Source organism: Myxocyprinus asiaticus, chromosome 46 (assembly GCF_019703515.2).
Source record: "Myxocyprinus asiaticus isolate MX2 ecotype Aquarium Trade chromosome 46, UBuf_Myxa_2, whole genome shotgun sequence".
Classification (NCBI taxonomy): Eukaryota; Metazoa; Chordata; class Actinopteri; order Cypriniformes; family Catostomidae; genus Myxocyprinus; species Myxocyprinus asiaticus.
The window spans coordinates 13,202,718-13,274,806 of record NC_059389.1 but is presented as its reverse complement, the minus strand read 5'-3'; the positions used below and the strand labels follow the sequence as shown (position 1 = coordinate 13,274,806).

Below are 72,089 nucleotides of genomic sequence, written 5' to 3'. Positions count from 1 at the left end.
CCGATAATGTTTCTTATGGGAGCTTGCCCCACTCCTGATGGTATCAGATACTCCAAATTAAACCCAGCAATTTAGCCGTGCCTTACCTCGGCTGTGTTACAGTACTGATTCTATGTCAGAGAGCAGCGGGTTTCACCCTACTCACGTTATTTACATGACAAGGCCAGCTAATGTTTACACACATACTAGCAGTCTGTCCTGTTCACTATATAACTGGCCGCAAGAAACAGAATTGTAGAACAATTATTGTTTGCGAACAAGTTTACACACACTGCTACTGCCCCTTCCGCCCTGGCCCTCATTTGTCATTGCTCACACAAACTACACTGTAAAATATTTTATAATCATTATTTTAGTCTTGTTTTCCAGTAACAAGATTAATTTACTTGAGAAGCCAAATTGAGTAAGATAAAAGATATTTCTTAAATTATGGTTATTTTTCATACCCCATTGGCCAATTTTGTATTTATTTTTTTAAGCATAAACCTCATTAAATTTTGTTAGATTTATGTTTAAAAACTATCTGACAATGGGATGTTTAGATATTTTTACTGTAAAAACCCACACAAATTTATCCCATTGGATGAGCCATGATGGACCACTCGAACAAGCAGAGCAATGTTTTAAAAGTACCACAGAGCCACAGTGTTTAAGAAGATGTTGGATAAAGTATTAAAACTGAAAAAATACATCTTTGTCTTATCAATGTGAATGTAAATTAGGGATGCTTAAAACATAATTTATACATAATAATTTCTGACAACAGTTATGCAAGGCACCATTTTCTAATTATAAGTGGTAGAGTTTACCCTCTACAGTGATAATGTCTCTCTGAGCCAACAGATGAGAGCACCATCATAATCACAATAACTATCCTGCTAGAATTATTGACAGGCAGTTTGTGAATGAATGTTGTCATTGGCATTCACCGGTGCCCTCTGGAACATCCCCAAACATGTGAACTGCTTGCCAGCACACATGATCGACTGGACTGCCATCCTGTCTTCCCCTTTATCCACCTGTCTATGGTTACATCATGTTTTAGCATATGAAGGGTTGCAACAATACAACAAGTAGGGTTGCCCTGTCTGTGACCAGTGTCTCTTATCTATTCTGTTGTTTCATTTGGCTAACTCAAACCCCACTTCCTTGCCTAAGAGAGGACAGCTCTATGGACAGCTGGGTGCCCCCCTCACTCTAATGAGGCATAATTGGATTTGGAGGCGATTTAGGGTTTACATGGGGCTATATCATTGTAAACAGTAAACTTCACTACTGTTGACACACTCAAACTTACAATTTGAATGGAGTATCTAAGTATTATTGAGCAGTTTAAAAGGAAAGTACACCCAAAATGAAAATCCAGTCATAATTTACTTACCATCTTGTTCCAAAACCCATATGACATTCTTTTTGCAATGTAACACAAAAGGAAATGTTAGGCAGAATGTTAGCCTCAGTCACCATGCACTTTCAGTGCATCTTTTTTAGCAAACAGTGCAAGTGAAAGGTGACTGAGGCTGGTTCATTCCACCTAACATGTCCTTTTGTTTTCCATGTCATACAGATTTGGAACAACAAGAGGACGACTGAGTAATTGACTACATTTTCATTTTGGGAAGAACTAGCCCTTTAACAACATAGCATGAATGGAAAGTTCTTACATAAGAGGCTGTTACCAGTTCTGGAGATGCCTCATCTAATCCATCACACTATTATTATCAGAGGTGTTTGTTTGTAAACAAATACTGGATGTAGAGTTACATCATCGAACTAATGGAACAGCTTTTTGTGCTACAATGAAGAAAGAGCTGTTGACATGCTAACAAAAATGAATACAATTGAGTGATTAATCGCTTGTTGATTAAGTTCAGAGAAGTGTCAGTATGATTATGTTTCTAAGCCCTCGTTGATGTGCCTCTTTCCAGGGGTGTGCGTTGCTACAGTATGTGATGTACCACTGGGATATTACAGACCTTGAACTGAAAGGTATGGGTGTTTGAAAGGGGAACTCGCTTAATTGAATGACATGCTGTGCGGAAAGTTATGTCATCATCTAGTGTGATGGTTGAATTGGTTTTAAAAAGGATCCATTATTATGTCTGGTCACTCTTGTGTAATATAGGTACAGCAGATTTTTGAGGTTTGAAGTATTTCCTTTCATTGAAGTAATGACAGTAAACGTGGTTTCAAAAGAATATGGTGATGTTTAGTACTATTACTGTTAGGAGTATTGCTAGTAATTAAATAAATATTCTGAATTAAATGAATATCTTTTATTTCTTCCATGGAATATAAAAGGTGAATTTAAAAAAAGTCTTCACAGTTTATTTGCCATATAATGCAAAGCAATGAATGGACAGTTACTCTGGTCTGTCAAGCTCAAAAAATCGATACATCTCATGCACTCTATTCCAAGCCATACGATCACTTTGTGTGATGAACAGAACAAAATTTAAGTGGTTATTCACTATCAAATCAAATCATAAATAAACTCTGTAAATCAAACAAGCCGGCTATGTCAGTAGCATTAAAATTTTGCGACATGATGTCATGATGTTTGGTCATGAGACACAATGAGAACCAGTGAGGTTTGATGTTTTCGACATATTTGATTTTCATAGAGTATTATTATTATTATTATTATTATTATTTGAGTGTGAATAACGAATTACATTTTGTTTAAGCTTCAGAACTTGTTGAATATAGTGCATGGATGGTATAGATAACTTTAACTGTGGTTTTATGGTTTTTCTTTGTTCTTTTTTAAGCTTGACATGCTGGAGTCACTATTTATAGAGACTGTTTAGTGGAGATTAAAGCGGAGATTCTATTAAAATGAATGGGAGAAACTGGAGTGTCCACAGGTCAACGGATGTAGAAAGGAAGTCCCGCCTTACAGGTAAAAGAGCCAATTACCTTTTAGATACAGACATCGCCTGTTAATCAGCTTGAGAACACGCATGTGCATTAGCTAGACAAGCCATGAAAATTTCTTTTTTTAGCTTAGTCTGAAGTGTAGAAGCACATTTTATGATTCCAGTGTTGTCATATTTTACAGATGATTTTAAGTATGTTCTTTGATCATAATCTTGACCAAACATTTTGGAGATTTCGATCTTTCCCCATTCAAGTATATACAGTAGGAGCTGCCCAGATATACAATATGTATGTCGCTTGTTTACATAGAAAATAGCTGCCCGGAAGCGTTCCAAAGACGGCCGCTGAGTGGACTGACTTGATAAAAAGACATTGCTATTTACTTGTATTATAGAGAAAATAAACCCTGTGAAGACTTTTAAAAATTATAAGCTATTCATTTTCCAGATGTGGGAATAGATTGGAATTCATTGGCTAATGAAAATCAGGACTAGGCCTATACACTGACTGTTTCAGTAGATTCCTTTTTGTGTCTGTTACAAAGGGAGATTACCTTGCTTTCTGGTTAATGCTGACAGGTGGGTTACTGTGTTTGTGTGTGTGGGCCTACATTGTCACAGTCTGTCTCCCTCGTGTTTCCTAGGACTCTTATTTTGAAGTGTTTTCCCCGGACTACGTTACCCAGTATGCACTGCCTTCATCACTGCCATCTGTTCCTTATTGTTCTCACCTGTTTTCCATTCCCTCATTAGCTTTTGTTTGTATTAATACCGTTTAGTTTTGCATTCCTTTTTCAGTTCTTGTTTGTTGTTGTTTTGAGTTCCCGTTTGTTGTTTCACTGTCATCATTTTTATTAAAGCCTGCAAATAGATCCTACGTCTCCTGTCTCATCTCAGCAACTACTTGTGACATACGTACTGTATATGGTTGTGTTAAAGATGCACAGATAGTGACATAACACTTCTCATCTTACCTGTGACAGTGCTTAGGAAACGGATAGCCTAGTTCTTGTCCGCAAATAAAGAATTTTAAGAAATACATGCAATGCACTACTGCATCATGTTCTTAAAGGAATAGTTCACCCAAAATGAAAATTCTCACATTATTTACTTACCCTCATGCCATCACATATGTGTATGACTTTTTTTTTCTGCAGAACACAAATGAAGATTTTTAGAAGAATATTTCAGCTCTGTTGGTCCTTTCAATGCAGGTGAATGGTGGCTAGAAATTTGAAGGTCCAAAAAGCAAATAAAAGCAGCATAAAAATGATCCATAAGACTCCAGTGGTTGAATCCATACTCTCAGAAGCAATATGATAGGTGTGGGTAAGAAACAGATCAATATTTAAGTCCTTTTTACTATAAATCTCCACTTTCACATCTGAAAGTCACATGTGGCACCTGTTTAGTTTTACTTTCACATCTGGAAATTATTATTTCTGTGGTATATTGTGCACAGTATTCAACTTTTTGCATGAAAAATCAGGAGGATCTACTTCTTTTGCTAAACTCGATCTTCTATTTCCAGTTTTAAGAATGAGATGGAAGTAATCACAGCCATGATTTTTGTCTTGTGACTCGTTATTTGATTATTTGATTTTACTGTATATGTTAAGGGTTAGGGGTTAGGGTTTTATTCTAGAAAAAAAAATAAAATAGTAAAAGTTATTCATGCAGCACTCTAAAACCTAGTGTTTCTGCATCCCCCAAAAGGAAAAGGTTTGCAATAATGTTTCACCCCTGAACAGAGATTATGCAATGTGTTTCTAAAGGGTAGCATCAGGCCATATAATTGAACCTGGTGGCTGGCATAAGATAAGTGTGGTGGCTTCACACCTGCTTCCATCACTCAATGCCTTATCGACTGATTCCCTGTCGGGGCCAAAAATGTCAGCACTAGCAGCCAGGTTCACTGGCTGGAACTCCGTAGCTCCCAGACAGTGACACAGCAGCTCACACTGTAGCTGCCTTACTTAATAGGACTGGATTTTTTTTTTTCTTTTTGCTCCTTGGATTCATGCGAATGCTCTTCAGCGTTGCCTGATGTGGAAATGGGTCCAAGGGCAGAATCAGACAAAAGGGAGGAAGGGAGTAGAGGAAAGGAGGTAAGGTGTAGACTGTGGAAGAGCTCTATACTGTATGTGAAGATCAGAGTAGCTTCAAACTACACTCTGTACTCATAATTAAGTTATATAGTGGTGTTAGATGGTGATTATCTCTATAGGCTTCCAAATGTCCAACTTTGATACTTTCTGTGTCAAAATACTTTGACATCTGTGTGAACTTGAAGGGAACTGACTTCATGCATCCACTAAAAATTGCCTTGGGACCAGTTGGTTGAAAGTTGTTTCAAAAACGGTTAAGAAAAGTATGTATGTTAGCTCTTAGAAAAGGTCTAGCATCATTTGTTTGCAGATGCCACTTGATTTGATATTTTGGTATCTAATGCAATTCAATTCATAGACATTTAAAAGTGGCCAAATACTCTGTGCCCTAAATATCTTATAAATACCATACCTTGTAATTTCTCTTAGATGTTAGCCTTTCATTTGTTTGTTGAAAGTCTAAGGTGCTGATTTAATGTGTTTGTAATTCAGTTTAAGATGACATACACATGTAGGCCATGGGGGATATTCTTTTAACAAAAACAAGCTTGTTGTTTCTAGGGTTTGAGGTTTCTTCCTTCACCCAAGCAACCAGATAGCACTGAAGCACTAGTCTCTTGAGCTTAGTCCTCTGGTTCTCATGATCCATTAAGACAAACATTTTTAGGGGGCCTGGGTAGCTCAGCGAGTAAAGACGCTGATTACCACCCCTGGAGTCGCAAGCTTGAATCCAGGGCGTGCTGAGTGACTCCAGCCAGGTCTCCTAAGCAACCAAATTGGCCCGGTTGCTAGGGAGAGCAGAGTCACATGGGGTAACCTCCTCGTGGTCGCTATAATGTGGTTCGCTCTCTGTGGGGAGCGTGGTAAGTTGTGCGTGGATACCACAGAGAGTAGCGTGAAGCTATATCTCCGCGGTAACGTGCCCAACAAGCCACGTGATAAGATGCGCGGATTGATGGTCTCAGACATGGAGGCAACTGAGATTCGTCCTCCACCACCCGGATTGAGGCGAGTCACTATGCCACCATGAGGACTTAGAGTGCATTGGGAATTGGGCATTCCAAATTGGGGAGAAAAAAAAAAAAGAAAAAAATGTTTACCTGCAGCCTGTTAATTACAGCCAAATGCGAAAGTGTTGCACGGATACCTGGAACCTTAATCCATGAATTCTGCATTTATAAAATTTAATTCATTGTCTAAATTTGATTCCTTCATCTTTGGTAATAGATGACTTCTTATAACCTTATAGGCTGAGCTTTGGATAGCCTTGGGGTCTATACATAAGCCATAATGTACAGTCGACTGGTCTTTACAAAGCAGAGATCCTGTTATGTTGGTGTTTAACTTTATACATTAAATTATACTATACATTACCCTGCTTATTATTTGAGTTGAGTATCATTTGAGTTATAGCTAAAAGCTGAAGAGTTTAACTTTTTATCTGATTAAATATTTTCACATATCCCAGCATCATATGCAGAGATGACTATAAGTAAGCTATTTGTAGGTTCATTTTGGCAAAAAAGTGTAAAAAAAAAAACAACGGTGACGGTGCCACTATAAAAATATTGATTTGTTTGTTTGAGCATCACAGCAACATTGACTCAACCAATGTCGTGAGTTTGGGGTGGGACTATCAGTTTGTTAGATCAATGGCAGTCATATGGTGGGATTGTTCAGGAAAGCTGTTTGAAAACAATGCTTATTTTTGTAATTCTGTTTGGTAGCACAGAAATGATACACTCAGCTTTAAAATAATTTACCATGTAAATAGTAAGAGACATTAAACTAGCTTAGCTATGTTGGAAATCGACTGCCTGGGACAACGGTCAAATATATTGTTTAGTGGTCATTAATCAGAAATATTTGACCACAATGTAGATACTGACCAATCAGAATCAAGTATTCGACAGATCTTTGTAACTAATAAGCATATTTCTATCCTTTAAAGTATTATTAAAATAAAGGTTGAGAATCAGGTGAATTATCAGGTTTAAGATTCCCATTGGACAGATGACTGAAAAAGATGGAGAAGTTTCATTATGTTTAAATAGAGAAGAGAGAACAGTATACTCAAATGAAAGGGGTTAATTTAGCACAATCCTTGCCCTAGACAGTCTATTGGGCATCTGTTCTAAAAGTTTCAGCAGAAGTCTAGGTCAAAGCCAAAACAAAATCCCTGACACTAAAAGCAAAGCTTCTCAGAGTAATTAGACATCAGCTGTACTTGTAATTCAAACATGAATACGGTAGATGTTTAATGTTATCATTGTCATCCTGTCCCGTCCTCTGTGTGTGTGTGTGTGGGCAGGTTTGGGTGGTTTACGAGGACATTTTTTTAGGTTACAAATTGGTAATTACAAGGGCATTATGCTATACATGTGGTTTATGAGGAAATTTCTAGTGTCCCCATAATTCAAATCACTTCACATACTAAACTATGTTTTTTTGAAAATGTAAAAATGCAGAAAGTTTTTTGTGAGGGTTAGGTTTAGGGGTAGGGTTAGGGGATAGAATCTATAGTTCGTACAGTATAAAAATTATTATGTCTATGGAGAGTCCTCCTAATGATAGCTGCACCAAACATTTATACATATAAATGATAAAATAAAGTGCATTTGAACAGCGGTGAAACATTTTCTTAATGATGTGTTACATTCATACGAGCAGACAGAGAAGTGAGTTTGAAGTAAGTTTGGAGCAGAAGAAATAGAAATAAACCTTGTGTAAATTGTCAGCTTTTCGCTAAGCTAAAATGCTATTTCTAGCCATCTTACATGCGCATGTTACCAGGCACGATCATATTTGTTTATCAAGAAAATTCATGTTGGATCATAATTTCTTTTTTCTAGTAAGACCTTTGATATTAGGACAAAAATCATATACTTGATAATAATTTTTGTATTGTTTTCCTGTAAAAATATCAAAAAAAATCCTTAAAACAAGATAAATTTGATTTACCTTGTTTTAGAAACAACACCGCATAAGATATTTAGGTTTTTAACATGTGTATTTTGTCTTACTGTACTGGCAGAGTTTTTATAGTCAAAACAAGTGAAAAAATCTACCAGTGCTGAAGAAGTAATCCAAAGTATTTAGAATAAGTTACTGACCTTGAGTAATCTAACGGAATATGTTACAAATTAAATTTTACAGCATGTATTCTGTAATCTGAAGTGTAATACATTTCAAAAGTAACCCTCCCAACCCTGGTTAGGGATTAGCCCATGTGAGGCCTGGCCCAGACTGCTGACCTTGATTGATAATGTTACTCATGCTGTTCATGCTGGCATTAGTCTATTGTCAATCTGTGTCTTTCGTCTGTCTGCCCACTCACTGAACTACTCCACTGCAGAATACTGTATCTCTAGAATCATTTATGTATGATTCATGAGAGAGGGGGCGTACTGAGAATTTAGAGCAGGAAGTGCTTTTAAAAAATATTAGTTTTACATTTCATTTATTATTTCTCAATAAAAAGAACTATGTGGGTAGGTGACATGAAAAACTTTTCAGAAGATGTCTTGCAGTGTGACATGCTATACTCCACCTAAGATAAGATTTTAAAGAGCATTTTGCCAATTATTGAATAATTATACATGCAGCCTTTCAGACCTCATATTAATTGAGAAACTACATGAAATATTTGTACATTTTTCACACCACAGGAATGTTTAAAATGAACTTGTGAAGCCATAAATAGTGAAAAACTTCACATACATTCAATTTTAAACTAATATCTTGATGTTGATTAACAAAAACCTCAAGGAAATTTTATACGTCAACTACCCATGTATTGATATTTCACTGGCTATTTCAAAAGTCCTGCTCTGCCTTAAACAATATCTGTGTTCTAAATCCTGAAAGTGCCTATGAAGCCCAAAAATGCAGCTCACAAGTGTACTGCAGCAAACAGCATTCTGCATTTAGGAACTTGATAACTACATTGTGTTAAAGTTTTTGTAACTTCTGAATACATAATATTTAAGATATTTAAGGTCATTACAAGTCCATCTGTTCCATTCATAAGGGGGTACCAGTTTTAGTAGCATTAGCATTAGAGTAGACCAGTTGGAAGCCGCAAGTGATAAGTTAGAGCCTCTTTGAGGAAGTTTAGCTAGACATTCATTCTGTTAAAATTGTAAGTTCAATCTCTTAGAAAAGTAATTGCACACCTCTCCTCAACAAGCCGCTCTATTTGAGGTATAATTTATGTCAGTAGCATGTAACATAGCAGGATGAGTTAGGTGCCAAAGTTTAATACTGAGCATTTGGGGTTTGTTCGAAACCCTAACCCAAAGGATGAGCAATAGTAATAGTAATGCTTGGCTTAGCAAGTACCTCTAATAATTGCTCCACTGTTTTAAAATCAATTCCGTTCACTTTTACTGAAGAAATTGCTTCAGAGTTCTTTTACAAGTCTTTCTAGAACAAGAGCTTGCAACTGAATCACATAATTCTCTGCTTATTGTAAAGCTCAAGAAGAGCAATATGGGTGTTTTTATGTACATTACTGAAATGCAAAAACAGATGGTCATTATGAAATTCTCATTACCGCAATGTAAAAAAATTAAAATAAATAAAAAATATGTTATTTTTTAATTGTGAAGTATTTATACATCATAGTAGTACTTCCTTGGTTCTATCTTATATTTTCACTAAATTTTATTGACAAAAATCACTGTACAACAGCATCTTTTTAACTGTAATAGAGTAAAAAATGATTGCGTTACGGTAATGAGAATCATCATTGAAAACAATGGGAATAGTAAAAGTAAAATATCTGGATTGCCAAAAGACTTGGGCGGTAAAATGCACTTATACTGTATGTCCTGAAAATAATATTTTACAATGCAAAAAATCTTAATGGCCTAAATGTAGTAGGTTTTATTTTCTTTATACAAGATATAATTTTTGATTTTTGTATTGCTTTGAGGTTAAATATGACATAGACATTTTCTTGACAAGTTTTGTGAGAATCACCCTATAGTAGGTCATAGCACATCCTCCTCACACTGAAAACCCCAGTGGCCATGTGCTTATGGCAACACTTCTGTTACATAACTGTAAAGTGACATGTTAAGTTAAGTGCTTAAGGTCCTCCAAATGTCAGTTATAGTGTAAACACATCATGTTGGTAAACACATTTCAGTTCTTAACTGATAGCAGGTGTACAGATTTTTGTCCTCTCTTAAGTGGTGTTGAGAGATGTAGGTTTACACTTTAGACCTCCATTTACCCAGCCCCCATGGGTGCAACGGTCAGAAATATCACCATGAGGCAAAAGGTTGAGAGATAACTTTTAAGGACAGAGCTAGTTTTCTTACTCTCTCTGTAGTGGATGCCTAAGTGCTGCAGAGGAGACCAAAGCCTACGTGTGCATTCCGGGGGATAAGATTTCTTCTCTGCACTTGACTGCTGTTTGTCAGCGCCCCGGGAGAATGTGCGTGACTGAGGGGAGGAAATATCTCCGGCTCTGTCTCCAGGATACGGCCTCAGGGAGGGAGGAGGAACCAGAAGACCCAAGAGAAGTTGCTTGTGCTGCCCCTGAGTGGAGCTCCACTGTCAGGGATCAGTCCCCTGATGTCCTGTGATGCTTCTCATAAAGGAAGAGGAAGATGGTGCTGAGAGCCCCCACTGTTCAGAATCCGGCTCAGGATAGCTCCCTTGTGGAGTCTTCTCCACACGACACTAAGCTCTCTCTATGCACACACGTTTGCACCCATTTATACCCACCTGCATTACACATTTCCTCGAGCAGAGATGTGGAGATGGCACATGAGATGGACTCTCAGATCTAAGAGAGATGTGAGTGAGACCACATCTTTCTGGTCTTATTTTGCATAACTGAATACAAGCAGATGTTTTAATTAGCCTAAAAAGAGGAATCCCATCGTAAGGCTCAGCCTGGACCTCTTCAGTCACTAGATCCAGAGATTTCATGGCCCTCCTTGGCACAGCTGTATACAAGTTGAAGTTTGAAGAAGCCTAAAAGGAGGGATCCATCGTGTGGATCAGTCTAGATCATGGACCTGTATATCTTTGAAGAAGAAACAGAGTTGTACCAATCTGAGGTGGTTCCTGGTTTACTTCAGGGTTGCTTACCTGCAAGTGGACATGCTGTGGTGGGACTGAGGCCTGTGGTAACCAGAGAATGTGGAGACCCTGCTGTGGCTTTGAGATCCTCCAGAACTGCTGAGGCACCACACAAAGTCACAGGAACAGGAAGGTTCAACCTGAGGTAAAGATTTTTGGCATTTTGCCAACAAAATGTGCTGTCTCCTTAAAATGTCCACCCCCAAGGTTAGTGCTAATGAATGATGAAAATGTGTACTTAGAACTCTAGATCACCAGACTGAAATTCAGCTTGTTTTATGCTAATAAATTTTGTAGACACCCAATTAAAATGTGTAGTGCATCAGTAAATTTAACAGTGAATTTTTTTTGCATTAAGCTTTGTCCACTATCCCATATTATGTTTTCAATGTATGGAAAAAGATTTGTGCATTTCTGTATGCAAAAAGCACATCATTAACTCACATTAACTGAATTATGTATAGCCTCTTGTTAGGCTCATGCTAAACTGGTAACATTTCTCAATTCAATATTTTAAACTTAATACACCGAACACTGTAAAATCAAATTAGTTGACCTTAGATTCTTCAAGGCACTCGGTTTGCATGCTTTTTCTAAGTAAACATACTTATTTGGCTCAAGTAAACTAAACTTAATTTTTAAGTAACATTACTAGTACAAGTAAACTTAACTCATCTGTAACTAAAGTATCCTTGTTTTATTTAATTATTTAAATTGAGTTAACACATCTTGTACAGTATAAGGGAAATTATGACTGGAATCTCGGTTAGCCATATCGCACATTGGATTCTCCTCAGTACTTCTTAATGCCCATAAATCTACACTTTTAAATTTAACAGGCTCCAAGTTTACCAGAGGTAACACTAATCACCCTATGGTGACTTCACACAAATCACAACTATCAACAAGCTACAACAAAACAACACCAGTAGTGATAAGAATTAAAGCTATATTCTGTCACAGTCTGTCTCCCTCATTTTTCTTCAAGAACTCTTATTTTGAAATTTTCCCCCTGGACTCCATTTCCCAGGATTCACTGCCCTAATCACGTCTATCAGTTCATCATCTGCACCTGACTTCTATTCCCTCATTAGTTTCTCAGTGTATAAATACCCTCTAGTTTTGTTAAGTCTTTGTCAGTCCTTGAAGTGTTTTGTTATGAGGTTTTATGGTGTGCTTAGTTTCAATGTTATAGATTTAGTATTTGTTCCAGTGTTTACTATTATTGAGCCTTTCTTCTGTTTCCACTCCTGCGATTGTCCTACTCCAATGTTTATGATTAAAAGGAATCTACTCCTGCGTCTTCTCTCTTCCTCTCCAAGACACCCACGTTACATATACATTTTTAAATAACAATTATTATTTTTCTACATGCGTTCCCCTATTTTGACCAAAGATACATAATTTATTAAAGCATAAGGACTTATGGGTATTCCACACAGCCACAATTTTGTACTTGATAATTTGAGTTAGTAATACACAAAGACAAAGTTTAAAGAATGTATATAGTTGAGTTATGATTCCAAACTTTGACATTTCAAATACTGTTTAATTAGGACCACTAAAATGTTTTTATTAAAGGGATAGTTCACCCAAAAAATGAAACTTCTCTCATCATTTACTCACCCTCATGCCATCCCAGATGTGAATGAAACCCATATAATGATTAATCCATATTCATTTCATTTTGATTTCTTTGAATATATTTAACTTCACCTTAGACCAATTTAAAAAATACCATGTCAGATTTAAGCCCATCACAATTTAAGCCTGTGTGAATTAATTCAATCCACTAAATAACATAGTCATGTGGCCTCACTACACATTTGAGTAGTTGATGTGTCCTGTGAAGTGACATGCTGTAGTCCATCTAAAACTATTTCAAACAGCATTTTGGCATTCTTTTTTTATAATTACAGGTGCATCTCAATAAATTAGAATGTTGTGGAAAAGTTCATTTATTTCAGTAATTCAACTCAAATTGTGAAACTCGTGTATTAAATAAATTCAATGCACACAGACTGAAGTAGTTTAAGTCTTTGGTTCTTTTAATTGTGATGATTTTGGCTCACATTTAACAAAAACCCACCAATTCACTATCTCAAAAAATTAGAATACATCATAAGACCAATAAAAAAAACATTTTTAGTGAATTGTTGGCCTTCTGGAAAGTATGTTCATTTACTGTATATGTACTCAATACTTGGTAGGGGCTCCTTTTGCTTTAATTACTGCCTCAATTCGGCATGGCATGGAGGTGATCAGTTTGTGGCACTGCTGAGGTGGTATGGAAGCCCAGGTTTCTTTGACAGTGGCCTTCAGCTCATCTGCATTTTTTGGTCTCTCGTTTCTCATTTTCCTCTTGACAATACCCCATAGATTCTCTATGGGGTTCAGGTCTGGTGAGTTTGCTGGCCAGTCAAGCACACCAACACCATGGTCATTTAACCAACTTTTGGTGCTTTTGGCAGTGTGGGCAGGTGCCAAATCCTGCTGGAAAATGAAATCAGCATCTTTAAAAAGCTGGTCAGCAGAAGGAAGCCTGAAGTGCTCCAAAATTTCTTGGTAAACGGGTGCAGTGACTTTGGTTTTTAAAAAACACAATGGACCAACACCAGCAGATGACATTGCACCCCAAATCATCACAGACTGTGGAAACTTAACACTGGACTTCAAGCAACTTGGGCTATGAGCTTCTCCACCCTTCCTCCAGACTCTAGGACCTTGGTTTCCAAATGAAATACAAAACTTGCTCTCATCTGAAAAGAGGACTTTGGACCACTGGGCAACAGTCCAGTTCTTCTTCTCCTTAGCCCAGGTAAGACACATCTGACATTGTCTGTGGTTCAGGAGTGGCTTGACAAGAGGAATACGACAACTGTAGCCAAATTCCTTGACACGTCTGTGAGTGGTGGCTCTTGATGCCTTGACCGCAGCCTCAGTCCATTCCTTGTGAAGTTCACCCAAATTCTTGAATCGATTTTGCTTGACAATCATAAGGCTGCGGTTCTCTCGGTTGGTTGTGCATCTTTTTCTTCCACACTTTTTCCTTCCACTCAACTTTCTGTTAACATGCTTGGATACAGCACTCTGTGAACAGCCAGCTTCTTTGGCAATGAATGTTTGTGGCTTACCCTCCTTGTGAAGGGTGTCAATGATTGTCTTCTGGACAATTGTCAGATCAGCAGTCTTCCCCATGATTGTGTAGCCTAGTGAACCAAACTGAGAGACCATTTTGAAGGCTCAGGAAACCTTTGCAGGTGTTTTGAGTTGATTAGCTGGTTGGCATGTCACCATATTCTAATTTTTTGAGATAGTGAATTGGTGGGTTTTTGTTAAATGTGAGCCAAAATCATCACAATTAAAAGAACCAAAGACTTAAACTACTTCAGTCTGTGTGCATTGAATTTATTTAATACACGAGTTTCACAATTTGAGTTGAATTACTGAAATAAATGAACTTTTCCACGACATTCTAATTTATTGAGATGCACCTGTATGCAAGCAGCTTTACAACCTCATATTAAGTGAGAAACTAAATAGAACATTTACTCTCTTAAAAATTCATTTGTCACACCAGTTAAGCCATAAAGGTGATTAAAAATGTCCTAAAAGAATTAGTGACCAGTTACAGCATCTAAAATATACACTTTTTTTATATATTTATATAAATTTAACCTAAAATCTTGATGTTGATAAATGTCTATGGACATGTTTCACATCAACTAACCAGGTGCATTTTAAGGGGCTTTAAGTTCTGTATGTTTACATATTCTTTTCCATTCCATTTCACATTTTCAGAACTATTATCACTGATCTGTCTTAGGCCTAAATTAGTAAAGACACAGGCTGCCTGAGTCTGACATTAGGGAAAGGTGGTTTGATAATAGACCTTCATGATGAGTCACATTGTATTACATACAGTGGACAGCTTCCGAAATGCCATGCCATGCTTGTTACATGTGAGCGCCACGGTCTACAGGGAATAGGTGTGAAAAAAAGTGTTAACTTGCTTCTACAGTTGACACTTAGGATGGCTTGGAATGAATGTTTTGTATTTGCTCATTAGAAAAAGTAATAAGTCAAACTGTCTATAGCAGTCTATATCCATGGATTTCTGTTTTTCTGACTCTGATTTGGTCATAATCAGAAATTATTATGGAATGTCAAGCATCTCAGTTAACATGAACCGGTGTTCACAACCCATTTTATTTTTGTCATGTAAAGTATTTTTGAGTGCAACAGGACACTCAGTGAGAAACATTGTTATTTATTAAACGAGTTATTACAATGTGGTGAAAACTTTTTTCTTCTCTTTGAAAAATGAAACATTCAATATGAGATTAGGACATGTATTAAGTAGATAAAGTTGTTTCTGTTTTTATGTTGACGTTACAGTAATTTTTGTTTATGTTTCACTGGCTGATACGACATTAGTCTTAGGCTACACAGTAGGATTTCCACATTAATCCGAATACATTTGAAAATGTTGTTTTAGTTTTTGAAATGCTCTCCATCCACACTGCCGTTTTCAAGCATTTTCCAAACGTTTCTCATCCACACTGAAACATACAAAAATTTTTAAATCCCCTTACTGCGCATGTGAAAAATTGCCATTCCATGTACGCCGGTTCCATGTCTGAAATGCAATTTTCCTTGTGTTCCGTCGCCAAACAGTAATTCCGAGTAAACTTTTTGTTGCCTTTGAATTAATGCAGTGTGAAGGTTGTATATAGTAACGCTTATCTTTAACAAGGCTATCAAAGTGAATAGCAGGCACAACAACTCCACTACAACGTGGGCCACAATCTTTTTTTATTTATTTTTATTTTAGCCCCTTTTCTCCCAATTTGGAATGCCCAATTCCCACTACTTAATAGGTCCTCTTGGTGGCGTGGATACTCACCTCAATCCGGGTGGCGGAGGACAAGTCTCAGTTGCCTCCGCTTCTGAGACAGTCAATCCGCGCATTTTATCACGTGGCTCGCTGCGCATGACACCACAGAGATTAACAGCATGGGAGGCTCATGCTACTCTCTGTGATCCACGCACAACTTACCACATGCCCCACTGAGAGCGAGAACCTCTAATCATGACTCGCTGAGCTACCAGGCCGCCCATCTTGATTGTTTTGGGTTGAATGGATCACATGACCACATCACATGACAACAAATACATCATTGTTTCAAGATATTTCCACTTGACCTGTCCACACTACAATGCGAAGACAGCATTTTCAGATGTATCCACTTGGAAGAATGGATTCAAAAATCTCAGTTTGTGCTGGACAAAAATGGCATCTCAGGCTACGTCCACATTAATTTGAATACATTTAAAAACTGCATTTTCGGTTTTGAAATGCTCTCACTGCTGTTTTCAAGCATTTTCCAAAAGTTGCTTGTACATACTGAAATCTCTTTAATCCCCCTATTGTGCATGCAAAAAACGCAAAGACGGTGTTTTCAAATGTATCCACTTGTGAGAGCATTTTCAAAAAGCTTCTCCTTTTCGCTGTCAAAAACGCCATCTCAGTGTGGATGGAAAGCTAAAACATATAGTGAAAAAGATGCGTTTTTAAATGAAAACGTATTAGTGTGGACGTGACCTCAATGTGGACGGAAGGCTAAAACGTGTGAAAAAGATGTGTGGACATGGCCTTAGACTTTATACTGGCATTACATTTACACGCACTTAAAACGTTCGATTTTAGTGGGACCAATCTTTTTAGATTGTCATGTAAACACTTTAGTCCAACTGAAATCTTACCAGTCAGATTTTTGCAGCTTGTGTTGTGCTAATAAATGATAATAAATGTAGTAGTCACCCAATTTAAAGTGGAGTGTATCAGATTTTACTCTTTACAGATGAAGACTGTAGCTTGATTGTAACTGTGCATGTAAACGTACTGACTTGTCGCCAATAGGGCTGTTACGATTATGTAATTTGGCTGGTGATTAATTGTCAAACAAATAATTGCGATTATGATGATTAATTGTCTGTTTGAGGGCTATGACAATTTATTGTCTCTTTTAGGGCTTTCACTATTAATTGTCATATAAATTGTCATATTTCTTAATGTGCGTGTGTGCTTCATACACCATAAGAAGTCACTTTTACATATTTAACTTCAAAATTATAAATCAAATATTAAAATAGGGATATATGATTTCCTTTTAAGGCTTTAAAACTATATGAATGACATAAATATATTTTTAATATCAAAATATTTCTAAATGCATAAAATATGTCTCTTTTTGGGCAACTTAAGTTTTGATCAATTTTACATTTACACTGTTTTTGTTATTTTTTATGAAAAAAAATTTCATATTTATAATGCAAAATATATTTTATTATACTATATATTTTATATATATTATATTTTATAATATTTACATTAAGCGATAGTAAAATATGTCATTGTAACTCTCTTTGATTAAACCAAGGAACCCTTATTTCTCATGAAGCAAAATGTTTGAGGTTTCATTTAATAATTTTATCACCACAGAAATAGAGTAAACATGCATCTCCTCCTCTGTGCCATTAACAATGCGTGAATGAACCCGCTTTGACCAGAAACATTTGCCATTACACAATCGTTCAATTAAAGTGAACCCGGAGTGCTTGTGAAGTTTAACTTTGTTCGTTTATATTTTTGCCAGAGTTTGGTGCAAGCCTCTGCTAACGGTGTGCACATCAGAGCATGTGAGAAGTGCTTCACGCGCTCTTCCGGACAGAAGCTGCTCTCGTTGACATCAGCGGTGCGGCTCAGTCAGGGATGGATTACCAACCGGGCCAATGGGGCCAGTGCCCAGGGGCCCTTGACTGCCCGGGGGGCCCTGGGCTGTAAGGTGGCGCGATCCAGTTTGGTGATCCCCCCGCTCAAAAACCTATCAAGCATGAAAACGATTAAGTCATAAACCGTTCCTGGGCTCAGTGATGATCGGAGTTTCACTGAATGACGCAGAAACACGCCATTCATGGCATATATATATATATATATATATATATATATATATATAAGCTTAAAATTCCCTTATTTGGGCATTTAAATGTGATTGTAATTTGAAGTGCACAATAATCGTGGTTATATCAAATAACTGCGATCAGACGATTACACTATGTAACACAATTTTTGTTCCTATGTAGTAAGTGTTATTTCCTAATTGCTTATGCCCCTCAAAAGTATAGAAAATGGCTATAATTCCCCACAAACTTTGCTTTTGTGACCAGGACAGTGATATTTTGAAATTTACCTATTTCCAATGAGAAAATGGGTGAATTTGTGTCTTTTTGTTCACATAAAGTCAGAAAAAACAACATATGAATCCAAATTAACATGTATTTATACTAAAGTAATACAAAAGTGACTACAAAAGATTTAGAAGCGAGTAGTTTTTCGAGATTTGCGATTATACTGTAAATCACTTTCACGAATCAGCCCCCAAATGTAATCTCCCATCATGTTCTCGTTATACTGTCCTTGGTAGCGGCGTTTAAAGTCCAGTATATCCTGGTGGAAGTGCTCAACTTGCTCCTCCGAGTACGCTCCCATGTTCTCCTTGAATTTATCAAGATGAGCATCAAGGATATGGACTCTGAGGGGCATCCTACAGCCCATTGTTCCGTAGTTCTTCACCAGAGTCTCAACCAGCTCCACATAGTTTTCGGCCTTGTGATTGCCCAGGAAGCCACTGCGACAAAGATGTTCCAAGCCACTTTCTCCTTACTAGTGAGCTTTTTGCGGAGTTCATTGCACTCCAGGATCTTCTTTATCTGTGGTCCGATGAAGACACCGGCTTTGACCTTTGCCTCAGACAGCTTAGGGAAGAAGTCTTGAAGGTATTTGAAGGCTGCTGACTCCTTATCTAGAACTCTGACAAATTGTTTCATTAGGCCCAATTTGATGTGCAGTGGTGGGATCAGCACCTTCCGGGGGTCCAACAGTGGCTCCCTCTTGACGTTGTTCCTCCCCACAGAGAACTCAGTCTGCTGTGGCCAGTCTCGCCTGTGGTAGTGCGCCTTGGTGTCCCTGCTGTCCCAAAGGCAAAGATAGCAGGGAGACTTGGTAAAACCGCCTTGGAGACCCATCAGGAATGCCACCATTTTGAAGTCTCCTATGACCTCCCAGCCGTACTCGTCATATTTCAAGGCGTCCGGCAAGGTCCTGATATGTATCCACTTAGGCAGCTGGAACTAAACTGAACTGGTGGGCTTAAGGCCCCTGTATTTATACCACTATTTATATTACTGGAAAGTTCTAGAAAGTTCTAGAAGTTACTCCAAGTTTACTCAGCAACGAATCTATCTGGAATGTTCTGGAAAATAGGTATATTTCAAAATACCACTGTCCTGGTCACAAAAGCAAAGTTTGTGTTCATTTTCTATACTTTTGAACACAGTGTTAATAATTGCGACAGGCTTAGTCGCCAAACATGCAAACTATTTGCAGGCATCTTGTCAACCATGATTAATTTACTCTGCAAACGAAAGTGTCAGATAATGGGTGGGATGTGAGTAGTATTCGGCTAGTCATGTGATCTTAACATGGCAGCCCCCACAGTGAAGGGACCAGTCTTATGTAGAATAAAATAGCTTTTTGAACTGTTCATCCCAGTGAGTGCACATCATTTTCTCCATATTTGTCAAATTAATTAACATTTCTTTAGGGGTACATAAAAACAACAACAAAAACAAAACAAATTGTGACATTTTTTTTCTTTGTGCATTTTAATATGATCACTGTCTCCCATTCAAATCAAAACCGACTCAATCTCTGAGTTGATAAGTTTAAGTGAGTGGGTTTTTTAGTAGCCTGGCTCGCTCTCTGCACTGACATTTTGAAATATACGAGGCTTTGCGAATGACGATGTACTGATAGGCGTTATTTATTAGAGACCCGTCGTTCGTTGACAGCTGGAAACTTAAGAGAGGGCAGTAAACAGATAGTGGAGGAGGAATGGAAAACTCACACATGCGAGTCGGCTGTGTTGTTAGACGCTTACTTGTGTATTTGCACATTCGGACATTGTGCCATATACAGTAACTGACCTGAATAACCACTTTAGGAGTGCCATGACTTAGCAAACAAATGAAGTGTTAGGATGGCAAGCATATGTATTCTGTTATAGGTAAGCGCACGTAAACACATCTATATACAGTTCAGAGTGCTATCTGCAGCCAGGCTGGAAAACCGGAACAGGTGGCATATCTCGGAACATACCCGTCAAGGCGAGCTGACTGACAGCTTGCCTCTTTCCGTTAATCTCTTGCTGACGAAAGCTTTTCAAAACCTCTCCTCCTCCTCCTCATCGGGGAATCACTTCATTTTGCGAAGTTCTCACCATCGTGGGATTTGCTGCCATTCGCTGATATTTTCCACTGCTGACAAGTCAAGGATTCTTAGGAATGCACGTGCAAGTTTCCTGCTGGATTTAATAGCGAACGATATTTCTTTCTTATGCCTTATGATTTGGATGTGCTGAATATCAGCGTGTCAAAAAGCGACATGTTTCCTGACATTAATAACAAGGTAATGTATAAAGAATAACAAGTTGTGACTTCCTATGCATGCACTTAATGCACCAAGAGTTAATTTAATAAAAAAAAAACCTTAAAACATTTTGTTATATTTACAGCATGTTAATCTTGTTATTGCATGCACTTAGAGTGACACTTATTGAAGGGTTTAATTATTTTATATTTTATGAACAGCATATTTATCTAATTGAATAGTGCTCTTTGTTCATCATCTAATATTGTGTACTTAATCCTTTACACAAATTGACCATGGTAACCAAAGAATTTCCATAATTTTTACAGTAAAAGAATGTAAAAATGCTACAGTAAAAAATAACATTAATTGGTTAGCAGGTTAACTCATACAGTATAAATACAATAACAGGACATAATGTGTAATTTTACAGTAAAATAGTTTTTTTTAAAAAGTGTTTTTTAGATGTAAAAAGATTTGACTGTGTAATTGATTGTAAAAATGTAGATTATGTTTAACAAGATAATACATGTCATTTTTACAGTCAACTATTGTTAAAAGTACGATGAAAAACAATAATAATAAGTGTTGCAGAAGTCCCTGTGTGACCCATCACATTTCATTATATTTTATGGGAATAGTTATGTTTCTTCTCATTTTTAATGTCATTGGGGTGTTCTATGTTATAATTTATGTAGTATAGTTAATGTTTGTTGCATTATTTTAGTGTTACATGTGTTATCCTGATGATGTTTTTTGTTTGTGTGAGTGACACTGTCTCTACATGAAGGGCCACTCTTGATGAATTTTAAGTCATCATGTGGCCTTTTCTAATTATTATGGAGATTAACAATACATATTAAAATGGAAAGCAGACTTTTTTTAGTTCCAGAAGGCTAGTTTATCAAGTTTATATCATTTGATAATATAAATGGTAGTGATCATGCAACCTTAAAGCCCAGGGCCCCCCCGGGCAGTCAAGGGCCCCTGGGCACTGGCCCCATTGGCCTGGTCGGTAATCATTTCTCATCAAAATTACATCCTGTAAAGGCTGAAACATGGTCACTGTATATTTTACAGAAAATTTCTAGTAACCACAGCTTTTTACAGTAAATTTAAAATCTTTTTTTTACAGTGTAGTTACTATACATTTCTTGTTACTCTGGTAAAATGATGATAACTTGGTATGAGTTACTGTCATTAAAAAAAAACTTAACAATGACAGAAATATTCTACAAGCTTCTTACACTGTTTGTTATATACATCCCATATTAATTCATTGTTATTTCAAAGTAATCCCTTTAAAAATGTCCCATGATAACAATAGTACTGTTAAACCATAAGAAATTTACGTTCTTCATAATATTTCCATGATTTTCTTTCTTTTTATTATTTATTTAGTTAGTTAGTTATTATGACAGTTGTCAGATAGACAGTTGAAACTAAAGTTACTATGGTAATATATTTGTGTAAGGAACCATGGAAAACTTTCTCATGTTTGTTTATTCGGTCAGGTTTCATTGCACCGCACATTCTAAGAACCGTTAATTCAAGGCATCGGTAACGCGAGAATCTCAGTGCGTTCCGTTCTGTGTATTCTTATAGATTTTATTGGTGATGATGTATTTGGCAGTGATAAAATTATGTAAGTGTCAGTCCTTATTTGTGTCGTAAGTTCATTCCATCAGTTCATCAGCGAGGTTTGTCACCCTGCTGTATTTGAATTGCACTTTGAAAGCAGTATTCTGTGTCTGCTCTGACAAAGTTTAATTTTAAATGGACCCTTCTGCAAACTTTTATTGTGCATAAATATATCTGAACATGTGATGGTTAGGTTGCTTAAAAAACCTCGAGCCAGTGTCTAAGTATGAACCCTCACTCTTAAGGCGAGTGATTAAGTACAGAGCCCCAAGTTACTATTAAAGGCATTGAGAGTTCCTGGTGTTAAGAAAAGGATATGATGTGTTTTTGCTCCTATCTAGATGTGGTCTTGGTTTTGCCCATGACCATACTGGTGTCATATTCATTTAAGTGACTCAAATCTACTTTAAAATGAATAGGTGTCTGATACAGACATAGTCAAAAGCTATTGGTGTAAACATAAATGGCATTTCGTATAGTAGGATAGAACATGGGACGTTAGAGGCATGAATGTGGTTTCGATATATGATTCTAAACAAATTGGATTTAGTGTTTTGGATCTAAATTTACACATAAAAGTCTGAAAGCAACCTGTTTTATGTTGGCTAAGAAAAGAAGCTCAGAAATCATCCGAAACTACCCTTGCATTGCATTCTGACCCACATTGTAACACAAAGCCTGGGTCCTGAACATAGAATCTCAAAGGTGTTAATATTTGAATGAGTCTTTTAAAGCCATGAGCTCACATTGCACTGCTGACCACTCACGGCCTAAGTGAAACACATTTTTAAAAGCCTATTTTCTAAGTGCATCCATTTGTTGCTGCCACGTTTGAGTCCACATCCACTCTGATCCCATGCTAGTCCCTCCATAAGCCTGTATACTAAACTCCAATGTACTCCCAGCATGTGAATGAATGCAGATAAGACCCAACACATCAGCCTAGCTAAACCCACAATGGGAGACTATGCAGCTCAGCCAAATAACCTCATATGTTTTAGACTACAAATAATCACCCTGCGGATTAAGGGTGTGAGAACCGCATTAGTTTCCAAGGTTTGTATATAGATGAGGACATCCCATTGTCTGAATCTTTCTACCCCTGAACAACTTGACCAATCTGTTAGACTTCTGCTACTGGCACGTGGCCACCTTCCAATATACAGTATATAAATACAGTATATTTAAGTTTAGTGATTGCTCATCTGGGCTAGGGCATTTCATCTGTCCGTTTGCTGTCTTTCATCACTATTGACCACCTGATTAAAATGGATGCCAGCCTGTTTCCTCCCCTCCACATGTGTCTGCAATCGTGACTGATTGTAGTCATCGCAGGTTCCCTGATAGCCTTGATCACTCAGCTTATTTCCAGGAAATAGAGCATTGGTGGTCGAGAGGAACATAAGTAAGGAGATGATTGCTGTGGAGTATGAAGTACCAGTGAAGCATGTGTGTGTATCACACATATCAAATACCTCAAGTGCTTCATGTCTGTCAACTGTGACCCCATAGGAAAGAAAAGCCACAAAAGAAATCTCTTTATATCTCAGATTGATATATATCTCAGATATTTATATGGAAATGGAGAGCAAATTAAGACTTTTACTTAAGCCTCCTGCTTTTGATATTTATAACCAGACTGATCATGTTGTGAATTCGGCAACAGTAGTTTTGCTGCTGAAACTGGTCTGAGCTTCCTGAAATTCGAATCACTACTCACTCAAGATCCCCTCCTCACCTAAACATAACCATTAGTTGAGTGAAAATGTCATTTTAGAGCAAAAATGCAACCACTGAATGGTTGAGAAGTGTGTTCATGCGTAAATTGATGCAAAAATGTCTGATGGGGGATGGCGCTTGTCAGTTATTCGGCTAAATGGGGTGTATTTCAGGATACATTAACTTTCGGAAGAAGCATTTCGATTTCTTATGTGATCATGTTGTTCTCACACGTGTCTTCTCTAGAGTTTCAAAAGAAATCTCAGTAACTTCTTAAACTGTGCTCAGATTTGCTCAGACATCAAAGTCGGCAATCAAAAGTATAAAAACAAATATGTAAAAAAAAATATGAATTTCTCATCAAATTCATCCAAGATGAGCTATGTTATCCACAGTAATTTTATAGCTTACAGTACATCAACAAAACTGTCTTTCTTTTTTAACTAATGTTTGGAGAAACCTCTGAGCAATAACATTTTCCTCTGGGAGGTCACTCTATGGATGGTTTAGACATCATTGTGAGGCTTGAAAATTTCCTTATCATGTTTTTTCAAAGCAATCTTTTGAAAAAGAAAAGTTATTTTCTGCTTTCTGCAAATAAAAGTTCATTAAGGACAGTGACCTTGCTGTATCGAAGATGAGTCATCCACTGTATTGAATAACACAAAGCGTGTTTCTACAGAGAGATGGTTCCCTGTGTTACTGTATATAGGCAGCATCCCACACTCATGGCATTGACTTTAGGAGATGACTGAGGATCGCCACGCTCATGACGTCTTTCCCTCCCCTCTCTTCACAGTCAGCCAGACCCGAGGCTTTCCCTCACCCTCACAGGTCTCAGGCAGAGAACACAAAAATAGGACTCAACTGCACCTACACACAGGTGAGCCCTTATTCATAGAGCCTCAGACTGGAATAGAATGGATCATTTAGAGAGCAACATTAAAACATTAAGGTTCCGAAGTAAATATCCCATTCATTTTTCCATATGGGAATTGATTATTAACGATAATTAAACCTTTAAAGACAGACCTCCCGCAAGCTCCGAGGTTGTTAATTGATGGTATATGCTTTTGTTGAAGTCATCAATCTTGTTTAATAGTGGAATTTCTGGTGAAGAAACTACACTACCCATGATCCAGCAGAGAAAGATCCACCAATTAGAGATTGCAGACAACAAAGTCCACCAAACAGCTCCGCAGTACTTTTATGAAGGATTTTATGAAAACCCTATAGAAAAAATTAATGGGAAAAATACTTCCAGCACCAAGACGGCTAAAAAAAGTGGATGGGTACTGTTGCGTTTTATTCTGAAGAAAATCAGAAGAATGCCAATTTAAAAGGATATTCAACCTTTAAAACGTGTCTCGAGACACCCGCGTTCTGTTTTTATCATTGCACTGCGCCTGTTTTAGCCCAAGAATGTAAGTCATCATCAGTGCTTGGTACACATCCAAAATGCTCAGTTTAGCATTCAAATGTGAATTTTTATTTTAAATTCGACAAATATTAAATTCTTTATTTGACAGCCTTAATTGATGTAAACACGTCCACCCCCCAATTTTTAGATCATTGGTCTGGAATACTCAGTTACATCTTTTTGTAAAAAATTACATGCGTCCACTTTAATTGAAAACATCATGATAGACCATAGCATGAAGCACAACTTTTAGCTCTATCACTACAAAAAAGACATAAAATGTTGTGCGGGGACTTGACTCAGTCATGACTCTCATGAATCAGTGAATTGTTTTTTAAATTGTTTTATTGAAACAAACCATCTGAACAGACTGATCTGCTAAAATGAATCAGACTTCCCAATGCTTTTACTCAAAAGCTTTGGGCTCAAATATACAAATATTTCATCCAGCTGATGCTTCAGTATGAATGGGCTCTTCCTTTGTGCATCAGCTATTTATAAATGACAACGAGTGATCCCTCCTAGCACCTATGGAAAGCACTTATGCAAAATGTTTAATGCTAAGGCTCCCTAACTGCCTAAAAGGCTAACTAAAAGCAATCTCTACACACAGCACCTAACAGCTGCTTATAATAAAGTATCTAACCATCATCTAAGCCACTGCTTGGTATTGGCCTCGTAGAGCCTCTTAATGTCGAAATCCCATGATCTGATTGTGATTTTAACACACAGCTGTGGTACCTTAAACATTCAGGTGTTTACAGGCAGCGTACTGTATTTACTGTACTGTATTAGAGACTTGTATGTCTCTGCAGGTGCCCCTATGCTATATTTAGCTTCTGTTTCTATGCGTCATGATCAAGTTGGCAAATGCTGCAGTAGCCCTGGAACACTTGAGATTAAATATCTCATCTATCTATAGATGCGCTTGCTCTTTTTTCAGCCCAGAAATTGGTCAAGCACTGGCCTTGAACCGTGAGATGGGGGAAAACCTGCAAGTTACAAATGATGATCCACTCCCTTGTGAAGTGCCCTACATTTGTTTCAGTGCGAAGGAGCAGTTTGTTCTCAAAAAGTTGGCATCAGAATAAAAATTGTGAGGAGAAACCGCAAGAATTTTCAACATAAAGGGTGACGTTTTGGGTAAATGGAATATACTGTATATATAAACACAATCTAAAAGACCTTTAGAGGGGTGGGTCCCTTGAATATTCAGATTAGTTGTTGGTTAATATGTTTTCTAAATGAGCAGGTATACATGCACGATTTTACACCATGTGTAATGCCATGTAAACGCCTTAAACGGCTTTACTTTATCGGGGTATGGGTAAGACCGTTTAAGAAGTTTATGTAGATTTTTGCCCAGTACCCCGATTTCAGATTGCATGTAAACACCTTTATCAGATTTCTTACTGGCTTATTTCTTGAGCACAAGTGATGTGCACATGACTGTTTACATTTTGAAAGAAAAGCATAGAATAAAGTAATCCAATGATCTCAAATCTTGTCTAAACACGGGTTTCTTACTTTGTCGGATTTCTTGAATAATCAGATTTTTGATAGTTATCAGCATATTACTATCCATGTAAATGCATTCGATGAATATTTGGATTCATCCTTGAAAATAATGGAGAACATAATCTTACAATTATAAGAAAACAAGGCATCGCTGCAGAGAAATTGCGCTCAAAGGTGTACAAGGGACACTGAGTACCTTGTTGGGCCCTTTATATATAATTACATATCCTCTGGTGGGATGGATATTGAAAGACTGCTACATCTCTGCTTTTGTCCCCACCTCGGTCTCACCAGGCATTGAAATTCCATCCTCCACCCAGGGGGTCCAGTTCATTGGGGACATTGGCGACTCGGCTTGCGTGAAGCTCATGTATCTTCCCCCTGTATTTCCGTTTGACCTTGTTACTGATTTGTAGAGTTCTTCATGCTGAACTGCACCCAGAATATTGTGTCTCATTTTTTCTAGAAGTGTGGAACAGGAGTTGGCTCCTTGCCCCAGCTAGAGGCTCCAGTCAAGCAAGTTTTGGTGACCAATGGCAAACTTCTGCATTCAAATGGAACCTTACCCAGTATTGTCAAACAGTTGGTGCAGAGCACTCAAGGGAACCAGGTGGGTTAACATTCAACAGACCCCTAAGTGAGAAAGTAACATTCTACTGAATATTTCATGGTTCTTAATGGTCACAAGTCCCCACATAAAGAGAAATTCTTGCAGTTTGACTTACATTTCTTGTAACAGGAGGAGAGGCCTAGGCCACAGTTTCCCAATCGTTTCAGTTCCTCGGTGGAAAACCTCTCTGAATCCCTAACCAGAAGCATCATCAATAAGTTTGAGAAGATCAGAACATATGAGGGACAGAGGCTGCCGATGTCTCCAACAAGTATGAAGTGCTCTAATGTTTATGGAATTTGTTGTGTTTTAGATATTCATATCTTAATACATGGTTTCAGTCTAAAAAAAAAAATGTGCTTCTTCTGCACTTGAGGATTGGATCTTTATTTTTATTATATGAGCCATTAAACAATTAACATCTTCAACGTTTTAACATTTTCAGCTCTGCAGATCTGTCAGCAGGTACAAAAGGGGGCGCTATGCTGCAAAAAAAGAAAAAATGAGAGTAATCTTTGGCAATTAGTCCACAGGATGTGTAAATTAGCTTTTAAATTTGTGTGAGAGAATTTGCAGGTGGCAGCCCAAAAATGCCCCAGAGTTGAAGAGGTTAAAACAGATCTTACAGAAGTCAACATTAAATGAATATAGAAATTCTATGATTTAAAAATATTTGAAAATAGCAATGGATTTATCTGATTCATATTTGTCTGGTTGATTGGATTATATTTGTGCATTACAAACCTTTTTGTATTCCTTCCTCAAAACAGCTGCACTGAAACACTTCCAGAACCAGCTGACTGAATATGAAAGGGAAGAGATCATGGACTACTCTGAGATCTGGTATCTGGGTTTGGACACTAAGAAGATTGAGGGCTCCCAGGGGTCCCCACAGAATTCCGGTTATGATGATGAACATGGCAGCTACATCAAGGTTAGATTCAAAATATTATTTTATATCATTTTGTGATTTTTTGTTAGTTTGTTTTTTGCTGAGTTAGCTTTTGATATACTGTGGATGATTTTGAATGTGTGTGTGTGTGTGTATGTGTGTGTGTGTGTGTTTTATTTCTTTCTTTTTTTGGTATTTTGAGGAAATTAATATTTTTATATTATACAGTGGCACAAAAAGTATTTGCACAAATGTATTTTGTGTGCCACACTTACACACTTGATACAAAATATCAAACCAAATGATATCTGCAAACAAATAACGCTAGACATTTTCTCAGAACTAACTTCTAACGCATCCATTTTTGTGAATTGACATATTTCTCAAAGTTTGTCAGCCAGACAGTGTCCAAATGCTTGTCATAATTTTAAACAGTATATCTATTGTTTTATAATTTAAAACAAATAATGTCTTTTTGTCAAAAGTTTGCTTTAAATGTGTGCACCTTTTTAAAATAAATTCCACTAGCTTTAATATTTTGTCATCTAATGCAATTACATTCATATATTTTTAAGTGTCCTAAAAAATTTGTATATAACAATTAGAGCCCGACCGATATGGGATTTTTGAGACTGATACTGATTTTAGAGGGGGAAAATTCACCGGTTACCGATATGGTGACCGATATATTTAATTTTTGAGCTGGAATGAAAACAGACCTTTTCTATGTGGATTGTTCACAGATTTTGCACCGCTATGACTATGCAAAGGTACTCAGAAGGCTGCTTTCTTAAATATTTTTTATGAAAGAATATTTTACATTATTATTATACATTGTCAACTAATTCTAGAAATGAACACTGAGAAAATAAAGAATAAATAAAAATACAATAAATAGCTAAATAAACATCAGTACTGTATGTTTAGTATCAGTCAAACGCTGACCATTAAAATAAAGAATAAATAAAAATAAAATAAATAGCTAAATAAACATCAGAACTGTTTAGTATCAGTCAAATGCTGACCATTAAAATAAAGAATAAATAAAAATACAATAAATAGCTTAACTGACTGGCAGTATTAAAATAGTCAGCATTTGACTAATACTAAACAGTACTGATGTTTAGTATTAGTCAAATGCTGACTATTTTAATACTGCCAGTCAGTTAAGGGCAGGTTGTAAAACAAGAAGCATTTACACCTGCCGAGGCAAGAGATAAACAGCAACAGCGGTGTTACACCATATTGTGGAAACAGTGGAAAACCAGACTTTTAAATATTACATTTTATAAATACAATGATTGGAATTGTTCAGTTGAAGGGGGTACCAAACTGTGGTTTGGTGAATACATGTTTACACTTCAGCTTCCACTCAGCTGACAAGCAATAAAAGTAGCTACGTGGTTAGCTAGTTAGCTATAAGCTCATTGTCACGGAGAGTAAAAGAATGACGTTGTTTATTTTACTTTCCAGCATTGTGTCTCACCAACTAGGTAACAACATAGCATGAAATCAACACTCAATAGACACAATCCACCACTGCACTGTTGTCTGCTGAGCTGGAAAAAGATGCTCTGATGTTTACCTTTCAATCTGCTACGTTACTGACTGCACTGACAAACTAAAGCTGGCTAACATCAAACAGACATGAGTGACATGGTTGTCAGGGACAGGGTTAACGTTATATTAGTTATATTGAAAAGGGAAAATGATGGGGTCATTTTTTAACTTTCCAGCAGCTTACCGAGAAGACACCACTTAACTCCGCACCGCTTAACTCCGCCTTGTCTGCAGAGCCACCGGCAGCTCAGCTCTGTAAACAATGGAGTCGGAGCACGCTCTGCTGGCAAACTATGTTATGACACCAATTCAAGCATTGTTTTCTGCATTATATGCTCTGAAAAAAGTTGTCATATCTGCGCATATCGGTAAACATATACACCGATACGGATATATCAGTGAAAGGCTAATATCGGCCGATAATATCGGCCACTAATAACAATATTTGTAATGATGTTACATATATTACTATTAATATATTCATGAATTAGTGAGCATGTTTACATGCACACCAATATGCTGATAACTTCCAAAAATCAGCTTATTTAAAAAATCTGACAAAGCAAGAAAACCGTATTTACATGAGATTTGAAATAATCTTGTTATTCTCTGCTTTTGATGTCAAACCGCGAAGAGACATTCGCTCAACACGTGCGCACATTTGATAAGCCGGTGAGAACACCAGTAAAGGTGTTTACATGCAATGCGAAATCGGTGTAATGGGCAAAAATCTACCCGTGTCAACCGGTTTATTCTTAAGCCGTTTATGACCTTACACCGATAAAGGAACACCGTTTATTGCGTTTACATGACCACATAATCACATAAAAGCCTAATCATTGTAAGATGAATCATTTATGCATCTCAATATGACCAATGCAGTGTTTCTCTAAGTAATAGAAAGTCTGCCACTGCAAAAGGAGACTGAAATAATTATGCTGACCTGTTCGTAAGCTGACTCTCTCCTCTGAATACTCTGCTCAGGTCCTGCATGACCATATAGGCTATCGGTTCGAAGTCCTGGAGGTGATTGGGAAAGGATCGTTTGGCCAAGTCTTGAAATGTTTGGATCACAAGACAAATGAGATGGTGGCCATCAAGATCATTCGAAACAAGAAGAGGTAACATTAATCTCCAATCCATGTCTTAATCCTCATCTCTGTATGCTTTAAAGCAATAGTTCACCCAAACTGAAAATTCTGGCATCATGTGCTTACCATTCAAAACCTGTTATTTTCCATAAAAATACCACCATGCTATGGTATGACTTCAAAACCCTGGGAATATGGCTCACAAGTCATACAAACTGCTTTTATGATACTTTTATGGTGATTTTCATCATCTTTGGAGTTTTGCACTAAAATTTATTGTCCATTTTGTTTATTGTTTATGTTTAGCACAATATCTCCTTTTAAATCTTCTTTTGTGTTCCATGGAAGAAGAAAAAAAACACGGGTAAAACATAAAGGTTTTGAAAAATTTGAGGGTGAGTAAATGAAGTCAGAATTTTTGTTTTTGGGTTTAAGGAAGATTCATTATCCAGTCTTTCAGACTGCACAATAAGCCTTTGTCACATTCATCACTTAGAAGGTCATCAAAAGGTCTTTGATCGGCACTCAATTGGGTCATACCTTACACTGAAGGGTGTTAATAGGTGTCTGTTGTGTATCGCTTTACGTGTCTAGGCAGAACTGATCTCATGCCCTTTGACTACCGTCAGACCTACTTTGAATGATGCATAAACTTTCAACCTTCTTATATGCAAACTCAGTGTTTCATACTCTATAGCTGCACTAATGCTTATAGTCTTTTGTATAACTTTTGAATTTGCCTTCAGGATGTTTTTGATTTGTTTTTAAGCTGAATACATTGACAAATCAATTTAAACGGCACAGTTAAAACAAGTGTGAAGCCCTAAAATACTTTCTTTATAACTCGAACACATGTGCGTGTACACAGCCATTATTTTCAAAAACATTTTTCACACATAAAAAAAAAAAGGAAAAAAAAGAATTTGAATCAAGAATGAATGAATTTTGAATTATTAATAGCAAAGTTGGGGCTGAACACAAGATTTTTAAAAAAGGTTTTTTATGACATTGACACATGGTGTGTTCCATTTGGAAGTGCTTATGCCCTATTCCCTTTTACCCTCCACAGTGAACGTTTCGGAGAGTTGAAGGGTGTAGGGCTACAAAAATAATGGTGATTCAGAATGCACTTCACTGTCGTCATTTCATGTATAATTAAAAAAAATTATAAATCCATTTACAGTTATAGTTTGTTTTAGCACAATTGTGGTCACAACAGAAAAAAGATTAATAATAAGTATATATAAAGATATAAAATGTAAATAATTTTTCTTTTGGTGTCCAGGTTCCACCACCAGGCCCTTGTGGAGCTAAAAATCCTGGATGCTGTGCGGAGAAGAGACAGAGATAACTGCCACAACGTCATTCACATGAAGGAGTACTTCTATTTCCGCAACCACCTGTGCATCTCATTTGAACTACTGGGGTGAGTGGAATGTACTGGAATCGCTTTGGCTTTCTTCAGGCATCAGATTTTTTGGCATATCCAATTGAAATCCATTTAAAAGTCAAGTGAACAGAAAAACTAAAAAATATGAAATCTGATTTTTTTTAAACTGATTCAAACAACATCTAAATGTGGTTTGAAATCTGATTAAATTTAAATGTTTGGAAAAGCATTTTAGGTCTGAATGGACAGAGCAGATTTCAAGTGAAAGGGTGAACGAGTGGTTTCAGACCGCATGTGTATGAGATGTCATGATGGACAAGAGCAGAGAGCAAAAATGTTCACACTGTTCTCTCTTTCCACAATGACTACATTTACATGGACACCAGAAAGTGGCGTATTGTGGAAAAGCAGTGTTATAGTTTACATGCTTTGCACAGGCAGCGTACTCTTTACTCCTGTATACATGTGGTTTGGTCAGTAAGCAGCTTTCTTCACAGCAAAGTAATTTTCTCACGTGTGTAAATAACAAGCATGTCTTCCGAGGAAAACTTCTCTATTTTATTCTCCAATGCTTTGCTTTATTTCTAGATATTCCAGAGTTGTTGCTGTGTATGTTTCCTTAACTTTCCTTTGCGACCCGCAGCGGAATTGCGCTGCAATAGTTGGGTTTCCATTTTACGTAAAACTCTGGGATTCCCTCGATTTACGATGGCATATACACGAGTGTTAGGGACCGTCAATATTTTTCATGGGTATAGTTTATAGTTTATGTGTTTTTCCCAGTGTACTCCCAGAAATGTTGAATTCTTTCTGCTGTGTTGACATGTTGTTGGGCTCCATCCTATCACGTTTTATATCTGGTCTGTTCACGCACATGCGCACTTCTCAAAAACCCATAAGAACGGTGCTTAAGTCTTTGAATGGCCACATAAGCAGTGTTCTCTGGGAGAAACCTAGGTGTGTAAAACCACTTTCTCTTAGGGTGTACTCACACTAGGCCCGGTTGCCTTGTACTTGCACAATTGTCCCCACTTCCCCGCTGGCCTGCACTCACATTACACTTAACGTTCCGGGCCTGAGCACGCTTACGTCATTACGATGCAACTTTTTGTTTTAAGAAAACAGGAAGAAAAGCACTCTCGTAGAACACAATGGAGTCTATCTTTGTAACGTTACATACTTCTTGGCTTATTTTGAGTCGTTTGGGGTGCGGTGATACACGGCCCTCTCACATGCCTAATTGTTGACAGCTTCGTACCTCTGGAATTTATCCTATTCGTCCGATGAGCTGCCAGATTTACGGAGTGCATTCCATACCTTCAGATACTGAACCTGCAGTTTTTTCAGCTTGTCACGTCATTGCACAGTGGTTCTTTGGTATCCACGAGCACGAAGATAGTCGTAAATTTTACATTCATGTGTGTTTTTGTGTGTTGTATTCAGTTGTTCCTGTATACTCTCATCTGCTCAAATTTCAGTAAACACTGCACCTGTGCCATAGACCAAAGTGATCCCTTTGCCAAGTCACATCATTGACATCATGTTTCGAGTTCCGTGCTCGGTCATGGTTGGCGATCACACTAGATGTGTACCGTGCCTGAGCCAACTGAACCGTGCCCGAGCCCACCTCTTCAAGCAGCCCAAAGCACGGTTCACAGTACGGAGCGATCACACTAGTCAAACGAACTGGACTTTGGAGGTCAAACGTGCCCTTAGTCTCTTAAATGGCGTAAGGAAATTGGCGTTCTCGTTTACAAGTTTCAGAATGCCACTTTCTGCAAAAACCCTGGAAAACAGTTTTGTTAAGTGCATGTTAACATAGTCAGGGACAGCTGTTCTTTTACAGTATATTTCTTTGCGTCATGCTGACTATTTAGAAAAAAATGGATCTGATTTCATTACTTGTAAAATAACAGTTTTAGGGGTGGAATTGGCCGTAGTGTGAATAAAGCCTTATAAACACAGGCTGTTTTGATTTTGTTTTGTAACCTGAATGGTAACTTACGTTAAACATAGGATTCAGTGGGTGCACTTAAATAGAATATCACACTATAACTATAGTTTATTATAGATATCTATTTAAGGTCTGTATGCTTTTCTGTTGATCAGACACATTGAAGATAGGTACATTGAAAATCTGGAAATAAAAATATAAATTAAACACGGAAATAAACAGGACATTTTAGGATTTTGTTTTAGAATCTAAAACAAAGAAACATTATGACGTAAAAGGATTAAGAAATATTTAAAATTCTGCACGTTTTCGAGTCAGTAATCAAGTAAGAAAATTTGTGACATTGACCTTGTTAATCACTTTTGTAGGTCAAAAGGTCAGATATCCTTGCTTCCATTGAAACACAAGATAATCTTTGGAACATGATCGAATCATATCAGAAAACATTGATCATCTGGTGTTTTTTTCAGTACACCTATTCACTCAAAGTATGCTTTATTATCTAATTTGTATTGGGAAAAAAAAACTTTTGAACTCCACATTACTTAAGAAAACAAATTAACTTAATATAACCATTGATAAAGCCAAAACATTTTTACAAATTAGTTCTGATTTATCAGTTGTTTGCTAGCTGTCACATTAGTTGTGATTTATCACCCTGGGCAGTGGCCAGCACTGGACGTTGAAGTGTGAAGTGAGAGTTTGCCTCTGAAGACCTCTGGGCTCTAAGTAAAGTGATCAGTTAAGTCTCTTGCAGGAAAAGCAGCTTCATCTCTGGCAGTCTGACCTTTAGAGGACATCAGATGTGTCCTCCCCGTCTTCTGTTACCATTACAGAATCCTTTACTTAATGCCTTGATTAGGCCCCTATCTCTTTCTTTGCCCCACTCATGGTGTGAAGTCTCCGATTACATTAGACTGTTCACAGCTGCTGTTTTGGGCCTCCCTGCTGCCAAAGATAATGACTGTCATTGGTCACTCTCAAAGGGCTCTTTATCATAATGCTTAGCGCTTAACACAGACTAAGAGTGAGATTTTGTTTTTATTGGCATGCTTTAAGACAACATTTGGTTTAGGAGGTTGCTGAGTGACAATGTGTGTGATTGTGCAAGGTTTGGTGTGAGGTAGTACTAAAAACTAATGTACTGCTGCCCTCTAGAGGCATATGGAGAAATGGCATACTGCTGCTTGTGAATTGATAGTAGTTCAGAAGGTGTTAGCAGAGGCATTATAAGGCCAGAGGAAAAACCACTCATAGACCAAGTGAACTGATTTGCCATTAACCTCCTGAGACCCGACCGTGATTACTGTGTGCATTTTGTGTGCACTTGGCTTCATAGGTAAGTTATAGGATGCTCCCTTGCTCCCGATTTAGTAAATAAATTAACCTCCAGTGTGCTGTCTGTCTACACTGGTCTCAGAACAGGTCGAAATGCACCATATTTCTATCCTAACTCCATAAAAAGCCTCTAAAAACAAAACAAAATTCTCAATGAGAAAATGCACAGTAAATATAGGATTTCTAATGAAAACCTTGTGCTATTATACACATAAGTTTACATTGTATTTAGCAGCGTGGTGTTTGGTGATAAATCGCTTAAATTTAAAAAATGGCATATTGGATGAAACTAGAGACTCCAATCTTTTGACGCAAACAGGTTTCAATGTAAAAATGTAGGTTTCTTACCAGATGTAGTTTTGTTGCCGTTTCTCCCAAAGACAAACTCTGCTGTGATCGGCGCCATGTTGTTTTGTCACATGACTCCATCTAATGAAAGTTTAACACTTTACTGACAGCACAGAGTCTCCTGAACTGAGATCATTCAGTTTAAATGAATTTAAATTATGCAATGCATATAGGAAAGCCAAAATACAACGTCCACATGTGTACGCAGGGTTGCACGAGGTTAAAGGGATTTTGCTCTCAAGATCAGACAAAAATCTGATCATTCAGATGCTATTCTACAAAAACTGACACAGACAGCCAATTGATAATTGTCCTTATTGTCTCCTTCCAGGGCAAACTTATACGAGCTTATTAAAAAGAACAACTTCCAGGGCTTCAGCCTGGGGCTGATCCGACGTTTTGCCCATTCACTGCTCAAGTGCCTGCAGATGCTGCACAAAGAGAAGATCATCCACTGTGACCTCAAACCGGTAAACTCAACTCTATGGTTTGTCAAACTAAGATGCAAGTCAGTTGTTGTCTGGGATTTGAGATTCTCAACCGGTCTCTACTAGTCTTTGTGCTTTAGGTGTAATATAAAAAACATCAGATTTCTCAACGCTAAGAAACATTTATTATATGAATATTATATACTACCTTGAGGGAAACAGGACCATTGAACAGTAAAATGGTAATAAATTAGAATATATGTTCATCATAGAAGTTTATTCAAGTCATTTTTGTATGAATTGCATTTTTAATGTATTTTTAATAACTTAATAGATCCAAAAAAAAAAAAAAAGAGTCATGTCATTTACACATACTTGATTTTTTTCCTCTTTCTCTTAATAGGAAAACATACTCCTATCCAAGAGAGGACAGGGGAACGTCAAGGTTGTGGACTTTGGATCAAGCTGCTATGAGCAGCAGAGAGGTAGTCCGGTCGCTTAATCCAGAGTTGCACTGTAAAGCCCTTGATTGAAATGTCATGAGATGTATCTATTTGTATGTGTATTATTTATACCAAATGGGGCACTTAATAGAATGTAATAATGCATACTTACTATCAAGATCTGCAACTTCAGTAGTTGGCTGTTAAATGGCTGTTAAACAAACACCTTTGAAGAGTAACAATGTTATCAGAAATGTTCATAGTAATTCTGCCCAATAATCTATTAGATACATTATGCTAATTCAACTTTTTAATAGAGCTTTTGTCTTTTAATCTCTCTACAGTATACACCTACATTCAGAGTCGATTCTACCGTTCACCAGAGGTTATTCTGGGTCACCCGTACAGCATGGCAATAGACATGTGGAGCCTGGGCTGCATTTTGGCTGAGCTGTACACTGGTTATCCCCTCCTCCCAGGAGAGAGTGAGGTCGAGCAGATCGCCTGTATCATGGAGGTGAGAGGTTATTATTTATTATTTGAATAATTTTTGATTCTTTAAAACTTCTTCTATAGTTGTTTGAAATACATTGGTTTCTGACAAAAATCTTTTCTGATTTTGTAGATAATGGGACTCCCTCCAAATGACTTTGTTCAAACAGCATCAAGAAGGAGGTTATTTTTTGGTAAGATGACTCATTGCATGAATGCTGACCGTCACAAACAATATTTAACTATAAACTCAAAAGACAAATTGTTCTTGTGCCACTTCATGTGGAATTGTTTGTGCTAACTGATCCTTCAAAAGTTTCCATTTTGATTTACATCTTACCATTCAAATTTTCCAATCAGATTCTAAAGGAAACCCGAGGAATATCACAAACAGCAAAGGGAAAAAACGCAGACCCAACTCAAAAGATCTTGCCAGTGTACTAAAGACCAATGATCCTCTCTTCCTTGACTTCATACGATGTTGCCTTGTGTATGTATATTACATCAATGGTATGATATGATGTAAAACATATAATATCATCATAACACACAATCTCAAACTGTACTGTTGGGTCTTGTAGGTGGGATCCTACAAAGCGCATGACACCAGATGAAGGCATGCAGCATGAGTGGATACATGAAGGCCGTCTCAACAAGCTTAATCCTAAACATCGGCCTCTGCGGAAAGTCAGCGAGAACAATTATGACTTCACTTACCGCAAAGCAACTGCAAACAGGGCAGGCAAGTGTCAATATATTTTTAGTGTTTTTTTTTTTTTTTTTTTTTTTTTTGGTAATGTTGGTGAATCTAGCTAACTATTATTTAAAGGGATAGTTCACCCAAAAATTTAAACTTTCATCATTTATTCACCCTCATGCCATCCCAGATGTGTATGACTTACTTTCATCTGCTGAACACAAACAAAGATCTTTAGAAGAATATTTCAGCTCTGTAGGTCCATACAATGCAAGTGAATGGTGATCAGGTCTTTGAAGCTCCAAAAAGGAAATAAAAATCACATAAAAAGTAATCCATACGACGTTGTTAAATCCATGCCTTCAGAAGCAATATGATAGGTGTGGGTGATATTTAAGTCCTTTTTTTACTATATTCATATAATGTACAGTACTGTGCAAAAGTGTTAGGCACGTAAGATGTTTCACAAAAACATTTGTCTTAAGATGGTTATTTATATCTTCAGCTTTAGTGTGTCAATTGGAAATATAAATTTTAGACTCCCAAACATTCCTTTTGCAAATATAATAGAAGAGAAAAGAAGAACCGAGAACCCTGCAACAGATGGCAATACCTCAACAGAGCTCCCCACTGAACATCGAGTTAGTCTGGGATTACATGAAGAGATGGAAGAAATGGAGACAGCCTGAATAGATAGAAGAACTGTGGCGAGTTCTCCAAGAAGCTTGGAACATCCTATCTGCCAACAACCAAGAAAAACTGTGTCCAGGTGTACCTAGGAGAATTGGTGCTGTTTTGAAGGCAAAGGTGGTCACACCAAATATTGATTTAGCTTGTTTTATGTTTACTACACCTTGCATGACGTTAATTGATATATGAAAACTATTTATGGCATTATTTTTGAAGATATCCACACTATGCAACAGTTTTTAGAAGTGCCTAAAACTTTTACACAGTACTGTATTTTTCTTAGCTTTGAGAAAAAAAATGTATTTACAGTGGCCCAAAAAGTATTTGGACACTTAGAAGAATGCACAAATGCATTTTAAGCAAAACATTTCCCAAAAAGTCAGTTTTGTGGAACATGTACATAGTAAATTTGATTAACTAGACCTGTATTTACTCTGCTAAGGGCACCTGTGTGAACTTGAGTGGAACTGAATTTATACATCCACTAAAAATAATCTTGAGGCCAGTTGGTTAAAAGTACTTGCAAATTTTGCTAAGAAAAGTGAATTTAGTTCTGAGAATAAGTCTAGCATCATATGTTTGCAAATGTTTTGTATGTAATTTACAGTAAGTTTCCAAAAACATGATGGGATCACTATACAGTATGGGTTTGCACCATTTCCATTTAGCAGAATATTATTATATCTTTTTTACTTTTCTCATTCCATAGACAATGAGTCCGGATTTGAGGACAATCTTAAGAGTGTCAGTGACAATTCGAGCAAAGAAAGCAAGACGGCAACAGAAGAACGTCTGCGTCCAATAGGAGCATCATTTGAGGAGGAGAATGGAGAGGAAGGCAAAGGTGTGAGCCAGGAAAGCAAAGACAGCAAGTCTGACTCCAGTGGAGATCGATCTGTTCAGATCATCATCAAACCTCAAACAGAATCAAGCACTGATTCAGAAGGACAAGAGCTGCAGTTTCTCCCCCCTATTGTATAAAACCCCAAAGAAAAGAATGAGTGATGTCTTTATTGCATTTGATTCATACTAGCCGCTTGGTCTGGATTTACCTATTGTGCGGCTTAGAGTCTGACTTTGTTGTATTGCAAAAAGGTTAAAAATGAAAAAAGTAAAAAAAATTTAGCTGTTTCCAACTTGCAAGTGGTCTGTTACTCTCCCAATCATCTTTTTTGTGGGTTTGTCATGTCTAGAGATTCAGTGATTAGAAAACAGTCTGTTCTGACTATTCAAAAGAACTCTTAAGGCTTTGTTCAGACAGGCAGCAAAAATCAGATTTTTTTTTTTTTTTTTTTTGTATCCCAGTCAAATGTTTCCAATGTTTACAAACCCCATTCAAAGCACATCCAAATGGGGCTCAGATTCTGATTAAAATCTGTTTTTTACGTGTCTCAGTCTGAGCAGACAGATCAGATTTCAAGTAGTTTTTTCATCATTTGGGATGCAGATTATCAAAGATTAGATTTGAAAGCCATATCGGATTTGTGTTCAGTTTGAACAAAGCCTAAGTACAGTGAAATATTTTACATTTATTAAACATTTTGGTGCTTGTGATGTATTTTGAAAGGATTATTACTATTATGAGATTGTTTATAACACTGGTATTTTTGCAGAGCGTCATGCTATGTGCATGTTTATTAGATCTAGTGTGCTTTTTTTATTTTTTATTTAAGCTTTTAGCATTGTCTTTAATAGATCTCAAGCAAACCTTGAGAACCAAAGCTGCTTCATTGTGCAATATGACTGCATGGATTAAACAGTGTTTGTATGTTTTGTTGCCGTTTGCCAGATTTTTATAATAGTTCTATGAGATGGTAGCTCCCTGTGCAATAGCGACTGAGCCAAAGAAATTAATATGATTAATTTTTGTCCTTAATATTGATAGACCTCTAGAGAAATAAATGTGGTCCTCAGACATAATCTGACTGAAAGCACACTAGATCATCAAAATGTGCACAATACTGGCATGATGGATGATGATCATGTTGACAATATTGTTGATGATTACAATTATGTGATTAAGAGTCAAGAGTTTCTTTTACAGTTGCTGCTTGAAGGTAATGAAAATGATGCCGAGTTATGTAAACTAGTGGTGCACTGTACTGTATGTTTATATAGACTTGATGGGTTTTAATAGTTATTTTCCTGTATATAGAATTCTTAAGGTAAATACCATGCACCCTATGTGGATGCCACCAAGTCGTGTAAACATTACACAAGGTTTTACTTGTTTTTATGTTGTTTATCTGTTATCATTGATAAAGAGATTTTTACTACCATACCCTATCTACAGTATCTACATTACTGTTTTATGACCATTATGTTTATGGGATTTTAGAAGTCTTGAGTCAAGGGTGTTAGGTAGTGCTTTTCCGTATTAGAATGAAATAACATAATTTTTCTCCTGAATAATTTCTATAAATACTGTCATAACTATGACAATAAATATGTAATATTACTTTGAATGTGAAACTTAAAAGTTAAACATGGTCTGGCCTTTACTTTCAACAAAAATGTAATGACACTGAACATGGAGCGGTTAAAAGTGCAATCTGACTCTGCTGCATATGTAATTATGTTATTAACATATCTCTTCAAAGGCATTTTCACGAAAAATCCTCACGTCTTTTTTGCAACAATAATAAAAATCTTGCTCGCTTGTAAAAGTTCCACGATGTACGCAAGGTGCTACGATTTGTGCCTGACAGTCACTTTATGTGGAAACCATAATTTTCTTGAGGTAAGAGAGAGCAAAAAGCGTGCGAGAATTGAACAGGGTTGACAACACCAGTGTGGGTTTTGAACCTCAGAACTGGCGTTTCAGCAAGCCCGCTGACTAAGAATGCCGTGGCAACCATGGAACTTAAACAGAAGCAAGTTTCAATATGAGGTCACAAACCAAATTCCATACTATGACCACAGAGCTAGTAACTATAATTCGAAGGCGCAGGAGTCAGACTCTCAGTCATTTGTAGTTGCATTTCTACAAGTACGCTGATACTGTACAATGGCAAACAGATTCAGAAAAGCTTTTTCGGTAATTTCCCGAATTAAACAACCAATCGGGACAAAAATACCTGTGCCACCAGATGTCCCCAGTGAGTGCTGCAGAGGAAAACTGGGTGAAAGTCTTTACAAGCCGGGCCCAGACTTCAGCTTGGGAGACCCATTTATTCTTGGAATGGGAATCAGTTATAACTGCCTACACGATCCAAACCTGAAGGGTTTCTTCTGCCGACCAGACAGAATGAAAAGCCTCTTGCAACATGGCCTCATAACGGAGGAGAAGAAGGTGCCGTGCTCTGTTAAAGAGTTCAATCAGTACATTGAATATTTAAGAGGAGTTCAGCAGAGCTGGGAGAGAGTCAATAAAGACCACCAGCAAAAACACACGTCTCCCTGTCCCGCTCTTGCAGACAGAGAAGAAGAGGTTGTGTTGGCAGAAGTTTTTGAAAGATCCAACCATAACATGATGTCTCATAGAGTTGAGGAAAAACCAACAACGGTCCCAGAAATCTCCAAACCATCTGACCATGAGATGACATCTTACAAAGATCTGGTAGATGAATTCTCCATGGACATAGAGCACTCCACACCATCTGCCCTTGAGATCCTCTCCAACAGAGATCAAGAGGAAGAGTTTCCTGCAGACTCAGAGAGCTCTACACCACCTGCCCTTGAGGTTCCCTCCCACAAAGATCTTGAGGTGATCTCAGAAGTCGATGAGAAGATTGAGGAACTATCCTCCAGTGGCTTGCCACCATTGGATGTTGAGATCAGATCTGATGTTGAGGAAGATGAAGTCTCTTTTAGCTCACCACCACCGGGCCTTGAGATCATGTCAGATGTTGAGGAAGATAAAGTCTCCTTTAGCTCACCATTACCTGGCCTTGAGCTAATTTCAGATATGGAGAAGGATTTTGAATATCTAGCCTCCATTGGCTCGCCAATGCCCAGCCTGGAGATCCTGCCAGATATAGGTGACAAGATGGAGTGGTTTTTAACAACTCATAACACTGAACCATCTGAGGAGACTGAGTCACTCACTGTCTCCACACCACCAAGCATTGAGATGTTTACAAGGAGGGATGAGGAGACTGACTATTTAAATGTTGTCTATAAAAGCTCCAAGCCATGGGACAGACTGAAGACCACCCTGGAGTGGGACAAAATATCTATTATCAGTGAAGACCTTGTCCAAGTCTCCCTAGATAAGGTCATATCCCATATGGACTATTCTGAGAGCCTCTCTCCCTGCAGTGTTGAGAGTGACAAGAAAATTGACTCAGGAATTGAAAAGGTTGGATCCAGCCTATTGCTTAAAGGTTTGAGTCGGAATAACTCCAACTCTAATAAAAAAACACCAAAAATACATGATATTGGCCTATTGGCTGAAGAAGAACATCAATGGAACTGCAGCAAACCAACAAAGAAAAAGAATGGATTTCGAGCATTCTTCAAGAAGACGTGGCAAAGATTGAAACTCACTTTTTCCAAACAGAACAGAGTAACTCCAAGTCCATAAGATTCCTGGCTTCTACAAATATTACTAATTAAAATAAACAGATTTTACTGAGAACATATGTTGTCGACTTTCCTTTATTAAACGCTTTATTTGTGACACAAGATATTGAGATTATGCTGTACTCATAATAATGAAGAAATTTGCTAAACATTTTAAGTGAAAAGACATTAATCTGGAGTTTAGTAAACTCAACCTAATTTTTTAAGATACCATGGGAAACCATATGATGCAGAATGTGATTGAATTTTAAGCAAACATACTGTATTTGGGGCTGGCTACCATTTTGGATGAGGAGAGCTCGTGGACACCGCAAAGTTTTTGACAAAATTTCAAAGGTACTTTAAACATAGTGTGAAATCAGTAGAGTTTTTTTTTTTTTTTTTTGCTATCAATGTTCTGTGTATTCGAGTTTCTGTTAGCTTGAAGTTACATTAACTACATTAAAGTTACGTTTAGTTGCAAATCTACAGTATATTGAATGTGTGTCTGCATGAGGCAAATTAGATGTGTATGTGTAAGCCGCATATTTTTCCACAAGAGACTCTTCATCTTTAACCGCTGCAGGGCCCTACTCACGTGGCAGCTGCAACTCAATCGAATCGCAGAAACTCAGCAAGCAGCAGGTAATTCCAGCAAGTTCCCTTTTCTATACCAATTTTAAATGTTTAATGCAAACATCTCATTGTAAAATCTTGAAGGGAAACCAGCTAACATTCGCTGAGTGTTGGTTTATATTCAGCTTCATCAATAGCATCTACTGTTTTAATGCTAAATGCTATTTTTTCCTGTTAAAGGTGCACTCAGCTTTTGTCTTTGTGTTATCTTGCATCATCTTGGACACTGACACGTAGTGGCTTGGATGCAGCACAATTTAAAATCAATAGTTTTCAGTTTTAGATGCCATTGTAGAAATGTATTCACAGTGAGCATGATTACTTTAATCATTGAGTGAAAGTGTCAAATAAGCTGGTCATGTGATTCTAACATGGCAGCCCCCATTTGCGGACCCTCTCTATGTAGAATAAAACAGCTTTTATGAGGTTACTGATATGTCTGGAGTCTTCATTTTAATGTGGGTGCTCTTGAATTTTGCAGTGGTGTCTTAATTTTTTTCAGAGCTGTATATTGCAAAATTACAATTAAAGTCTCTAGGAGTTAAACTTTTTTAATGAAGAAAAAAATACTGAGTTCACCTTTAAAGCTGCTCATGAACAGTATGAGCATTCAGGTTAATAATTTTAAGTTGAGCCTCAGTTATTGTATGAGACCACATTAATAAATTCATACATCAATATCATGTGAAGCATACATTTCAGTCTTTGTAATGAGTTTCACTAGTCGCATTCACACATACAGCCTTTTCCAGAAAATTACCTACAATTTTCAGTGTAGAGGTCATGTGTGAACACGACCCTTTTGAAAATAGTGGTAATTTTTGCTCTGGCAATTTTCCTTAATGTGAAATTTCCTTATTGGTGGTATGTGTGAACAGAACATTTGGTACATTTACCAGTAAAGGCAACCCAGCGATTTTCCTGCAATTTACCTGGTTGCTTGTGTGAACGGGGCCGTTGTCATTAACAACGTCAGTGCTGTCAGTTTGAGGCAAGCAACAACGACAACATTAGCCCCATTCACAAATGACCTCTAAACTGGAAATTGTATAATTTTCTAGAAAAGGCTGTATGTGTGAACGCTACTATATCGGGCACTGGCAAAGAAGTACTGCAGATTTTTTTACCTGAGAGACAGTTAATCTTCAACCATTGTGAGAAAGCATGTCAATAAAAGTTTATTAAAAAGAGAGGCCTATTATATTTACAGTCTTAACACTCTGCATCCTAAGGGCATGAATTTGGATTTGGATTTATTTATTTTTTTCCTAGTGTTGGTTCAAAACAAGAATATAAAAGACATTTAGAAAGTAGCAAAACATTTATGGTGATGGTATGGTAAAAAGCTTTACTAAAAAATTGCCCGAATTTGCAGAAATGCTCAAAAACGGCAGTAAATTCATTGTTTGCTTTCGCGTTTTTCATCTAGTGTTTGACTCTCCGCAGTTTCCGTAGTCCGTGAAAACGGCCAGAAACATGGCGGCTGTTACTCTGATTTGCCGTCCTGTGAGTGTCCTTCCCAGGATTTCAAGTGAGTTCACATTTGAATGATTTTACTATATGCACAGTTTCACTGTGAACAGATACTGTTGTGATTTAGACTGTTATATGGCCAACTTATATTATGACGAGGCCATGTTTATGGGAAATTATTGTCCTGTGTGTAGTGACCCCGAGGCCTCATCTGTTCATTAATACTTCTACAGACTTATCAAAATATACATAGACAGCCTTTTAAGCCACCTAGACGCTTTCTGATGTTTGAATTTCGTATTTTTGACAACATATGCGCTCACATAATGCCGTTATGGTAGGCAGCTAACTAGGTTTTAAGACCGTGTCCGTTTGTGTTTCAAAAGAATAACACTACAGTGGAGAAATCAGTTTGATTAATAGTTTAAACAGGTGTTTATAAATTGCATTTATGATGTTTCTATCACGTTATATGCATATCAAGTGTTAATATAATCATCTGTATTATATAATACTCTCTCAAACAGTTCTGTTCCTGTAATTTAAATGTCAATAATATTCCTATTCTGGCTTTGGTGTGCTATAATGCGTTGTTTTAAGCATATATTGTGCATAAATGCTTATTTAATGAGCACAAAACCACAGTGTTTTCTTATTGACTGATAAAGATCAAAAGTTCTATTGACATGAATGTGTCACGGGGCCGTTTACACGACAACGTTTTCAACTAAAAACGGAAAACTTTTTATGCGTTTTGGCTGTTCGTTTACACGACAACGGCGTTTTGGGGCCTGAAAACGCAAACTTTTTTGTAATTAACATTTTTTATTAAATCTTATAATAACAAGAAACACACACACACACACACACACACACACACACATTAAATTAAGCATTTATATATATATATATATATATATATATATATATATATACACACACACACACACAACATTTAAACCCCCAACCCCGCCTCCCCAAAAAACAATCCTGTGGTCACACTTAAGTAAATATATACATATACATACATACATACATACATACATATACACACATAATAATCATACTGAATTAAAAACTATACTACATTACTCTCTCCACACCCCACCCGAGAGCCCCCCAAAAATTCCAAATACCTGCCCCATTTCCGGACAAACAAATCTAAATCACCCCGTCTTCCCGATGACACCTCCTCATAAGCTGCTACCCTCCCCATCACCGTGCGCCACTCCGGATATGGGGGCGCACCAGCTGACCTCCAACCCCTCAAAATAACCTGCCTGGCGATCATCACACAGGTAAGAACCCAGTTCTCAATATGGCCATCCCCTACATCGATGACCGCCCCATCGACCAGAACACAAAGTCTGGGGCAAAACGAAACCCGAGTGCCCACCACGTCGCACAAAAAATTCTGAACCTTCGACCAGAATTTCTGGATCTCGATACACCACCAAAAAACATGGGCCATGTCTCCATCCTCCGATTGGCATCTCCAGCAGGTGGGTGTGTCTTTAAGACCAAGCCTATACAGTCTGGAGTGGGTCCAATAAAATCTATGCAAAATTTTGAATTGTATAAGGCGCACCCTTGCATCTCTAGATGCAGACTTAATGTTTTTAAGAAACTTAGCCCACACTCCTTCCTCCAATGCCAAGTTGAAATCTTTCTCCCATACTCTCTTGAGAGAAGTTAAGGCTCTGTCCCCCAGACTCTAAATTAACAGGGAGTAGTACACTGATTACTCATGACCTTTTCCAAAAGCCGCAATCAAATCTCCCAAAACATCTGCCTCCTTAGGTTGGTGTGTGCTACTCCCAAAAACAGTACAAAGCAGGTGGCTCAGTCGTAAATACCTATAAAACTGAGGTCTGGGGAACCCAAAATGTTGGACCAAGTTTTCAAATGATCTCAACACTCCACTTTCATATAGGTCACCGAGTGTAGCAACCCCCCTCACAATCCACTCTGGCCAGCAGAAAGGGGACTTGCCAATATACAATCTTTGGTTCAGCCATATGCTCGAGGCAACATTTAAATAAGTGTCCAATTTAAACAATCTGGACACTTTAGTCCATACCGAGTGTAAATGCGAAATAACGGGGTGTAACTTTTCCAATTAGTTTGATAGAGATGCTTTCTAATGGCAAAATAGGGTCAAGGACTGCCTGTTCAATAACAAACCAGGGGGGAGCTCTCTCAGGTGGAAGTGACCAATGAGCCAAATGTCTGAGACTGAACGCATAGTAATAAAACAAAATCTTGGGTAGGCCTAGCCCACCTTTGTCTGTCGGCCTATGTAACTTATTAAAATGCAATCTTACATGTTTACATTTGGTTGAAGGACTTTTCTATGCTAACAAATTGCTTGAAATAAGAGAGGGGACATCTACAGGGAGAGATTGTCACAGGTAGTTAAATTTTGGAATACAATTCATTTTAATAACATTAACCTTCCCAATCATCGTTAGATGTAATGAAGCCCACCTGCCCACATCACTCGAAAAGTGCTAAAAGTGCGGCTGCTAATGGTTCCAGGGCAAGACAGAACAATAATGGGGAAAGAGGGCAACCCTGCCGGGTGCGCCTATCCAGAGTAAAATATTCTGAAATTAATCCATTTGTTTATACCGCTGCTACAGGCTGTCTATAAAGTAACTTAATCCAACCAAAAAATGTGCATTAACCCCGCGCACGACAGCGCCAACCGGCGTCAATCCCTTTAAACTCAAAGAGTCCATATACGCCTATGAGAGCCCCCGTGACAACTCTGCCATCGGATTGCTCAATTTTGCCTCACAAATTTGTAAGGCAAAATTACATAACATCAAATATTTTGTAAAACAAACCCCAGTCAATAGGCAGTATAAACACAAAGAATGTGTAGACTCATTCACAGAACTGTCTCGAAGGTGTGTTCCTTCACAAAACAAATTCCAGCTGATATAAAGCCGTTCATTTTCCTCGGACAGACAAACAATCTTCAGTGAGCTAGCTGATGAGTGCAGCAGATGATGTAATCATTCCAATGTCCCACGAAAATACTCCACAAATCATACTCCAACCAACAGAAGGTATAAGCACAAGGAACTGACAGATTCATCCATAACTGTTCCGAAGTAATGTTATTTAACAAAACAAGCTCCAACCGCTAGGCGGAACCAGCACAAAAGGAAATGAAACACGCGTCCCGGTTCCTTGGATGGTAAAGAGTCAGTTCACTCGGAGGCCACATAAAAGTATATCCCTTGATTTACACAGTCCGCCAACTTTATAAAAGACATCCTTGTGTGGGCATGTAGATATTTTGCGGTCATCCGTAGTGTCTATTCTCAATCTGCCCGGGATCTTCATTGTAAAAGTGATCTTCCATCAATGCAAAAGTTTCTTTAAGGAAATGTGTTAATCCACAAAACAAACTCCAGCTGCTCGGCGGAGCCAATGCAAAAAGAAACAAAAATGGTGCCCAGCTTCCTCCGAAAGCCAGAGTATGTACAGTGAGTCAATCCACTCACAAGAAAAACACCCAATGGTTACTCACCCAATGTTTCAATAAAAGTCCCTGATTGGAACATGTAAATACTTTGTTCATTCTCAGTCTGACCGGAAACATCAGAGCAAAAGTGATCTTTCGCTGATGTAAGAGTTTCTTGCATTCCCTAAACCAATCGTGTTTCACTCTTGTTGAGTTCGCAAAGTCCGAGAACAAGAAAATATTGTAATTCTTCAAGAAAGCTTTCCTTTGCTCCTCGCCTGGCGCAACATGAAATCTTTATTGGATGATCTAAAAAATTTGGCCAGAATCGATCGGGGCCTGTCTCCCTCAGCAGATCTGCGAGCCAGGGCTCTGTGAGCTTGCTCGATTTCCAGGTTGTAGCCTGTTATGTTGAGCAGACTCGGGAAAAGCTTATCTAGGAATTTCACCATATCTCTGCCCTCTTCATGCTCAGGAATTCCAACAATTCAAATGTTAATCCTGCGGCTTCTATTCTCAAGATCTTCAATCTTCAAGAACACGTTCCAAATCAACTTTGGTCGCAGGCGGATTAGCGGCCAATTCCCTCTCCGATGACCCCAAATAATCGACTCGTCTCTCAACATCCGTCACTCTTGCGGCTAACTCAGAGAATTTTTTTTTCCATTGCTGTAATCGATCGACGTATTACAGCGAGATCCTCCAAGTCCGCAAGTACCTTCGTCAACATCACCGACATGTTGGAGAGTTGACACTGGATTCCTTCTCCCCCCGCGCCATCCAAATCGAGTCCCCGGTCCTCTCTGGGCTTTCATCTTGAACCTGTAAGTGTCTTTTAATGTCTCTAGAGCCCAAGGATTTTGACTTCTTTGCCATGTTTACCTCAAACAGCAAATGTGTAACTGGGTGTATCGAATTTCACCAGATTATATCATGAAAATAATTAAAAAAATTAGCAAAGTGCACAGATCTGTCTCTCACACATCTGCCCTTCGCATAGCGTCACCAGAACTCCGAAAACGCAAACTTTTGAAAACGGGTTTCAAAGTGCAAGTTTTTGAAAATGATGACATCATACGCATGCGTATTACGTGTTATATAAAGAATGATGGATTGATAGGCATCAATTTGAGATGTGTAATTATCAATATGAATACTGGTGTCTGTCCAAATAACAATAATCAACAATTTATTCATTTGGAGTGTTTTGTATGGAGTGTGAACATTGTACAGTTGGCAGATCCTGCAGTTTGAAAATCTTGAAATTAATGTATGGATTCAAATGGGAAAAATGTATTTGCATTTTAAATGTAATTTATTTATTTACTTTTATTTGATGTACAATTCATTCACCCACCGCTTATGTATATAGCCTATAGACAGATTTGTTGCCATGTACAGTATTCAATGATATGCTTAGAATATGAAAACGTGAGGCAGTGAAAATGCATGTTAGATCCAGTGTACACAAGACCTCTCTCTCCGTCAGAAGATATCCATATATCAGAGTTCTGTCTGACAGTGGCGTATCCAGGACATTTTTACTGGGGTGGCCAAGATGGGGCACAGACCTAGTGTGGGGTGGCGATACCGGGAGAACCTTTATGAATGTCACATGATCAAAATGTTTAAATATCGCATTGCTTTGCTTCAACATCTACACATGTAGAATAAATGAATTCTTAAACTCATGTTAGCATTCACTGAATTGTTTGTATTCAATATCAGACTGTTGTTTTGACATTTGACAGTTTTCTATTCCTGTTCTATTCCAACCTATTACAGTTTCAGGGAATCTCTGATTATTTTAACATAACATCCATTTTTAAATCAGTAATTGTTTAGGAAAAGTCAGTTACAAATTTTTAAGAGCTATTCTCATTGTAGAGAATTAATCTGCGTATAACATCAGGTATAGTGTATAATCATAAAAAGATACAAGTACAGGTGATAACTGATTGAGGCGCAATTCAATCAATCATTCAATCAGTTATTCATTCATTTATTAGCTATAACTGCACTGTCCAGCAGAAATATTGTTAAATTGGGTACAAATCAGTGTGTGAAATTGGCTACGAGGGTTTATAGGTGTCTGTCTGGAAACCCCAAAATTGCAGATTGAGCTCTGAATACAGTAAAAAACAAAACTCTATTTACAGTGTCTACTCAGGTTTATTTTCCACATGTTCTGGTAGCTTCAATTACTTTGAATATTACCAAATAAAATAGTTAGTCAAATCATTTGCGGCATTTAAGTGCAATTTGCCCTGCCTCTGCATATTTAAAATGTCAAATAAGGTATAAAAACTTTGAAGATTTTATTGGTCTGACTGACCAATAATACATATAAAGAGCTCATAAATAACTCATGTAAAGATTTAAAGTGCATTCACAGCACAAACCCTTCCATTTCACACACAGGTTAGCCATATATATAACTTTAGCTATTGAACATATACATCTGTAAAACGCTTTACACACATCAGAAAACATGGCATTTCATATTTCATGTCAATATAAAGATAACATGCTGAATGTGGTTTAGGGTCTAGCTTACCCTTTAACCTAGCTACTGTAACAATGAAAAAATGTTTTCACATTCACATGGAAATTCGGGATAAATAAAACAGCTTTCTTTTTGACCACAAATCGACGTCGTCAACTCATTGGAAGTTGGAGGAAGACGCTAGCTCGTGTCAGCTTCGTGCTTCTGACCGACCGTTATTCTCCAGACCTGGCGCCCGCTGCCCGTGACCTGCGGCACCTGCCTGGCCGCCCGCAGCCTGCCCCTCCCCCCACTGATCAAAGATCAGCTCACACAGCTTCAGTCCCACGACTACTATAATGGTCAGAAATATAAAACCGACCCTGGGTCAGTGTGGCTCTAAATCAACAAATGACCTGAGATGTCATCTTTGATTGACTGGTGTTTCTATTTGTTCTTCGTTCTTGTGTTGATGAACAACCAATCAGTTCTGGGGTGGCCACAGGGTGGCCAATGAGATTTCAGGGGTGGCCCAGGCCACCACAGGCCACCCCCTAAAATCACCACTGCTGTCTGATATCCAAAACCAGTCAACAGCTTATGTTAACTTACTCTCCTACCAGCCCAAGAGTCAGCAGGGGGAATACAGAAGAAGGCAGGAGACGAAGTGATTGTAAAAATGAGCAGAGTTTATTTAATAATCTTGAGAGTTGAGTCTATAGGCATGCGCGCGAGTACTTCAAAACAATGCACGAGACATTTAAAACTACAATAGCGGACTACAGGACTGTGTTTGTGCTGCTCAAGATTGAGTTTATTGACGCTTCTCCAGCAAAGTATTTTGTCCAGACAAAATTGCTCGATGCTTTCGCCATCTTCATTGTTTGTATTCTGTGGAAGATTGCTTATTTTCACAGGAGCGTAGTGTTTCTTTACAAAGTGACATTGCCAACTACTGGCCTGGCATGCATAATACAGCGTTTTTAGTCATTTTCGCGGATCCGTGTGAACGGGGATCGTTCTGACAACGTTGTCGTCTGTACGCGAAACTTTTCAAAAACGCAAAGGAAAAACTTTTCTGTTTTTAGTACATCGTTGTCATGTAAACGTACCCTTAAAGTGATAGTTCACCCAAATATGAACATTCTCTCAATTTTAACTCACCCTCAGGCCATCCCAGATGTGTATGACTTATTTTGTTCTGCAGAACACAAACTGAACATTTGTAGAAGAATATTTCAGCTCTGTAGGTCCATACAATGCAAGTGAATGGTTACCAGACCTTTTGAAGCTCCAAAAAGCACATAAAGGCTGCATAAAAGTAATCCATAAGACTCCAGTTGTTAAATTCATGTCTTCAGAAGCCATATGATAGGTGTGGGTGAGAAACAAATAAATATTTAAGTCTTATTTTACTGGAGTCTTATGGATTACTTTTTTACTTTTATGCCTTTATATGCTTTTTGTACCTTCAAAGGTCTGGCCACAATTCACTTGCATCTACAGATCTATATCTACTTTTAAAAATCTTCATTTGTGTTCAGCAGAAAAAAGAAAGCCAAATATATCTGGGATGGCATGAGGGTGAGTAAATGAGAGAATTTTTGTTTTTGGGTGAACTATCCTTTAACAGTTTTCCATTGTTTCTCCTCTGTACTTTAGGCACCTGTTCTCCAGTGGTGCTTGCAGCTGGGCCTGTGGCAGTCCAGCACAGGAGGATTCATCATGCTGTGTTGCCCCGGGGAAAAGGAGGCCGCTCCTCCTCCAGTGGAGTAGCTGCAACCGTGTTTGGAGCCACTGGCTTCCTTGGGAGATATGTTGTCAACCGACTCGGTGAGTCAAGATTAGAGTTGTCACGATGCCAAAATTTCAGTAGTCGATACTGTTACCAATGAAATTGCACTGTTCTCGATATCAGTTTTGATACCACAGCAAAAATGACTATAAATGTTACAGTTTTAAGTGGCTTTTTTTATATTCTAGGATCTACTTGGTGCTACTTTTAAGATCCCTAGTTGAGATATTGTTCTTAGCAAAAGCAGAATAAGCTCAGTTCACTTGTAGCCTAAACCATACAATGCTATTTTATTGGTTTATTAAGTTGTTTGACTTTGTTTCAGGACGAATGGGGTCCCAGATCGTGGTCCCCCACCGATGTGACCAGTACGATCTTATGTACCTCAGACCCATGGGAGATCTCGGCCAAATCATCTTTATGGTGAATACAACATGTACATCATCTTGTGTCTTATATTAGGAGCACCAGATTTTTCTCTAATGAAAGGATGTTGGAATATGGGCTTCTCTGATAAAAAAGCTTTTTGACATTGTTTCAGGAATGGGATGCAAGAGATAAAGAATCAGTCAAAAGAGCAATCGCACACTCCAACGTTGTAATCAACCTTGTGGGAAGAGAGTGGGAGACGAGGTATTTGATAGACTGTACTGGAAAATTAACACCATGAGGGTTCAACAGTAAGGATTTTCTGCTCACCTGGTCCAGCCAGTAGTTCTTGCCCTTCCAACAATTTCACTGGCACTGCCACATTTATGATTTGTGCTCTTTTAGCCATTTTTATGACATTTTAGTTTCTTCATTAAGCGTTATTCATTACGTTTTCTTTACAAAACAGATGTATGATAGCTATAAATTCATATAAATTCAATTTTGCTGGAAAATAATGGCATATTGAATAAAACATTTCTGATTTGTTCTCAACTTCTTTTCAATTCTAACTGATCTTCCAAGACTAAAGAAAGTCAGTCTTGTTATTTTGACAAATCTACCTATACTTATTGTTTAGCCCTAATAATGATAATGTGACAAACTTAGAGCTTTTTTTTTTTTTTTTTTATAAGAGCATTTTCAAGATCAAAGGATCCTTGATTTATTAATATTAAACTAAATCCAACCTTTTTCAAACCCAGATCTATTTAAAATAATCTGATGTTAATGGGTAAGTAGTAAAGTGTTGAATAGATTATTGCTATAACACAGAAATATTATAACACATACTTTTTCCTCTTAAAGAAACTGCAAATTTGAAGATGTCTTCGTCTCCATCCCCCAGCAAATTGCAAGGGCAGCACGCGAAGCCGGAATTAAAAAACTAATCCATATGTCTCACCTTAATGCAGATATCCGCAGCCCCTCCAAGTATCTAAGGAATAAGGTAATGCAACATCTGCAACAAAGCTATGAGGAAGAGTACAGGTAGAGTCAACACGAAATCAGAATGGACCCTGTTTAAATTCTTAATACACATTCCTCGTCTTATTGTGCATGATTCATCAGTGCACGTTATTCCAAAACAAAAATTCTAAATAAATTGCGCCACCTCTGAAACGACTTTCCTTTTTGGCTGGAATCAATTAAGCCTGAAATAATGTTAACCAATTGCTAAATAGCTATGTAGGCATTGTTTTAGGCTACTGTTGTAGGTAATGCAGCAGTTCTAAAATCTGCCCAATAGTTAATGCGTCAGTTTAATGCCAGTTAGTGGTAATGTAATAAATGTTCTGGCAATAATAGTAAATGATGGAAGTGTTACCTTCTGTATACGCCAAGATGCTCTTGAGGGTGAACTTGACCTTCGGCTTCTTTCAAAAGTAGGTGCTGCCATTGTTGCAGGACAGGAGTAGCCCTTCACAATCAAATGCAAACTTTATTCTACTGGGATAGAGACGCATTTCGCAATCAAGCCCTGTCCTATCTTTTTTTTGTTGAATATTCTGTTTCACTTGGAAAGGGGTCACATTATGATTGCTTTTTCCTGTTCCCTTGAAAAATTTTGCATTCTGTATGTAAACATGATTTTTCCCATTCTGCAAAATTACAGTAAATAGTTGGTTTAATGATTGTTTAATAAATTGTCAGTGTGTCCTCTTTTAGGCTGTAGGTGAGGCAGCAGTGAGGGAAGAGTTTCCTGATGCCATCATTATGAAACCTTCTGAGTGCTTTGGAAGAGAGGACAGATTCTTTAACCATTTTGCTAGTAGGTTTCTGACTTCACCCTGAAAAGGGTATTTATTGTAACTATTTAAAGTATGCTTTCATTTATATGTGGTTTATGGCAACAGAGGAACAATTGGGTTTGCGTTAAAGACAACTGTAGGGGGCATCCTAGTTCACATCTAACCAAAGACATGCATGTTAAGCATCAGCATGTTGTTTTGCTGTATTTATGTTTTCCTTTTGTCTACTCACTATTGTTTGTGTTTAGACATGCGTTGGTTTGGTAAAGCTGTGCCTCTTATTGCAATGGGCAAGAAGACAGTCAAACAGCCTGTTCATGTGAGTACAATGGACCTATATGTCAGTTCATCCTTCTGTCCAAAAAAATCATCTTATTAATGTTTAGCCTATCTTTGCCTGTGTTTTTCATATCTTCAAATGTATATACTGTGTTTGCTCAGAAATGGCTTAAAAGGTTGTTTTTTTTTTCCTCCAGAGGAACCATTGTTTTGGCCAAACAACAGCCGACCAAACAGCCAATTATTTTCAAATTGTTTAGTGGCAGAAGTACAGTAAAGAACACTTGATAATCCCACACTGTTTTTTATTAAATGAACACAAGGATGAATTATATTGAATCATTTTCTTTTAACAATACATAGTAATGTTTAAACTGCAATATTTACTTACAAATATTTTTTACTAAAACATTTTAACACATAAAAAGCCACGTGATGACTTTTGCAAACATTCTTTTCTTTGGGGGGGGATTTTCTCCCCAATTTGGAATGCCCAATTCCCAATGCGCTCTAAGTCCTCATGGTGGTGTAGTGACTCGCCTCAATCCAGCGTGACTCTACCCACCCTAGCAACCGGGCCAATTGGTTGCTTAGGAAGCCTGACTGGAGTCACTCAGCATGACCTGGATTCGAACTCGCGACTCCAGGTGTGGTAGTCAGCGTCTTTACTTGCTGAGCTACCCAGGCCCCTTTTGCAAACATTCTTGACTGATGAGACTAATGAATTGTTGAATCAGTTATGAATCATTTGTTGGACGGATTCACAGAAATTAGTTGAACTTAAAGGGTTAGTTCACACAAAAATGATTTTTTTTTTACTCTCCTTTAAGCCATCCCAGATGTGTATGACTTCTTAAGCAGAACCGAAGTGAAGATTTTTATAAGCACATTTCAGCTCTGTTTGTCCATACAATGCAAGTAATCAGGTGCTATCAGGCTGCTGGCTGTTTGACAGTCCAAAAGACATATTTGGGCAGCATAAAAGGAGTCCACATGACTTCAGTCGATCAATTAATGTCTGTGACGAGGAGGAGGGCGTGGAGCGGGAGAGAGATAAAACGAGGAGCCGGAGACGCCAGAGAGAGAGAGATGCATAAAGTTGTGTGTATGTCATTGTTTATGTTGAAAGTCTTGTGATTGTTAATCCGGTTCTTGCTTCCTCCTTTTCTCTCTCCCGCTGATTGGGCAGCTCAGCGCCGGGTGTGCATCCTCTCGCCCTGGCCACGCCCTCCTCCTAATCACAATGTGTTCAGAAGCAAATTGATAGGTTTGTGTAAAAAAGAAATTGATAATTAAAATTGTATTAACTTTAAAAAAATCGCTTCTTGCCAGCTTTCGACGCATCACGTTGCAGTCGCGTGACACAAGCGCAATGGCACTTTCATGCGAGAAGTCGGAAGTGTGCACTTTGGATAAAACAGAGGGACGAATGTCACACGAGAGTTGGGTCATTTCAAACAGCAATCCAGCACTGACCGGAAGCGATTTAAAGTGAACAACTTTTAATTATAGATTTGTTTCATACACCAACCTATTGGTTTGCTTCAGAAGACATTTATTAATTGACTGGAGTCGTGTGGATTACTTTTATGCTGCCCAAATATGCCTTTTGGACTGTCAAACAGCCAGCAGCCTGATGGCACCTGTTTACTTGCATTGTATGGACAAACAGAGCTGAAATGTGCTTATAAAAATCTTCGGTTCTGTTGAAGAAGGAAAGTCATACACGTCTGGGATGGCTTAAAGGTGAGTAAATCATGAGAGAATTTTCATTTTTGGGTGAACTAACCCTTTAACAACTCCACAGTCATTTTTGCTATTAAAGTTGAGATCAGAGACACTTTGTCTCTATCTCAACACTCTCATACATCTGGTTCGTATGACAAGGTGGGATTGCTAAATTAGTTTGTCACGCTCTTTAAGAAAATGATTTTAGATTTTATAATGCCAGCAAAGTCATTGCAAAAATATTCTATATATTGCCCAGCCCTACTGTCCATTTAAAGCCAGTACCATTTTCTGTCTGTGATCACGGTGGCATATTATTTTCGGTTTAAAAATGTATTATTTTACCCTTATTAAATTTATCGAGGTGGTGGATGTGGCCAAAGCCATCGTCAGTGCCATCAAAGACCCTGATGCCAATGGGAAAACATATGCATTGGTTGGGTAAGGATTGTCCCGATCTCTTAAGTTGTGTTTGTTTTTAGGGATGTTTTCAAATTTTGGCAAACTTTGGTTCAGTCTGCTAGGATTTTCTGTGTTCTCATAAAGAGTTTTGATAAATTGCCTTGCTCTACAGGCCCAATCGCTACTTGTTGCATGACTTGGTGGAGTATGTGTACGCGGTGGCCCACAGGCCGTTTGTTGCTTATCCCATACCTCGCCCTCTCTATCAGTAAGCAGTAGTCTCATAAATTTTTACTATTTCATAGAAATTATCTTAGCCAAACTATTTACGGAAGCTGACTTAGGACTTGGCAGCTTCATATATTCACTTTTGGTTTCTTTGTTTTCAGCTTCATCGCAAGCTTCTTTGAGATGAACCCTTTTGAGCCCTGGACAACACGAGATAAAGTCGACCGGGTATGTGTCTCGGAGTATTTTTGTGATTTACTTTTCAGTCAACTGAATGTCACTAAAGATTGTCATATAATACTTTGTGTGAAAACCTCTAAATTGGTATTAATTGTAGTGATCACATATTAGCTCTGTTCCAAAACCTAGTGAGCGACCTTGTTGTCTACTGCATACATGTACAGCTGCCTTCTAAAGCATCGTAACTGAAATGGAACTTTATAAATGACTGATTTGGAACACTCCACTTGGTCAGCAACTTTACACAGCATGTAAAAATGGATCCTTATTTAAATGTTTGAGGCTTGACTCACAATTCCAATAGTTTAACATTAGCATGTTGCTAAGCTAATAAAACAATATGCTAATTAACTTAAACATATTTGGCACACAAATTTGGCCTTAAGTTCAGTTTCAGTCATGAAACTCTACATGGAGAAAGCTGACAAGTTTTCTTACTGAAACCCTCCTCCTCCTCAGCAGCACTGGTCTACATCTGCTTCACAAGAATTGTATGCATGTCCAAATGTGCAGCGGCATTTCTTAAAAGCCTTCAGCCTTTGTGTCGGAAGCGTGCCTTTGTTGCCTTAATGCTGTCTGTGTAGGCAGCTCACTGGGTTTTGCAACAGAGCTCTTTTCTTTGTTTAGCAGCACATGTAATGTGCAACCCAAAAATGTGACAAATAATCATCCATACAATCTCCCCAATTCTAGTTCCACACAACAGACATGAAGATTCCTGACCTCCCAGGTTTGGAGGACATGGGCATCACACCTTCCTCCGTTGAGCAGAAGGCGATTGAAACCTTACGACGTCATCGCCGCTATCGTTTCCTGGAAGCTGAACTTGGAGAGACCAAGCCTGCCAAAACAGTCAGCTACTGAGCATCTGGTGGTCAGTCCTGGTCTGTCAGCACTCTGACGCTCCTCACGTGTTGTCGAATTTTACCTTTTTTTCTGTAAATAAATGAAGATATTCAACCTATAGTTTTGCCTCATCTTTTTTTTTTTCCCCCAGGTGTGGGATGCTTTTCTTATTTTAGATCTGGAACAAATAAACAGTGTCCCCAAAAAAATTTTGAACAGTTGAGCCACATGTAAAAAATTTATGAAACATATCACAAAAATAAGTTTATATGCTCATAAGAGATAAAACTATGTACATATTGTTAAAAATTAAAATAAATAATCAGAGTCTTTTGTGTTGTAAAATATTAGTGGAACATGTCCATAGTTAATGCACTGAACTACACTAGTGGTTACTCTGCTAGAACGCTTTTAAGAGCTTAAACCTTACACACTTATCAACAGAGAACCCTATTCCATCTATCCACATGACGCTTTGCATGTGGTGTGGGTGGAATTTCCAGTTAAGCATAAACAATCGTTATGTTATGTACTAACGCACAGGGTTGGGGAGTAACGGAATACATGTAACGGGATAACATATTTAAAATACTAAATATTAGTAACTGTATTCCACTACAGTTACAATTTAAATCATTGGTATTTAGAATACAGTTACATTCAAAAAGTATTTTGATTACTGAAGAGATTACTTTGCATTTTATTGTCATTTGTTTCATTTAATATTTAGTCCTTTCAGATGGAAAATATTTATACATATAAATGATGCGATCCAAAGTGCACTTGAACAGCGGTGAAACATTTTCTTATGATGTGTTACATTCATACGAGTAGACAGAGAAGTAAGTTTGAAGTTTGGAGCAGAAGAAATAGAAATAAAACTTGTGTAAATTGTCAGCTTTACACTAAGCTAAAATGCTATTTCTAGCCATTTTACATGCACGTGTTACCAGACACGATCATATTTATTAATCAAGAAAATTCACGTTGGATCATAATTTCTTTTTTCTAGCAAGACCTTTGATATTAGGGCAAAAATCGTATTCTTGATAATTTTTGTATTGTTTTCCTGTAAAATCTAAAAATCCTTAAAACAAGATCAATTTGATTGATCTTGTTTTAGAAACAACACTGCATAAGATATTTAGGTTTTTCAGAGAATGTTTTTTTAACATGTGTATTTTGATTTACTGTATTGACAGAGTTTTTATAGTCAAAACAAGTGAAAAAATCTACCAGTGCTGAAGAAATAATCCAAAGTATTTAGAATACGTTACTGACCTTGAGTAATCTAACGGAATATGTTACAAATTACATTTTAAAGCATGTATTCTGTAATCTGTAGTGGAATACATTTCAAAAGTAACCCTCCCTACCCTGCTAAAGCATTATAAAAATAGGCAAACTTGAGAACAAATTATCACAGAATTATAGCCAGGCCATGTTGTTCTTCCTCAACTATCTGTTAATTTTGCTTCACAAATAGAAGCATTTTTCCTGCTTGCAATTTACTTTCTTTTAAGTGTCTTTGGGTTTTTTTCTCCCAATTTGGAATGGCCAATTCCCAATGTACTTTTAAGTCCTCGTGGTCCCGTAGTGATTCGCCTCAGTCCGGGTGGCGGAGGACGAATTCCAGTTGCCTCCGCGTCTGAGATCGTCAACCCGCGCATCTTATCACGTGGCTTGTTGAGCTGTTGCTATGGAGACATAGCGCGTGTGGAGGCTTCACGCCATCCACCGTGGCATCCACGCGCCCCACCGAGAACGAACCACATTATAGCCACCACAAGGAGGTTACCCCATGTGACTCTACTCTCCCTAGCAACCGGGCCAATTTGGTTGCTTAGGAGACCTGGCTGGAGTCACTCAGTGAGTGTCTTTGCTTTAAAAGATAAGTGAGGAAGAACAGTATCGCCTCGTTATAATTCTGTGATCATTTGTTCTATAGTTTTTGTCATTTTAATGCTGCGTTAATACGTAATTGTTTATGCTTAACCAGAAGTTCAATAATGCTATTGTTTATATGTAATTCATTGCTCTCCATTTCTGGATGTCGGACCGTAACAGTGGATAATATAAGAATATAAGCTGATTACTTTTTGCAAATTAAGTGAAAAGAGCACACAAACAAATTAAGCGTTTTCAAACAGATGTTCCTAAGTCAGTCATTCTGTAGGCAGCTGATGGAAGAAGCAGCCTCTGGGACTGGAGCACTGTGCTTTGCGAGTGGTTTCTGATCATAACATTGCTGTTTTAGATACATTTTTAGTTTTGCTTGATTATTAGGATAACAATTAACTGCACACATCGTCTGGGGAATTTTAAAGTAATCTTACAACATTTCAAAAGCAAGAATCTAACCGCATGACAAGCAAGCAAGCAGTGACTGGCTACACACAAAACGCCAACCAATTGCACTTCCGCTAGCCAACCGGAAATTCTGCCCACCTTGCGAAATACAGTGGACTCGCTGAGAATAGTGTGGATTCGGTTAAAATTGTCCCGATACATAAAATGTGGAATTTTATTTTAAGAAATGTAATAATTTTAGTGGTTTTACTGTAGTGAAGATAGTGTTATGCATTTCTTTTGAGATTTTATGGTGTTTTTAACTTTATTTACCTAAATTACATATAAATTACTAAATGCATTCATGTTCATATAAAATAAGCATGTTTTATGTAATCTTCACTTCAATAAAACTTCATTTCAGTAAATTGATAGACTGTCAAAACATCAAAATATGTCATGCATTGGGGTGTCTCTAGTGACATCTGATGGAATAAACATAACTGCAGTGGCTTCAGTGCTCCATTCATTGGCTGATCTCTATAAGCCAATGTTGTAATAAACTTAATTTCTAGATATTATCACAAGTTATGCATTGGATATTCCCTCACTAAGTACTTTATTTGGAACACCTGTACACCTAGTTATTCATGCAATTATCTAACCAGCCAATCGTGTGGCAGCAGTGCAGTGCATAAAATCATGTAGATATGGGTCAGGAGCTTCAGTTAATGTTCACATCAACCATCAGAATGGGTAAAAAATGTGATCTCATGGATTTAGACCGTGGCATGAATGTTGGTGCCAGACGGGCTGTTTTCGGTATTTCCATAACTGCTGATCTCCTGGAATATTCTCTTGAGTTGACTCAGAATGGTTCCAAAAATGAAAAACATCCAGTGAGCGGCAGTTCTGTGGATGGAAATGCCTTGTTGATGAGAGAGTTCAACTGAGAATTGATAAAAAAACTTTTTACAAATAAAAGTGTAAACTCTCTCACAGTGGGGTCAGATTAAGACTTTGATCTGACCTTAAAGTGTGTGTGTGTGTGTGTGTGTGTGTGTGCTCTGCATTGTGGCTGATTGATTTTTATTTGACAAAATACAAATAAAGAAATGCTCTGTTATAGCCTCATTTATTTCTGTGTGTGTGTGTCTGTGTGTTCTGTATTGAGGATGTGTTATAGTCTCACCCCTTAATTTCTGTGTGTGTTCTGCATTGTGGCTAATTTATTTTTATTTGATATAATTTTTTATAAAATTGCTCCATTATACTCTCACCCATTCAAAAAATGTGTGTGCTCTGGTGGCAAGTTTAAGAAAAGTCATCAAGCCTCATACCGCTGTATTTTATCACACTAGAATCATGTTAAAACATATGCTTAAATATTATGGCTATACTTTAAAAACAGTGTATTTTTTGTGATTAACATTTTTTATTGATTCATACAGTAAATAAACAAAAGCAAAACATATATACATAGAATCAACATTTAACCCCCACTATTACCCCTCCCCCTCCCAACACTGCCCTGACCCTCAACAAACATTCCTTTGGTCACACATGAGTATATACACACACACACACACACACACACACAAATTTAAAAAAATAATATATAGATAGATAGATAGATATAATAACACACATTTATACCCATACCTCTCTCTCCACTGCCCCTCCCCAAGAGCCCTCCAAAAACTCCAAATAGTTGCAACAGTTCCCATCAATCGAATCCCAGAAAGCCGCCACTCTCCCCATCTCCGTGCACCACTCTTGAAATGAGGGCGTTCCAGCCGACTTCCATCCCTTTAAAACAATTTGTCTGCCGATCATAACACTGGTTAGGACTCAATTTTGTATGTATTTATCCCCTATATTGATGACCGCCCCATCGCTTAAAATAAAGATTCCAGGGCAAAATGAAATTTGAGTCACACATAAACTCTGAACCTTCAACCAAAATTCTTGGATCTTAACACACCACCAAAAAACATGGGTTGTGTCTCCATCTTCTGATTGGCATCACCAGCAGGTGGGTATGTCTTTTAGACCAAGCCTATACAATCTATAGGGGGTCCAGTAGAATCTATGTGAAATCTTAAATTGCATAAGGCACACCATTGCACCTCTAGATACAGACTTGATGTTTTTTAGAATCCTAGCCCACACTCATTCCTCAAATACCAAGTTTAAATCTTTCTCCCATAATCTCTTGATAGAAGTTAAAGCTCCATCCACCAGATGCTGAATTATCAGGGAGTAATACACTGATGCCTCATGACCTTTTCCAAAAGCAGTAATCACCACTCCCAGAGTATCTGCCGCTTTAGGGGGGTGTATGCTACTCCCAAAAATAGTAAAGAGCAGGTGGCGCAGCTGTAAATACCTGAAGAACTGAGATCTGGGAATCCCAAAATGTTGAACCAAATTTTCAAAGGATCTCAACACTCCACTCTCATATAGGTCACCAAGTGTATTCACCTCCCTCACAATCCACTCTGACCAGCAGAAAGGGGATTTATTAATACATAATTCTGGGTTCAGCCATATGCTCGAGGCAACATTTAAATAAATGTCCAAATTAAACACTCTGGACACTTTTGTCCATACTGAGTGCAAATGCGAGATAACGGGGTGTAATTTATATTCTCTGAATAGTTTGATAGAAAGGCTTTGCAATGGCAAAATAGGGGCAAGAACTTTCAGTTCAATACAGAACCAGGGAGGGGCTCTCTCAGGTCGAAGCGACCAATGAGCCAAATGTCTGAGAGCGAATGCATAATAATAAAACAAAATCGTGGATAGGCCAAGCCCGCCTGTGGAATTTACTGAAGTGTAATCTGGGATGTTTACCATTCCAAATGAAGGACTTCGATATGCTATCAAATTACTTGAAATAAGAGAGGGGGACATCTATAAGGAGAGACTATAGCATTTTAGGAATATTGGAATAAAATTTATTTTAATAACATTAACTTTCCCAATCATAGATAAATGTAATGAAGCCCACCTGCCCACATCGCTCGAAAACCTTTTTATTAAAGGGTCAAAATTAACTAAATCACACAAATTTGGGAATAAAATACCCAAATACTTAATGCCCTGTTTGGGCCACTGGAAGGCACCCTGCTGAAAAGCCATTACCGGGCAGTACGCCGTCAGAGTCAAAGCTTCGGATTTAGACCAATTAACTCTGTGTCCCAAGAACTTAGAAAAGGAATTAATAATTCTGTGGAGGCAAGGCATAGATCTAGTGGGGTCGGAGATGAATAATAAAATATAATCTGCAAAGCAAAAGCTTATGTGCCACACCTCCCGCCACCACCCCTGGGGAATCATCCTCCTTTCTTATTGCGGCTGCTAATGGAACAATAATGGGGAAAGAGGGCAACCCTGCCGGGTGCCCCTATCCAGAGTAAAATAATCTGAAATGAATCCATTTGTTTGTACTGCCACTACCGAGTGTCTATAAAGTAACTTAATCCAACCAATAAAAGTATTCCCGAACCCGTACATTTCAAAATCTTAAAAAGATAATCCCATTCTACCATATCAAACGCCTTTTTCGGCATCAAGTAAGGTGGCAGCGACCGGAGTCTAATCATTCGCCACTGACCACATGATATTGATGAAACCCCTAATGTTATCAGAAGAGCTACGGCCCTGAATAAACCCCACCTGATCTATATGTATAAGAGATGTCATAACTTTACTTAATTGGTTAGCCAAAATTTTTGACAATATTTTAATGTCTAGCTGGATCAGGGAAATTGTACGTTAACTCTTACACTTGCTTGGAAAATGTATCCTTTTTTAAGAATCAGACTGATCTGGGCTTGCATCATAGTTGGTTGAAGTTTTCCATTCTTTAATGATTCCGTGTAAACTTCTAGCAAAAGTGGAGCCAATTCTGTAGCATAAGATCTAAAAAACACAGGGGCAAAGCCATCTGGCCCCGGAGCCTTGCCTGTAGGCAAGGCCTTAAATACCTCGACAAGCTCCTCCAAGTTTATCTCAGAATCAAGAGAATTTTTTTGTTCAGCCGTCAGTTTAGGGAGATCTAATAGTTCCACAAAGTTTCTAATATCTTCATCAGTAGACGAAGACGTGGAACTATAAAGATCAAGATAGAACTCTTAAAAAGCATTATTAATATCAATGGTTGAGGTAAATATTTCACCACCTGCAGGGAATGGTAGAAAAAGACTGACTCTGTTTTGTATATCTAGCCAGAGATTTTCCTGCCTTGTCCCCCCGACTCAAAGTATGACTGTCTTGCCCTGAATAGCCAAAACTCCACCTTCCGTGACAAAATAGTATTATATCTGTATTTCAATCGGATCTATTCTCTGAGGCCATCAGATGACATTCGGTGCTTCAGCTCTGCCTCGGCACTTTTAAAATTCCCTTCCAACTCCACGAGTTCTCGTGCTTTGGATTTTTTAGTGAATGAGGCATACTGTATGATCCGGCCCCTAAGAACTGCCTTAAGTGCCTCATAAGCCACACCCACAGAGGATACTGAGCACCAGTTGGTCTCCATATAAACATTGATTTCAGCCTTTAACATTTGTTGGAATTCAGGATTTTGCAAAAGGGATACATTTATGCACCAACTATATGATTTCCTTTTCTCCATATGTGGCAACACCTCTTAACTCACCAGGGTATGATCTGAGACTAAAATGTTTCCAATTGAGGGACTTAGATACAAAAAAAATCTATTCTAGAATAAATCATATGGACTGATGAAAAAATAATTCTAGTACCTACCAGATGGGTTCAAAAGTCTATAAATATCTGTAAGACCAAGATTTTTACACATCCTGTGAGGCGACAATGTTGCTCTAGGGGGCTTGCACACTTTTGCTTCACTATGTTCAAGGACTGAGTTCATCAAAAGATTAAAGTCTCCTCCCAATATTATATCATGAGGGGTACCAGCAGCTTGCAACATCCCATCAAGATCTATAAAAAAGCCATGATCATCAACATTAGGTGCGTAAATATTAGCCAAAATAAGACTTTGCCTCTGAATTTCTGCTAAAACAATAATGACTCTTCCTAATTTCTCTTTAATCTGTTTGAGACATTTGAATTGTAGATGCTTATTTATCAGTGTAATGACTCCCCTGCTCTTATTTGAGCCAGCACTAAAGAAAACATGTCCACCCCATATCTTCCCAAAGTTTTCAGCTTCCTGTGGGGAAAGATGTGTTTCTTGAAGAAACATTATATCATATTTCTTACGTTTAAGAAGAGAAATAACCTTCCTTCTTTTTATGGGGTGCCCTAACCCATTCACATTCCATGTGGAGAGAGACAATCCGCTCATATTAACACTTGACATTTTGACATATGAGAAAATATAGATTTTGTGTAAAAAACCAAATTATAAAGACCACATTCCAACATTAGTGCGACAATCAAACCCCGAACTTCCCCCAGAACCAAACAAACAGAAAAACGCGCGCATTAACCCAGTGCACGACAGCGCCAACTGGCATCCATCCCTCTAAACTCAAACAGTTCACGTATGCTTACGAGAGCCCCCACTTTGCTATCGGATTGCTCAAGTCTGGTCTTTCTGTACAAATTTTGTGAGACAGAGTTACACAACAAAAGATAATCTCTATAAAACAAACTCCAGCCAATATACAAAATAAACACAAAGAACGTGTAAATTAATCCACATAACTGTCCTGAAGGTGTGTTATTCCACAAAACAAACTCCAGCTGCTAGGCGGAACCAGCAAAAAAAAATAAAAAATAAAAAATAAAAAGGTGCTCAGTTTCCTCAGATAGTCAAACGAATGTTCAGTGAGCCGGTCCATTCGGCTGCTACATGAGTGCAAAAAATGACCTAATCTCTCCAATGTCTTGCAAGAAATACTCCACAAAACAAACTCCAGCCGATAGGAGGCATAAGCACAAAGAACATGCAGATTCATCCACAAAACAGTCTCGAAGGAGTGTTACTCCACAAAACAGCCGCTAGGTGGAACCAGAACAAAAAGAAACAAAAAGGTGCTCAGTTTCCTCGAACAATCCCTGAAGGACATGAAGGACATCGCTTGCTGGGGACATGTGAATGTTTTACGGCCATCCTTAGCATCTATTCTCAATTTGGCCGAGAACATCAGTGCAAAAGTGAACTTGCGTTGATGTAAGAGTTTCTTGCATTCCTTGAATCGATCACATTTCTCTCTTGTCGAATTCGCAAAGTCTGGGAACAAGAAAATGCTGTGGTTCTTCCACAAAAGCCTTCCTTTACTCCTTGCCTCGCATAACACCAGACCTTTATCGAATGATCTCAGATATTTGGCCAGAATTGATCGGGTCCTGTCTCCCTCAGTGGATCGCCAAGCTGGAACCCTGTGAGCTCTCTCGATTTCCAGCTTATGGCCTGTTATGTCAAGCAGATTCGAAAAGAGCCCTTCCAAGAATTTCACCATATCCTGACCCTCTTTGGCTTCAGGAATTCCGACGATTCGGATGTTATTCTGCCGGCTACAGTTCTCCAAGTCCTCCAACTTCTCCCAGACATGCTCCAAATCCACCTTGGTCTCTAGCGGTTTAGCAGCTAATTCCCTCTCCGATGACTCCAGATTATCAATCCATTTCTCGACATCCCCCTCTCTTGTAACCACCTCAGAGAACTTCATCCCCATGGCATTGATCGATCAACGTATTACAGCACGATCCTCCAAGTCAGCAATGACCTTCATCAGCATTGCTGACATGTTCAACATTTCTCACCGAATTTCCCTAATTTCTCCGACCAAATTGACACCTGGGCTCGGGGCCTCAGGGGTATCAGCTTGAGCATGTAAGTATCTTTTAATGTCTCCAGAGCCTGAGGATTTTGAATTCTTTGACATATTGTCCTCCTAGAACAGTTATGGAACAGAGTATGTCAAATCTCACCGGTTTATGTCATTAATAGTGATAAAACTAGCAAAGTGTGCAGAGCTCGCCGTTCACACTTCTGAACCTCGCATGGCGTCACGTGACTCCGATTTTATTTAATTCTTTAGAAAAAGAGAGATGAGTCGAAATTATTTTCTTTCCAGTCAACATTATGCCACAAATACAGTCAATAAAGTTTAACTTGGATTAAAACCGAAATGTTCCTTGTAAGAATAAATAACTATGAAATTCAATTAATTAATTCATAGTATGAATTAATGTAAAGTCTCAAAGCAGTGCTGGTTTTGATGGTCATTTCTGCTCTGAGCACTGTTCTCATTTAATTCTCCAAAGTTCAAACAAAATATCCAAATATTTTTTCCCAAACTGTTCTGTCATCTTCACTCTTCACACTTTTGTCCCATGATTAATATACAGCCCCCCAAAAATATTTATTTCTACTCTCATAATGTGAAGTTCAGCCACCTCTGTTGTGTGTGTGTGTGTGTTTGGAAGTTGCTCTTGACCCCCTCCCGTTTCCCTCTTCCCATCCACAATACCCATCCTACATATTTACATATTTTCCGCCCATTTTAAGAGTCTATTTTCAGTCTGAGTGAAAAATTTGGGGCCGAAATAAGGGGGTTTCATGAATTACTTGAGGAAACCATTTCTATTCAAAATGACCTGAACAGTCATTAACGGTTAAGAGGAACTTACTTAATACATCTACTAAAAATAGATTGAGATCATCATAACTGTATACATTTATATTTTGTATCTAATGCAATAACATTCAGACATTTTTAAGTGTGACTTAAATGTCCAAATTATTAAAAACATACAAATATTTTACATTTAACTAAACGAAAAGTCTGGCTGCACCATTTTATACTAAACATTACATTTCATTAAAAATAATTTTTATCTTCTGCGCTGTACTGATGTCTCAAATTATTTAGGTGATACATATACTTTGTGTGTGTGTGTGTGTGTGTGTGTGTGTGTGTGTGTGTGTGTGTGTGTGTGTGTGTGTGTGTGTGTTTGTGTGTGATGCTACATCACAATCAATCAAGTGCACAGGTAGCTGTCAAATCTTACTGGCCGTTATTTCCTCCATGCCACAAATCTGTCAGTGCCTTCGGGACATTAAACATCATTTAAATGAGAACACTGTGTATATTATTTTTGACACAGTTGTTGGTTCTCTTCCAATATCTTTGACTGTGTTTCTGATAATATTCCAGATCCAAAGGTTACACTTTTCTTGACAGATAGCTTGATGAATGTAATATATACTACTATATATACTTTTTTAATTTTATTGAATAATGTGTATCTATATTGTGCGTATTGTATACTGTACAGTGTATGTTATTATTTGTATATTGTGTTGTGTGTAATTATGTGTATATTAGACTTTAAATTGTGTTGTGTTAATTTGATGTTTTTGTAAATTGGTATATGTCTCATCACTGTCACGACTGCTATATTGATTGGAACTGCACCCAAGAATTTCACACACCACTGCACTTGTGTATATGGCTGTGTGACAATAAATGTGATTTGATTTGATTTTGATTTGAATGATCATTCGTATTTTGCTGATAAATCACAAACATCAAGACCATTTTAAAATGAGGATTGCTGAAATAATTACTTTTTTAGTTTGTATTGCTGTCATTGCTTACTCTCTAGTGTACATGCCATTTATCAGACATCAGGAGGGGTCTAAAGACAGCAGGTTACAAAGGCCAGAATATATTGAAGTTCTTACCAGTGCAGCAATAATGTGGCAATTTAATACCAGTTAAATAACAGTAATGTAATAAAGGTCATGGGAATAATAGCAAATGACAGAAGTGCTACCTTCAGAAAACGCCAAGATACCCTCAAGGGTGAACTTGACTTCGGCCTCCATATCTTTGTAAAATGTAGGTGCTACCATTGTTTCAAGAAAGGAGTAGCCCTCCACAATCAAATACAAACTCCATTCTACTGGGATAGAGACACATTTCACAAAGGATCATTGATGACGGAAAAGCTCAAACCCTCTCCTATCTTTTCACTTTGAAATGGGACACAAAATGAATGCTTTTTCATATTCCCTTGAAAATTTTGCATTCGACATGTAAACATGATTTTTCCCATACTGTAAATTTACAGTAAATTGTTCGTTTTATGATTGTTTTATAACTTGTCACAGTGTGTCCTCTTTCAGGGTGTAGGTGAGGCAGCAGTGAGGGAAGAGTTTCCTGATGCCATCATTATGAAACCTTCTTTAAGTATTTTTATTTGACTACACCCTGAAAACCTGTTAATGAAATGTCATTAATTGTAACTATTTAAAGTATGCTTTCATTAATATGTGATTCACAGGATGGGAAGCAGGGGCATAGCCATCATTTTAAAAGTGAGGGGAACGGAATGTTCAACGCAAGACAAACATACGTTTATAAGATATATATTTATATATATTAAATTAAGCCCAGAATCAACTTTATGCTAATTTAAAAACAAATATTGGGTCAAATTAAAAGGGAGCACATGGAATTTCTTCATTTCATTTACCAGAAGGCTTTAGATTTCATATAGCCTACAGTGTAAAAGGGGTATTTTAATTGAGGGTCTCTTTCTACCTGATCTAAACTTAAAAATATGACTTTTGTTGGTATAACTTACAGTAATATAATCAGGTTGATTCAGTCATATTAAAGGATGCTTTTGTTTTTCATTTAATAAAAACAGTTAATTTAGACGTTACCACATGAAACACATATTTACCTAACACAATATTTCCAACTTGGAGAGACCAAGCCTGCCAAAACAGTCAGCTATTGAGCATCTGGTGGTCAGTCCTGGTCTGTCAGCTCTCTGACACTCCTCACTTGTTGTCGAAATTGACCTTTTTTCTGTAAATAAATAACGATATTCAACCGATAGTTTTGCCTCATGTTTTTTTTTTTTTCTGGGTGTGGGATGCTTTTCTTAATTTGGATCTGGAACAAATAAACAGTGTTCCTAAAAGTTTTTGAACAGTTGAGCCACATGTAAAAAATTAATGAATGTCTTTTAGGGGGCCTGGGTAGCTCAGTGAGTAAAGATGTTGACCACCACCCCTGGAGTCACAAGTTCAAATCCAGGGCATGCTGAGTGACTCCAGCCAGGTCTCCCAAGCAACCAAATTGGCTCGGTTGCTAGGGAGGGTAGAGTCACCATTATAGTGGTCACTATAATGTGGTTCTCACTCTAGGTGGGGCACGTGGGGAGTTGTGTATGGATGCCGTGGAGAATAGCATGAAGCCTCCACACATGCTATATCTCCACGGTAACATGCTCAACAAGCCACGTGATAAGATGCAAGGATTGACGGTCTCAGATGCAGAGGCAACTGAGATTCATCCTCCACCACCTGGATTGGGGCAAGTCACTATGCCACCATGAGGACTTAAGAATGCATTGGGAATGGGGGAGAAAAAAACAAAACAATTAAATGTCTTTTAAAGAGAAACACTAAAACATATCACAAAAAGAAGTTTGTTCACTCATAACGGATAAAACCATGTATATATTGTCAAAAATTCAAATAAATAATCAGAGTCTTTCATGCTGTAAAATATTAGTGGAACATGTCCATAGTTAATGCACTGAACTACACCAGTGGTTACTCTGCTAGAATGCTTTTGTGAGCTTAACCCTTACAAACTTATCAACAGAGAACCCTGTTCCATCTGTTCAAATGTGGAACACCCAATTTCATTGTTTTTACAGTAGCGAAGATAGTGTTGCACATTTTCAAGAGTTTATGGTATTT

General features: G+C 37.8%; 2 protein-coding genes across 3 annotated transcripts; both read left to right on the top strand.

The window, feature by feature from the left end:
* The first annotated feature begins 20,424 nt into the window (after positions 1–20,424).
* LOC127435549 (dual specificity tyrosine-phosphorylation-regulated kinase 4-like) lies at positions 20,425–41,228 on the top strand. 2 transcript variants are annotated; one of them, XM_051689069.1, is made up of 14 exons: positions 20,425–20,612; positions 24,733–24,816; positions 27,341–27,481; positions 27,611–27,752; positions 28,252–28,415; positions 30,918–31,054; positions 32,310–32,450; positions 36,386–36,524; positions 36,886–36,967; positions 37,270–37,442; positions 37,551–37,611; positions 37,778–37,907; positions 37,999–38,159; positions 39,514–41,228. In XM_051689069.1, exons 1-14 carry the CDS (start codon positions 20,541–20,543, stop codon positions 39,783–39,785), a joined length of 1,899 nt encoding a protein of 632 aa, XP_051545029.1. In that variant the 5' UTR covers positions 20,425–20,540; the 3' UTR covers positions 39,786–41,228. The 2 variants fall into 2 exon arrangements, with proteins under 2 accessions (XP_051545029.1, XP_051545028.1); XM_051689068.1 differs by having other exon boundaries at positions 27,338–27,481.
* A 4,158-nt stretch (positions 41,229–45,386) lies between these two features.
* On the top strand, positions 45,387–59,194 carry LOC127435551 (NADH dehydrogenase [ubiquinone] 1 alpha subcomplex subunit 9, mitochondrial-like). The gene is made up of 11 exons (XM_051689073.1): positions 45,387–45,474; positions 53,039–53,209; positions 53,497–53,594; positions 53,713–53,804; positions 54,408–54,549; positions 55,269–55,371; positions 55,600–55,670; positions 57,723–57,799; positions 57,933–58,028; positions 58,150–58,216; positions 58,922–59,194. The coding sequence occupies exons 1-11, from the start codon at positions 45,420–45,422 to the stop codon at positions 59,090–59,092; spliced, it is 1,143 nt and encodes a 380-aa protein (XP_051545033.1). The 5' UTR covers positions 45,387–45,419; the 3' UTR covers positions 59,093–59,194.
* Positions 59,195–72,089: the final 12,895 nt, after the last annotated feature.

Coding starts and splice junctions, on each gene's coding strand:
- LOC127435549 (XM_051689068.1), top strand. CDS start 20,541: ATGCCTTATGATTTGGATGTGCTGAATATCAGCGTGTCAAAAAGCGAC. Junction 27,482..27,610: donor AGAGCACTCAAGGGAACCAG/GTGGGTTAACAT, acceptor TTCTTGTAACAG/GAGGAGAGGCCTAGGCCACA. Junction 27,753..28,251: donor GCTGCCGATGTCTCCAACAA/GTATGAAGTGCT, acceptor TCCTCAAAACAG/CTGCACTGAAACACTTCCAG.
- LOC127435551 (XM_051689073.1), top strand. CDS start 45,420: ATGGCGGCTGTTACTCTGATTTGCCGTCCTGTGAGTGTCCTTCCCAGG. Junction 57,800..57,932: donor AAAACATATGCATTGGTTGG/GTAAGGATTGTC, acceptor CTTGCTCTACAG/GCCCAATCGCTACTTGTTGC. Junction 58,029..58,149: donor ATACCTCGCCCTCTCTATCA/GTAAGCAGTAGT, acceptor CTTTGTTTTCAG/CTTCATCGCAAGCTTCTTTG.